This window comes from Euphorbia lathyris, chromosome 1 (assembly GCF_963576675.1).
Source record: "Euphorbia lathyris chromosome 1, ddEupLath1.1, whole genome shotgun sequence".
NCBI lineage: Eukaryota > Viridiplantae > Streptophyta > Magnoliopsida > Malpighiales > Euphorbiaceae > Euphorbia > Euphorbia lathyris.
Window position 1 is genome coordinate 139269202 of NC_088910.1, and position 72089 is coordinate 139341290.

Genomic DNA, 72089 nt, shown 5'->3' on the forward strand with positions numbered 1-72089 from the left:
AATGTGTTATAATTTTTTTTTAGTTCTATTGGTTTTAATGTTATTTATTAAAGTTAAATGAATAGAATTTGAATGGATCCTTACCTATTTTTTATCGTTATATAATTTGTTTTCATTGGTATATTTTGTAAGTTATTTTATTATATCTATTAAATATAAATATAATTTTTTCAATTACATTGGTTTTACTGATATTTCTTAAAGTTAAATGAATGGAATTTGAATGAATTCTTACATTTTTTTATCGTCATATAATTTTTTTTCGTTGGGATATTTTGTAAGTTATTTTATTATATCTTTTTTTTAAACGGACCTAGCCCAATGGGAATCCCAACCAGGTTGGCACCCCCAAAAAGGCAAAGAACCAAATATATAAATGAAGAGATGAAAAAAGTATGAATCCAGTACAAAGAATGTTTTAAGAAACTCTAAACATATCCCTACCAAGGGCATTATCTCTAGCAAGAAGGGAGTAGAAGTCTGGAAGGGTATTCCACATTTGTAAATCTGAGGCCAGACGTCCGTAATTAGCAAGAGCGTTCGCCACTTGATTTCCCTCACAGAACACTTGTGAGACAACCACCTGAATATGTGTCATTGAATCTAAACAATTTAACCAATCCACACGCATTGTCCAGGGAATGATCTGCGCACGGGCACGAAAAATTCGAATAACGTGAGTCGAGTCACTTTCAATCCAGAGACGAGTCCATCCACGTGACCTCGCAATCGAAACTGCAAAAATAGCAGCTTGCAATTCCGCCATGTGTACCAAAGCATAATCAAGGGGGAAGGCAAATGACCCAAGAGGATGCCCCTGACTATTTCGAAAAACCACACCGCAACCAGCTCTACCCGAGATCATGGAGGCATCAGTGTTAGCTGTTGAAACACCTTTCCACATGATTTTGATTTGACAAAATTATTTAAGTTAATCCCATGATTAAGACAATTAAATTTAAGTGCTTTGATTTAATTGTACTAATGTGGTTGTTCAATGTTGAGTATATTAACTAATGAGAACAGGAACTAAGTGTTCATAAAAAGAAAGACAATACAAAGTCAGCATAAGCAAAGACACACGACAGAAGCTGAGTTGAGTGTAACTCAGCCTCGTTAAAAGAAAAGTCTTCTTCAGAATAACGCTTGAAGGCGAAGCCGAGCAAAGAAGCTGAGTAAAATATAACTCAGTCCCGACAAAGGAAATCTTAAAGGCAAAGTCGAACAATCAAGCTGTGTATTCGTCAGGTCAGCGCCAATGATCCGTTTACTAAAAGACAAGGTCCGACAGATCTCTGCAACAAATCAGAAGCCTTGAAATGTGATCAGAGACCTTTTCGAGACGCATGGATCATCTGACATTTGGCAAGAAGACAAAACTGGCGCTAGAAGACGAACCTGGCGAAAGAAGATGAAACTGGCAAGCCTGACGCCTGTTAAAATCAGACGATAGGATTGGCCTGCAATTCTGGAAGCTGACCAATGAATGACGATAGAAGGCCGTTACTCCCAACGGATATGTCGGAATTCAAATGATTTGAAGCTTCAGAATTCACTATAAAAGGACAAGTTCATCACTTGGATCCTTACGACATATACAAGAAAATACAGACAGAAAAGCAAATCTTCACAAGAGTGAAAATCCAAAATAGAAGATGTCTGAAAAGAAAGCAAGTTCTTACACCCAATTTCCAATCATTGTGTAAAAGTCTAGAGTGAATTTGTATTCATCTAAAGTGTTCTTCATTTAGTGAGAACAATCCTGTATCAATTGTAAAGGTTAGAAGAGTGGTGCTGAGTGCTCGGTTTTAGTACTCAGCGGTAGAGAAAATCTGAGTGTTCGGTTATAGCGCTCAGTAGGATTGAGTAGACGAATAGAGGACGATACTCTTGCATACTCAATTGCTTTGTAAACGGTTTGTGCTCTACCTTTAAAGAGCTCAGTAGTGGATTGAAAAAGCCCGGAAGGATTCTGGGGACTGGACGTAGGTGGTGAGGCCGAACCAGGATAAGTATGCTGAATAATCTTTAACCCTTTCTCTTGATATACATATGTATGTGTTGCTTGCTTAAATTACTCAGTATATAATTTGTATAAGCCGACGCTGAGTAATCAGAGTGCTGAGTTGAAAGCTGACCTAAAGTGTTATCTCCCAACTCACAATTGAAACAGCTCTAGTCAGTGTCTGATTAAAGCTGTCTCACACTTCACTCAGCCTTGCTGACCTAAAGCTGAGTTAAATTATCAAACATTTAATTAAGTCAGCATTATTAAGAAAAAAAAGTTATATTAGTTCCTAACCCCCCCTTGGAACTAATCATATTAAGTTACACGGGACCAACAAGTGGTATCAGAGATTAGTAGCTCACTATTCAAAATAAAACTATCTTGAGCTGATCCCTGTAAATGGCTGAGAACAGCACTCGTTTCCTTTCAGGAAATCAAACAACACAGATACTCCCTGAGGGATTATCGATTAGTCAGCCTCCTCTGTTCTTCGGGTCAAACTATACATTTTGGAAGAACAGAATGAAAAACTTCATTCAGGCAACAAACATGAGTGCATGGCTGGCTATAGTCCAAGGCCCGTTTGTTCCCTATGAAATTATTGACGGAGTAAAATCTGTCAAGAGTGAGTCTAAGTGGTCAGAGGATGACCTTAAAAAATTACAAAATAATGCTTCGGCTATCAATGCTTCACTGTGCGTTAGATGCTGCAGAGTACAACAAAATTTCAGGTTGTGAGTCAGCACAGGAAATCTGGAAGAAGCTGGAGGTGACCTATGAAGGAACTAGAAAGGTCAAGGAGTCCAAGGTGAATCAACACATGAGACTATACGAGTTGTTTGAGATGAATGGAAATGAAGACATCTCTGAGATGAACTCAAGGTTCACCAACATCATAAATGAGCTTAAGAGACTCGGCAAGAACTTCACAAAAGAAGAACATGTGAAGAAAATCTTGAGAAGTCTCCCCAAGAGCTAGCAAGCTAAGAAGACAGCTGTTGAAGAAGCTCAGGACCTGACCACATACAAGTACGATGAGCTTATCGGATCTCTGCTGACCCATGAGATCTCCATGAAAAACTTTGAGGCTAAAGAAAAAACTGAGGACAAGAAGCAAAAATCTCTTGTCATGAAAGCCGACTCAACCGAAGCTGACTCATCATATGTTGAGGAGATGGCCATGTTTACTAGGAAGATGAAGAAGCTGTTTAGAAAAAGCGACAAGAACAACAAAAGGACATTCAAAAGAAGTGATAAATACAGAGCTAAGTCTAGCGACAGCAGACATAAGAAGGACAACTCCAAACCTGTTACTTGTTTCGAATGCCATCAAACTGGGCACATCAAGTCAAGCTGTCCTACTCTGAAGAAAGAAAAGAAGGGGAGTAGAAAGGCAATGGTGGCCACATGGAGTGACAGTGATGAGTCAACCTCATCAGAAGCTGATGCCATTGAGTCAGCAAACATCTGTTTTATGGCTGACGAAGCTGCTGATGACTGCCGATCTGAGCAAGCTGACCTCTCCGATGAGTCTGATCATGAGGAACACTCTAATGAGGTAACATCTATATCCTTGCTCAGAAATGAAATGGTTAATGCCCTGAGTGATCTCTATACACTGACCAAAAAGTGTAACAAGAAAATAAGAGCACTCAGTAGGAGGTGTGATGAGATTGAAGAGGTCAAACTCAGTGACCTCCGATATCTGCTTCAAGACAATACCAGGCAAGATGAAAATCTAAAAATCATGCATCGGTTTGTCTCGGAAGTCCAATCAGATTCTAAGAAACTGAGAAAGAACATCACTTCAATACAGAACCAGCTGAGTTCATCATCTAAGAAAAGGTTCTATCCAAATGCTGAGTATTCAGGTACTAGTAAGCAAAGACGGTACACTCAGCAGAACAGTCAGTGTGACTGTTGTGGAAAGAGAGGACACACTATAAGTGTGTGTTGGTATGTCCAGCACCATCGTGCTGACCAAAAATGGAAACACCCTCAAAGGGTGGTTTACTGTGACTATTGTGGGAAAGATGGCCACACTATAAATGTATGTCGTCACAAAATCAAATATGATGCATCACCTGTTCATTCTAACAAACGAGGACCCAAAAAGAATTGGGGTACCTAAAGATAACTAGTTCAATTGCAGGTGAGCCTGAGATGTGCTGAGAAGTCAAAGCTATGGTATATTGACAGCACATGCTCGAGGCATATGACTGGTGATGAAACTCAGTTCATCACACTTGTGCATAAACGAGGAGGAAATGTAAGTTTCGGAGACAAAAAAAAGGGTAAGATAGTGGGATTAGGTACTATTGGAGGTAATCCTACTATTGAGTCAGTCTCCCTAGTCAGGGGTTTTAAATATAACCTATTGAGCGTAGCTCAGCTGTGTGACAGCGGTAGAAAGGTTGTATTTGATGCCACTGAGTGTCGGATACTCGAGGGCAAAACAAATGATTTAATTTTAACTGCCCCTCGTGTTGACAATGTGTTCATGCTGAGTTTAGAAAAGAAGTTTTCGAAAAATATATGCTTAGTGTTGAAGGAAGATAATTCCTGGATATGGCATAGGAGACTTGGTCATGTAAGCATGAACCTCCTTGCCAAATTAGCAAGAAAGCAATTAGTTGAGGGTTTGCCCAAACTTAGATTTGAGAAGGATCAATTATGCAATGCTTGTCAGCAAGGTAAACAAACCAAAAAGTCTTTTCAAAGTAAAAAAAAGTTGTCTCAACCAAGCGTCCATTGGAATTACTACATTTGGATCTTTTCGGACCAGTCCAACCGCTGAGCTTGGGTTGTAAGAGATTTTCCTTGGACATTGTAGATGATTTCTCTCGGTATACTTAGGTCATCTTGCTGAGTAGCAAGGATGAAGCTTTTGAGATGTTTTCAACACTGATTAGAAAACTTGAAAATGACAAAGACCTAAAATTAGCTCACATCCGTAGTGATAATGGCAGAGAATTCAAAAACCAATAGTTTGATGAATTCTATGAAGTCAGCGGCATTGACCATAATTTTTCTGCTCCTAGAACTCCTCAACAAAATGGGGTAGTTAAGAGGAAGAACAGAACCTTAGTTGAAATAGCTAGAACAATGCTGAATGAGAATAGGCTTCCAAAGTATTTCTGGGGTGAGACTGTCAACACAGCTTGCTATATACTCAATAGGGCTTTAGTTAGACCTATACCTAAGAAAACCCCCTATGAACTTTGGAAAGGACGAAAACCCAACATTGGATATTTTTGTGCCTTTGGTTGTAAATGTTTTATTTTAAATACTAAAGACAACCTTGCTAAATTTGATTCCAAAGCTGACGAAGCTATCTTCTTATGGTACTCAACAAACAGTAAAGCATATAGGGTGTTTAATAAACAAACTTAGGTCGTAGAAGAGTCTGTACATATTGAGTTCGATGAAACTGACCCTGCAGGAAAATCAAGTCAGTCTGCCGAAGATGACCCAGGCTCAGCTTCCGCTGACCAAAATAGAGCCGCTGAGTCATTACCACAAGGACTGACCAAAGGTAAAACGAACCTGAAATTACCTTTGCTGACTAATCTAAACCTGCAGAAATTGTAGAAACACATGTTCCTGAAAACTCCGCACTACCAAAGGAGATCAAGATTCGAAGAGCACACTCAGAGAAGTCCATTCTTGATGCTGCTGAGAACACCCTGATGACCAGAAATCAACTCAGGAGATATCTCAGTAATGTTGCATTCGTCTCAGTTCATGAGCCAAAGAACTTCTCAGAAGCTGAGTACAATGAATTCTGGATAAACGCTATGCAAGAGGAACTTGATCAGTTCAAGAGAAACGAAGTATGGGATTTAGTGCCTAAACTGAAGAATCAAAAGACCATTGGAATGAAGTGGGTATTTTGCAACAAGTTAGACGAACAAGGTAACGTAGTCAGAAACAAAGCCAGAATTGTAGCTCAAGGTTACAGTCAGCAGGAAGGTATTGACTATGGTGAGACCTTTGCACCCATAGCTAGGTTAGAGGCAATAAGAATATTGTGTGCATATGCTAGCTTTATGAACTTTAAATTGTTCCAAATGGATGTTAAGAGTGCATTTCTTAATGGAGTTATAAATGAAGAGGTTTATGTTAGTCAGCCTCCAGGGTTTGAGGATTCAAAATTTCCAAACCATGTTTATAAACTCAAAAAGGCTCTGTACGGCCTAAAGCAAGCACCACGTGCTTGGTATGAAAGGCTGACTAGCTTCCTGCTGACCAGGAACTATGTTAGAGGAAAAGCTGACACAACCTTATTCATTAAGAAAAAGGGTAAAGATACCCTGTTGGCGCAAATATATGTAGATGATATTATCTTTGGTGCTACTAACGAATCTATGTGCAAGGAGTTTAGCAAACAGATGCAAACTGAGTTTGAGATGTCAATGATGGGAGAACTCAACTTCTTCCTTGGACTTCAAATCAAACAAGGTAAAAATGGCATCTTCATAAGTCAAACCAAGTATGCTAAGGAGATATTGAAGAAATTTGATATGGAAGGATGTAAGCCCATATCTACCCAATGGGTACTGACACTGTGCTTTCTGTTGATGAGAAAGGTAAGTCGGTAGACAGCAAGTTATATCGAGGTATGATTGGCTTTCTACTTTATCTAACTGCTAGTAGGCCAGGCATTCAGTACTCAGTATGTTACTGCGCTAGATATCAAGCTGACCCTAAGAAATCTCACTATATAGCTGTGAAAAGAATTTTTAGATATTTGCAGAGCTCAGTAAATGCAGGTTTATGGTATCCAAACACAAATGACTTCACACTCATTGGATACACTGACGCTGACTATGGATGAGACAAGCTGGAGCGTAAAAGTACTTCAGGAGGATGTCACTTCCTTGGAAGCTGTCTAGTGTCTTGGTTCAGCAAGAAGCAGTCGTCAGTTGCCCTGTCAACCACTGAAGCTGAGTACATTGCTGCTGGAAGCTGTGTGGCACAAGTCCTATGGATTAAGCAACAGTTGGAGGATTATGGAGTACAAACAAAAACAATCGAAGTCAAATGCGACAACAAAAGTGCCATCGACTTATCCAAAAATCCAATCCGACACAGCAGGATGAAGCATGTCAGCATTAGGCATCACTTCATCAGAGACCATGTACTTAAGAGTGAGATCAAGCTGACCTATGTTCCAACAGATGAACATCTTGCGGATATCTTCACGAAGCCCTTGGCTCGTGAGCAGTTTAGCATACTAAGGGAAGCGATCGGTATGTCTAATCCTCTTAAATAGATTTCTGCGCTTAAATGAATGTTGAGTGATTATAATATGCCGAGTGATCATTACATTTTGAGTAACTATCACATGCTGTGTAAAACTGAATGCTGTGAAATCACTGTATGCTGAGTTGCCATATATATATTGAGTGATTACCAAATGCTGAGTTACTTCACATGATATGAATCCCTTCCACGCAAAACTGAGCACTCAGAATTTCAAACGTTTAGTATTCTAGATGCTGAGTAAGAAATCTTGCGAAACTTAATGTTTACACGCAAATTGAAGTAGCCACCTAGGATGACGTAAGCATAATGATTAGGAACCCATGCGCCGAACGTGTCATAAATGTCAAAATTTAAAGCCGTTGGATGTTTCGAAATCAAACCGCCATTCTGACCTATCAGATCGACGCACTCCGACTATAAATAGTGGATGAATTCCCACTAACCTCTCTTTACGCTTGAAATTTATCGCATTCGATCTCTCTCTCTCTCTCAAATCCCTAATCTTCTACATTTCTCAAATCCTTAAGAACACCATGTCTTGCGATTCCCAGAACCACTCCAACGAGCAATATGACGACGATTGCTCGGATATAAATACTCCATCTCATGCTGAGCAGGAATATAAGAAGACCTCCTCTGAGTCTCAATGACAAATCCATGGTCAGTATGACCAAGCTCTGCCCGAGGTCAGCATCCTCGGTGAAAACCCTCACACTGACCAGTCGACTCCTTCGAAAAAGAAGAAGAAGAAGAAGTAGCCTAAGGAAAAGAAGTTTTTCAAGGTCTTCAATAGCATTAAAGGCCTTAACATATATCATTCCCGATGGTTTTCCGGGAGCTTCATAAATGAAGAGAAACCATTCTGTGACTGGATTTCCAAGAATGGCTGGACCGACCTCTTCTCTATGCCTGCAACGACCTACCCGCAACTGGTAAAGGAGTTCTATGAAAACCTAGCTGTCGTTGAGGACGATGATGATTATTTGATTACCAAGGTCAAGAATAAGGCAATCACCATCACCCCCTCTTACCTTGCTACCCTGCTGAATCTTAAAGCAGAAGGTGCTGAGTTGCGATGCACGAATGACTACAAAAGGGTCCATTACATCGTTGAATTCTGCAAACCCAAGAATCACAAAGGTGAAATCCCCAGTACGTGTATGGGCCAGCCTCAAAAGCAAGCTCACTATATCCTGACCAACTTTCTCTTTCCTAAAGTCAACTCCTCCTCATCAGCCTCTAACTTTGAGCAGTGCTTCATCTGGCACATGCTGAATTACAAGTCACTCAGCATGCCCGTCTTCCTTATCGGAGCTTTTCAACGCAGCACCGGGATCCTTCAGATGGGTTCGTTCATCACTAAAATACTTTAGGATTTCCAGGTCACTTTTAAGGGAGAAATTGATATAGAGGGGACTGAGATCACCTCGGGAATCTTATTCGCGCTGGCCCATAGTCAGCCTATCAAGCCTAAGAAAGGGAAGGGAGTTCCGACTGGAGAAGATGTTGCTGAGGTTGAAGAAGCTGATGCTAAGGTAACCAAGAAAGGCAAGAAAGTTATGGTTGAAGAAGCTCCGGCTGAGCGCACTAGGCAGGAAAGAAAGAGGAAAGCTGACCAATCCTCAACCCCTAAAACCAAAGACATCAACATAGCTCCAAAGAAGATCAGGATTGTGTCTAGTGTGAAGAAAGCTACTCATGCCGAGTCAGCTCAAGGGGAACCTAAGTCAGCTGAAGGCACTAAGAAGAGAGCTGAGCCTGAGGAAGAAAGTGAGGAAACACCAGATCAGCCACTCAAAAGGAAGAAAACCTCTGGGTTGAAGCCAGTAGATGCTAACCCGCTTGACTTTGTGATTTTCGCGGACTCACACTTTGCACGAAGTCAAGAAATTGACCTGGAAAAGACACCCTGTGATCAGGAGGAAGAACTAGGCCACACTGAGGAACAGGTTAAAGGTGATAAGATGGGCTCCACTGAGCCGAGTAAAACAGCTGTTGCTGAGCAGACTGATGAGCATGGAGTTACGTCTCCAGTAAAGGACAAGGTCGAGGCGAACCTCTACACTGACCTAGGCCTCAATTTCTCCTCTGAGTCACTCGACTCTCATGCAACTGACCCTTCTCCTCCAACCAAAACTCCTAAAGGCAGTGCCGACAAGAGGTTTAAAAAAAAGGCCTTAAAGCCCAGCGTGATAGATCTGCTGGATGAATCACCCTTGAAGGACCCCATCACAGACCTGACTGGGCTCTAGTTTCAATTCTTCACCACCATCACTGAGCCTACTCCAGCCCAAGCAAAAGAAAAACAAGCCTCTGTTTCTCAAGCTGAGGAACAAGCCACCAAAGGCCCTATTTCTGCTGACACTTCCGCTCAACCTTCAAGTGAGCAAGTGCTCGAAGTTCCTGCTGCTCAACATCCCGAGTTAGCTAAGGAAACTCAACCTGCTCAAGACAGTGCTAAGTTGCCTAAATCTCCAATTCCGACTCAACTTCAGACTGACGCTGAGCAGGTAAATGACACTGCTGAGCAAATACTTCCATCATCTTCTGAGCAGCGTCTAGATCAGTCAGCTCCTACTGCTGGTCTAAATCAACAAAGTGCAGTTGCTGACCAGGCTGACACTTCCACTTCAGGATAGCACCAAACACCTCCTCTATCCGGTGCTGACAACAATACGGCCCCTGAGCATAGTACTGATGAATCCTACACTTATCTAAATGCTTCTGAGTCTGGAAGGAAAATCATCGACTCAGCTCAAGCTCTACTTCAAGATATTCATCAGTCTCACGCCGATGCTGCTGGGTCTATTCCTGCTGAGCCAACCTAATTCTCCTCTGTCACTCAATTTCTGACCGAACTTAAGGGTCTCAAAGAACTAATGAGTGTCATGACGTCTTTAGTCTCTCAACAGCCCAAGCAGGAATTTATAATGAAGCTGGCTGAACTCCAGCTGATGATGGTAAATCACATGAACTCCATAGAAGGAAAACTCAATGCCTTCTCAGCTACGAACTCAACATATGCAACCTCTGCTGAGGTCAATCAACTTTTCTCCCAGCTGACCTCCGAGATTACCGGGGTTCGTGAACTAATCTCCTCCTCTTCTCAGTGCTCTATTGAACAGATTGGTGAAGCCATTCGCCTACTCAACTTAAGCAAAGAAGAGATGGACACTGACCAGGTCAAAACAAATGACATTTTACACTGCACCAGGTCAACCCTTGCCCATGTCCGACACATTAACGTTCAACGACAGTCGTATGATACAGCATTGCTCAACATGTATTATCAATCTTATGCCCGAATGACGGACTCAATTATGTGGGTTGGGAAATCTCTTGAGTATGTACTCAGCATGCTCAGCACCAATATCAAGATCCCTGCTGCGACTATGGCTGATGGCATGCAGGTATTTAAAGGTCTCAGGGAGAGTACGGGTCACATGCAACACTATTCCTCTATACTGACTCGTGATGTTCAACAAGAGAAGTTTTTGGCACCTCCCCTTCAATCATCTGATGCGGGAAAAACGGGGGAGAAAGGCCAACCTGGCCAAGCTAAGCAAGCTGCCGGAACTCAGCAGAAACCGGGGAGAAAAGTAAAGCCAAACTGCCAGCTGCCGGAACTCAGCAGAAGCCTCCTGGCTCAACTTCTGCTGTCCCGAGCACCCACACTCAGCAACAATGAACTGCCCAAACCAAACCCAAGTCAAATCAAGTTCAAGCCAATATTAAGAAATAGAACTAGCAATAATCCATAGTCTTTGCTTGTAACTTATATTTCATAGCATGTTCATGTTAAGCTGAGTAATTTTATATATAAGCATCTTTTATCCAAACTGTCTTTATATATGCGATGCTTAATTACTGTGTTTATATGCTGATCTGTCACATACAACTACTCATTAAACAACAAATTAAAACTTGTGAACATAGAGAATAATCAAGTAAATCATACTTAGTGCACCCCAACTTTGATAAATGAATCCAACTCCGATACTTGAACTTAACATAATATCTCTGATGCCTAAAATAGATAAGTATCAAAACTGAGTTATGACCATATGTTCCATGTTTTGACCTTCTTCGGAAGCTGACCTTAGGCTCTTTTCGATTAAATCTTAGAAGGTTTAGAATTGAACTAAGTCAGTGACTTAAGTCTTAGATTCACTCAATTAGATCTTAGAAGGTCTAGAGTCGTACTAAGTCAACAGATGCAACCCTTATAGGGGAGTTATCTTAGAAGAATACAAAGGTCATCAATCATGAGGGATGCTCAACACTGAGTTCCTTAATTAAATATTTTTGCCAACATCAAAATGGGGGAGTTTTTTGAAACACCTTTCTATATGATTTTGATTTGACAAAATTATTTAAGTTAATCCCATGATTAAGACAATTAAATTTAAGTGATTTGATTTAATTGTACTAATGTGGTTGTTCAATGTTGAGTATATTAACTAATGAGAACAGGAACTAAGTGTTCATAAAAAGAAAGACAGTACGAAGTCAGCATAAGCAAAGACACACGGCAGAAGCTGAGTTGAGTGTAACTCAGCCTCGTTAAAAGAAAAGTCTTCTTCAGAATAACGCTTGAAGGCGAAGCCGAGCAAAGAAGCTGAGTAAAATATAACTCAGTCCCGACAAAGGAAATCTTAAAGGCAAAGTCGAACAATCAAGCTGTGTATTCATCAGGTCAGCGCCAATGATCCGTTTACTAAAAGACAAGACCCATCTCTGCAACAAATCAGAAGCCTTGGAAATGTGATCAGAGACCTTTTCGAGACGCATGGATCATCTGGCATTTGGCAAGAAGACAAAACTGGCGCTAGAAGACGAATCTGGTGAAAGAAGACGAAACTGGCAAGCCTGACGCCTGCTAAAATTAGACGATAGGATTGGCCTGCAATTCTGGAAGCTGACCAATGAATGACGATAGAAGGCCGTTACTCCCAACGGATATGTCAGAATTCAAATGATTTGAAGCTTCAGAATTCACTATAAAAGGACAAAGTTCATCACTTGGATCCTTACGACATATTCAAGAAAATACAGACAGAAAAGCAAATCTTCACAAGAGTGAAAATCCAAAATAGAAGTTGTCTGAAAAGAAAGCAAGTTCTTACACCCAATTTCCAATCATTGTGTAAAAGTCTAGAGTGAATTTGTATTCATCTAAAGTGTTCTTCATTTAGTGAGAACAATCCTGTATCAATTATAAAGGTTAGAAGAGTGGTGCTGAGTGCTCGGTTTTAGTACTCAGCGGTAGAGAAAATCTGAGTGTTCGGTTATAGCGCTCAGTAGGATTGAGTAGACGAATAGAGGATGGTACTCTTGCATACTCAATTGCTTTGTAAACGGTTTGTGCTCTACCTTTAAAGAGCTCAGTAGTGGATTGAAAAAGCCCGGAAGGATTCTGGGGACTAGACGTAGGCGGTGAGGCCGAACCAGGATAAGTCTGCTGAGTAATCTCTAACCCTTTCTCTTGATATACATATGTATGTGTTGCTTGCTTAAATTACTCAGTATATAATTTGTATAAGCCGATGCTGAGTAATTAGAGTGCTGAGTTGAAAGCTGACCCAAAGTGTTATCTCCCAACTCACGATTGAAACAGCTCTAGTCAGTGTCTGATTAAAGCTGTCTCACACTTCACTCAGCCTTGCTGACCTAAAGCTGAGTTAAATTATCAAACATTTAATTAAGTCAGCATTATTTAGAAAAAAAGTTATATTAGTTCCTAACCCCCCCTTGGAACTAATCATATTAAGTTACACGGGACCAACATTAGCTTTAATCCAATCAGACGGAGGGGGCTGCCATCTAACTTCAATGATTCGAGGGGCCCTATGACGACGGACGTTTAACCCGAGATTGTGGAGAATAGATAACTCCACAACAGAATTCCATACCGATCCGTTGCTGATTTTATCAGAGCTACGAATTGCAGACCAAAGGTAGTGTAATCCCTCATGAATGTTTGGTTCCTTGCTCTAAAAAATAGCAGCATTTCTTACAGACCAGATCAACCAAACAGCGTTGACAAGCGCGACCTGCCAGAGGGAAAGGACTTGCGAACTAAACTTGTGTGAGAAGGCGTATTGCAAGAGTGTCTGTAGAGAAGAATCAAGTACAAGTCTTCTACCAAATAAAGCCGATATGTTGAACCAGATTTGGGAAGCAAAGGGGCAATGAACAAGGAAATGGTCACTCGTCTCATAAGCCATTAAACAGACCGGATAGCGAGATATTAAAGGCAGACCTCTAGCACGGAGCGCATCATGAGTTGGTAAAGCGCCCCAGTATGCACGCCAGCAAACCATGGAGTGCGACGGCTGAATAAAAGGTTTCCAAATTGACTGAAAAACCAAAGGAAAAGTCAGAGGAGCACGTAGCTAGTGATAGAATAACTTTACCGTGAAGAGGCTATTGCTCGCAGGTCTCCAAAAACATAAATCATGTTCAGAGCCATTTCCATGCATATTCCGGATGCGCTGGTGCAACGGACTAGCCAGCATCGGAAGATCCCGCCAGTTGCCATTTTCATAAAAATCTGAGATTCTATCAGTGAGCTTCAAACGGTCTGACATAGAAATCCCAAGCTGTTCAGGCAAGGGCGGCAAAATCCATTCCGAATTCCAGAATGACAACTCAGAAGATGATCCAAATGACCAAAAACAATTCTCCTGTAACTTGAGATAGGCGGCATTGACAGACCACCAAACAGACGATCGTTGCAACCAAAACTTTGGCAAACCAGCCCTGTTTAGAAAGCGCATCCTCAACAAATTAAAGCATAAAGAATTAGAGGAAAGAAAGCCCCACGCCAATTTACCACTCATAGCCAAGTTAAGGGTCGAGAGGTGTTTAATACCTAACCCTCCTAACCCTCCTTCCTTTAAGGACTTTAAGCAAACCTTCCAAGGAACAGTAACAAGCTTTTTGGACAAAACTGAACCCGTCCAAATGAAATTCCTCACGTGTCTATTGAGTCTATTTAGCAAACTCACAGGCCATTTGTAAACCATAAAGTTGTGGATCAGAGAGCTAGTGATAACTGAATTAACAAGTGTCAGCCTACCAGCCATAGAGAGAGACGTCCCCGCCCAGCGCGAGAAAGAGAGAATAATTCTATCCGCAGTCGCCGCAAGGTATTTAGCTTTACTTGGGCGTTCCTCTTTTTCAAGGGATCCCAAGAGTTATTATATCTATTAAATATATATTAGGTTAGATATAATATTTATAATTTTCCTTTATTACTATTTTGACAATTAATTAAAAAAGTCTCTAAAACTCTTCTAATTAATTTCTCTCTGCTTCCATTATTATATATAATATAATATAGATATAGAATCCATCAATGAAAGTGGCAAAGAAACTTAAAATGATAATCGTGACAAAACATGGTTTATAATTGAAATTATAAGTATAATATTTTAATACCTCTTTAATTTTTTTTCACTTCGTCTCTAACTTTAATAAACAACTATTGTGTGAAATTTTATATCTGTTCGTACCAAAAATGCATACAAATAAATTTTTTTAATCCATATGAGTTAGGTAAACCCAAATTAAAAAAATCAGTGGACTTCATCAGGTTATGAATTTGGAAAATTAATCTAAATCCAATTAAACCTAACAATTGAGTCCATATAAAGCTGAAAATCCATATTTTAGACAGAGTTAACAATCGAAACCATTACATTTAGTAACTTATACTAATAAACAATGAAAATATACAAATATTTATTTAGTCATTTTGAAAAAAAAAACACAAATAAAAAAGAAAACATAGACAAGGCAGCGAGATGTGTTGAACAACACGATTGAGAACAACGCATGAAAAAAATTGAATAATTACATTCGGAAACATAACGATTTCCTGTAATTTCTGACACATTTGTTTTTCTGATTTCAATTGTCTATGCCTCTTCTATTTCCATCCGATTTCTTCGATTGGAGATATCAAAGTCTAAATTCTCCCAATTCCTGGAAAAAATCTATTAATACAGTTTATCAATGAAAACCGCTATTAAATAAATATGAATCTCTTAATGAAGTAAGAAAAAAATTATAAAACTATATTATTTAAAGTAAGAACAAAATTATAAGATTAAGAACAAAACTAATACATAATGAAAATTAAAGGAGGTCTTTGATTTCCGGTGACCAATGAATATAATGATGGAATACTATATATCATGCTTTATATATAGGTTTATTTGTGACTTTTGGATTTCTTTCGCTTAGTGTTTTTTTCATTTTCTTGTAACTCATACTTTCTTTTATTACTTTAATTAATTGGCTAATAATTGACAATAAATAATATGTTAATATAGTACTAATGATATAGAGATGATAAAAGTTCATTAACTCATTTATTCTTTTTAAAAAAAAAAAACTCATTTATTGTTTTTGCTCCTACGATGCCAACTAAGCCAAAAAGGCTCTAAAACACTTCTTGTAAATTCTCTCTACATCCGCTATTATATATAGTATAGATTATTAAATTTTTTAATAAATAGGGTCCAATTTTTTTCCATTTAGCACAAGGTCCAAGAATGTTTAAGACGGCCCTGCTGTTTTTCATGGAAGCGATTAAACTAAAAGCTCGAGCTGATAATTAAGACTCAATCATGTATCTTATGTTAATCCACGACATTGTTGAGTTGGCTAAATTCAAAACATGGGCCTCCAGTCGAGTCAATTTCCATCATTATGGAACAGTGGGTTAATATATTACAATTCACATTTCTCAACTATATATTAGGAATTAGTTTCACCCTAACCCAATGCATTGACCTCATAAATATTAATTAAAAAGAAAAAAAACATAATTAAGAGGATGTTTGGTAGCACTTTTTTATGCCCATGTTTGCTTTTTTAGGTAGAGTTTTAGGTGTTTGGTTAGTGACTTACTGTTTGTCTTTTAGCTCTGAAAAATAGTTTTTTACAAAAGCAGAGAATCTCTACTTTTTGGAAATGCAGCTTTTTCCAACAACAAACAGCAAATGGTAACAGCAAACATCAAACAGTAGGTAAAAAAAGAGTTCTAAGCCTTTGAACTATGCATGTTTTAACGATCAAGTCTCTGATCAATTATTTTTTTCACATTGAGCCCCTTGAACATTGACTTCATTATGGATCTGACCCTTATTTAACTTTTCCGTGTAGTTTAGAAGATATGCGTTGTTAAGGGATTCGACTAACTGACGTGGATATTTTCACTTCTATGTGGACAAATAAAAAAAAGAAGTTTCTTAATTAGGGGGAGAGAGTAAAAAGTAAAAAGAAACTACAGAAATCAATTTTTATTTTTAGTAGGTTCTTCAAAGCTCTGATTTCTGTAATTGATTTTTACTTTTTACTCTCTCTCTCGTAGTCAAGAAACTCATATTTTTATTTGTCCACATCAACAAGTCGAATCGCCCAAACGACGTGTGCCGTCCAAAATAGACTAAAAAATTAATTAAAGATCGAATCCATAATGAAATCAATGATTAGGACAAGGGCTGAACCTGGGCTATGAAATGAGAGGCGCCCGCCCAGGGCCCATAACGGTAAGGGGCCTAAAAAATATTTTTATAGTGTGGATATAAATACAGAGGTAAATATGTAATATTAGAATTAATTGGTTGAGTTATGAGGAGTTTCCTAATGATTGCGGCAAATTCTACACTTCTTTTGAATCGTTAGGGTTTAATTTCGCTCTGATCCTAAGTAATATAAAGAGATGGATGTCTAGTTTTTTTATATTAAGAAATGAACCGTTGTAGAATGCAATTGGATAAAAATAAAGAAGTATTTAAAACTTTGAAAGTTGAAGAGGGTAATTGAAGTTTTTGACCAAGCACAGACTAAAAACATATGTATTAAGACAATCCATTTGGGTAATTCTATAAAATAAAGCTGATTTCTTAGCTTTTATGTTAGAAATGGTAATAGAAATCTTGCAGAAATCTTAGTAATTGATGATTAAATTAAAATATATTGCAGAAATCTTAGTAATTGATGATTAAACTATACCAATTCGAAAATCTTGCCCATTAATTACAGAAGTAATTGCTGATTGAATGTATTTGATTTATTTCCATACTAATTACGCTTTATAAGTTTATATATATAGAGCAGGAACTAGACATTCCTAGCATCATGAAATTTCCTGTAGTCATATTAATATTTTTCATTTCATTTTTGGGTACAATTATTACTCAAACATCAGCAGATCAATGGCATGATGCACATGCAACATTCTACGGTGACATGACCGGAGCTGAAACAATGCGTAAGTACATATGTGAATTTTAATTTCATCTGTACCATTTAATTTCCTTCATTTCTTTCTAAAAAAACTAACAATCCAATACTGAAAATTGTTACTAATTACTGACTTATCTAAAAAAATTGAGTGCAGAAGGAGCTTGTGGGTATGGAGATCTGTTCAAACAAGGATATGGATTAGAAACAGCAGCCTTAAGCACAGCACTTTTCAACAATGGTGGAATTTGTGGAGCCTGTTTTGAGATAATGTGTGTAAATGATCCAAAATGGTGCATACATAATGCTGGGACTATTAAAATTACTGCCACAAATTTTTGTCCACCAAATTACTCAAAACCACATGAGAATTGGTGCAATCCACCCCAACATCATTTTGATTTATCCATGCCTATGTTCACCAAACTTGCTAACTACAAAGCTGGAATTATACCTGTCAAATATCGAAGAATTTCGTGCTCGAAAAAAGGTGGAATTAAATTTGAGATTAAGGGTAATCCTTACTGGATTCTTGTGTTATTGTATAATGTTGGAGGGGCTGGAGATGTTACAAATGTCAAAATTAGAGGTTCAAAAACTAATGGATGGCTTCAAATGTCGAGAAATTGGGGTCAAAATTGGCAGATTGGAAGTAATTTGGTAGGCCAAAGTTTGTCTTTCAAAGTCACTGTTAGTGATGGAAAAACATTGGAGTTTGACAATGTTGCTGCTTTCAATTGGCAATTTGGAAATTCTTATGATGGAAAATTCAATTTTTAGGATTAGGGTTTGAATAATTAGGGATATTTTAAGTTTTTTTGGGGTTGAATTTTATCATTTTATGTTTTTTGATTAGCTGTTTATCAAATTATTAATAGTGGTGAAATAAACATTAACCCGTTTTCACATCATTTCTTCTTGTCTGTTATTTTCTTTTTTGTGCAAAAAATGGTATTTTCAATTATTTTGTTTGAAAAATTGTATTTTCTTACTTGCTAGATATAAGATATAAGATATAAGAACAATGCAATATGGAAAGAAAATAGATAAGGTAATTTTATTTTAATATGGAAACTGTTATTTCATATGTTATTACCAATATTTGATCAGAAAAGTGACAACAAAAAGGTAAATATAAGTTAAAAATGGAAAATTATACAAAACAACGCAATGACATAAATTAATATTAATTATACAAATTTTAATCATAATTATAATTCTAATGTTGATAGAAAGACATATTTTAACCAACTAGACATAAAAAAAAAAAATTACAATTTGAAAGAGCTTTACAAGCAACATGGTCGACAACCTTATTCGCTAACCTTGGAAGGCACTTGAAAGTCATTTCTACTTCGGATTAAACTTCTACACCTTTGTATAATAACCCAAAACTCGAAAAGATATTCCTTAGCAGAGTTAATACTATATCGACCATCGTTCTTAAGTCAGATTCTACTTGAATACATGACAATTGAAGGGAGATAATCCAATCAAGAGCAACGCGTAAAGTGATAGCTTCAGCAGTCCGGACCTCACATAGGTATTTATGAACGAGCTGCGACAAGCTAGAAAGTTATCGTCGTGACGTCTTATAACAATACCATTATCATTGCAGAACTCCGAAGAAAAGAGACCAGCCTTCTGTCACTCGTTGGTCCAGGGTCGACCATGTTGGAATTATTCATGGTCGACCCTGTAATTGAACACAACTAAACCAAACCAAGTCTTTGCCTATCTCGGTCGGGTGGAGATACACACAGCCACTTCAAATTTAAAAGTAATAAAATTAAAATTGTATGGAAACATATTTAGCATAAAACCATCATTTTAGAGTTTTTCTTATGATAATAAAAATAATAATTGTGTCAAATGTATAGCCGTTGAAGATCATAAACTCAGATTCGTCAATGTTTTCATAGAATTCATCTTCTTTGCCACTCAATATCAAAAACTCTATATGAGCTTGTGGGTATGGAGATCTCTTAAAAAACACCACTTTTCAACAATGGTGGAATTTGTGGAGCTTGATTTGAGATAATGTATGCAAATTGGCCCACAATGGTGCATACACAAAAAACGGTATAATTTTTAATTTTTTTCCTATTCTGATTTCTAGTTATGTTGATATGCTAAATTAGTTTCTCCTTTATTTGTACTAATAGGTGATTAGTTATGGAAACGGACACAAGCATCAGAAATGTTATTTTCTAAGGTTTGGATCGGTCTTATGATTACAGATGCCCCGTATGCTTAGGTGAATATGAAGCCGATGAAATACTGAAGAAAATACCGGCTTGGGGTCACACATTCCACAAGGAGTGCATTGATCGCTCATATAGCGATCAATGCACTCCATGTGGAATGTGTGACCACAAGCATGTATTTTCTTCAGTATTTCATCCGCTTCATATGGACCTAAGCATACGGGGCATCTGTAATCATAAGACCGATCCAAACCTTAGAAAATAACGTTTTCCGGTGCCCGTGTCCGTTTCCATAACTAATAAGCTATTAGTGCAAATGAAGGACAAACTAATTTAGGATATCAACATAAGTAGAAATAAAAAGTATATTAAAATATACAGTTGTGCTCATATGACCTATTAGGCTGATTAAATATAAGCCTTAGAATACTTTGAATCTCCACTCTACGATTTCAATGTAAACATTACTGTAAAAATATATAATCAAAGAAAGGTATTAAATTCATTATTATTATTATTATTATTTTGACCGAGTAAAACTTTAGTTCCTAAAAGTTAACTTAATGGTTTATTAGTGGCTGATTATTAAGGAGATATGGAGAATGATTTAATACAGATCTTTAAATGGGTCTCTGTTTTATGCTGGTTATTCTTTGTTCGGGTTCCGGTAGAACTATTTTTTATTTGGAGCTCTAGTACTGGATTTGTGATTGGAGCTGTCAACTTCAGATGCTTTGACGAATAAAGGCTTTTCTTGGATATGGTCTTCTTTTTGGACTTCTGATTATTTGCTTCCCATTGGAGCTTTCAGGAAGTTCTGTAATTCCTCTTGGATATTTTTACATAGATTTTTTTCTCTAAATTGATTTAATGTGTCATTAAATGATAATCTGTTTTATGCTAGTTAGTTATTCTTCATTCTGTTTCCTGACGAACTATTTTGTAGTTGGAGCTCGAGAACTGGATTTGTGATGGTAGCCTATCAGCTTCAGATGCTTTGACAAATAGAGGGTTTTTTTTTTGCTCTACCCCATACCCATCTACTGCAATTTAATGCTTTCTTTCTTGAACAATTGGGTTGCACCAAGTCCAGTTAAAGGTTAGTTTTTAATTTCAGTTTCTAGTATAAAATATCCACAATGTTCTGTTTTATTTACTCTGGTTTTGATAATTCTCCTTTCTTTATTCCTATGCAAATGAGTTGGTTTTTCTGCCGTTGAAGGTTAGTCCAGTTGGTTTTGATAATTCTCCTTTCTTTGTTTACTCTGTTTTATTCCACAATGTTTTCATAGAATTCATATTCTTTGCCGTTGAAGATCAAAAACTCAGATTCTTCAATGTCTTTATAGAATCCATCTTCTTTCCCATTCAATATCAAAAACTCAGAGAGAAGAGAGAGAGAGAGAAGGGAAGTGGAATTAAGAGAATGGTGAAAAGAAAAAGGATATGGTTGAAATTGTGGAGCCTTATTTGAGATGTGTGCAATGGTGCATACACAAAAACAGTATAATTTTTAACTTTTTCCCTATGTTTGCGATTTGTTATTTGTTACTCATGATGAGTAGACTTGTTCATAGGGTTTGCCAGATCACAACTAATTGTAGGTGGAGTTTGGTAGGTGTGTGGTGGTTATTGGTCTTTACTCGAACTCCCCATCTTGCTACGGGGTGATTGTAGACAATTGCAAAAGGCTTTTGAGATTTAAATGGTGTTCCCATTAATGAAAGTTTGTCAGTTGGAAAAAACGGTAGAAACTAGAATTAAACAATTTAGCCTGAGAATAACCAAAACAATATAGACTGTTGGAAGTATGCCTTAGTTAATTTATTAGCAGATAATGTTTTATTTAATTATTTGAATTCAGGATTAGTTATTGCTTATGTTTAGGAGAAGTTATGGAAGTCAGTTGTAACTGATGTTTGTAATTCTGTATAAATTTCCTGAAGTTCAATAGAAGATTAGTGTTGGTTCCAAACTCTTTAGGGTTGGTTCCAAACTCCTAAATGTTAATTACTACAAAATGGTATCAGAGCAAATTATCTTGAGGGATCTGTGAGAATGGAAGTAGATGCAGTATCTTTTAATCAGGTTGCTGCACCAGTTTTTTGATGGCCAGAATTAGCAAGCTTAGGATACTTTGAAGGGTCTCTATCATGGCAATGATAGAACAAGAAGAAAAGGAGACTCTACAAGAGTTTTCTGATAAACGGTGATAAATAAAAGGGTTGGGCATATTCAAAAGAATTGTAGAACCAAGTCTGAAGAAAGTGTCAAGTTGACACATGTTGCCGAAGAAGAAGAAGAAACATTGTTTTGAAATTGGTGAGATGTGCACCAATATGAAGCAAATTGATGGGAAAGTACATCAATATGAAGCATTTGGAGAGAAGTGCTCCAATTCTAGAATGGTGATGGGAAAGGACATCATCAAAACAAATTTTGAAACAAGTTGGGTGTTTGTAAACACTAAGGCAAGGAGGAGTTTGTTGGAAATATGCCTTAGTTAATTTATTAGCAGATAATGTTTTATTTAATTATTTGAATTCAGGAGAAGTTATTCAGTTATTGCTTATGTTTAGGAGAAGTTATGGAAGTCAGTTGTAACTGATGTTTGTAATTCTGTATAAATTTCCTGAAGTTCAATAGAAGATTAGTGTTGGTTCCAAACTCTTTAGGGTTGGTTCCAAACTCCTAAATGTTAATTACTACATAGACCCATATAACTTAAAGAAAGCAAAAATTGACTAATGAATACTTGTAGAATTCAAAGAATAACAAAACTTGTAGAATTCAAAAACTTCATAAGAGAGAAAAACTAATGGTAACAACCTTCAAATTCTCATATAACACAACCACATTTTGTATCCTTTCCTCCCATTTCTTCACAAACCATAAATCTCCCCAAAATGCTACTTTCATGGTTCAATAACAAAGTGAGAGCTCCATCTCTTATTCTCTCACCATTCACAGCTTCCACTGCACTCTCATTAATAGCCACACCAGAAGAACTAAGATTCACATGAAAATTCTTCTTAATGACGACCTCCGATCCTGACTCTTCGAAAATTAAATTCCCAACTACAGTAGAAGAAACAACAGCATTATTATTTAATAACATAGAAGCTTTCACATCTTCGCAATTGGCTGACTGTGATTGTGAAGTTCGAGAAAGCTGTTAAGTGAGAATTAGAGATGTTGAAAGGGTAGACTATGGATGAATTAATTAGAAATGTAGGTACTGGAAACTCTGGTCGGAATCAGTAAAACCCAATCGGAATAATTATAATATGAAATGCCTGTTAACAATCATGTCAATAGATTTCAGACCTCAACCTTGAAAACAAAGACAAATAAAATTGTGCATGTCTTTTTTAGGCTTACCTATAGAGTGGAACTTTGCAAGCTTCTGGCTCATTGCATATATTGGAATGTAGTTCAAGAAGGTGCCACATATGTTTGCAGTGAACACATCAACCAGGAACTCGAGTCTTGCAATTCGAGTAATGTCATAGTAAATTTTCAAGTCCTTTACAAGCAGGAAATTTGCACTTGATCTACCAATCTCTCAGTACTTTGTCACCGGGAACAATTGTCCTGCATCCATCGCTCCATATGTGAAGGAGGGCCTTCATTATCAGGTTGAGTTACACGTACACCTTTTTCTCTTCGATTCTCCTCAACCTTTCTTCTTCTCTCTGAATGAATGCAAAAGACAATAGTTCCTTAAGTTGAATACTTGTATGGAACACATCATAATATTAAGAAATACATGACATGACATAATTAATATTATCAGAATAGTATAACTAAAAGATGAATGGTTTCAATATATTATCTCAATATTCTATTCTATTAATAAGTTACTTTATTTTTCAAAGGAACTTACATAATCTGCTTCAACTACAAAATTTTAGAAGCGCTTTTTCAAGGTCAGGATTAGAGCATGTCTCATAACTTTTCATCCATCAGTCGATGATATAGATTTAAAATCCTTCACAATCATACGAACACAAATCAAAGAGAGGCGTGGAGAATCACAAGCCCTTGGTAACTGAAGCACATCTACTTCATTTGCTTTGTCAACCAAACTGTGCTCCAGAAAGTGTACACAATTTTTTTTGAGTGATTAGTTTGAACAAACTTGTTCATATCTTCTTTCTCAAAGCTGAATTTGTATATAAAAGAACGAATTCTATTAAGACATCGTAAAGCAAAAACAGCCAAACTCTTTCTCTAAGACTACCAATATATGTACATATGATATAGTATTTGTAGTCTTAGAGAAAGAGTTTGGTTGTTTTTGTTGTACTATGTCTTAATAAAATTCGTTCTTTTATATGCAAATGCAGCTTTGAGGAAGAAGATACGAAGAAGTTTATTCTTCATTTACTAGTTTTGTCACACTCATATTCAATCCAACCACTCAAGAGGATTTGTGTACATTTTCTAGAACAGTTGACTTGACGAAGAAAATGAAGTAGATGTGTTTCAGTAACCAAAGGCATATGATTCACCACGACAATCCTTGATTTGTGTTCGTATCATTGTGAATGATTTCAAATCTATATCATCGACTGATGGATGGAAAGTTACGATACACTCTAATCCTGAACTTCAACAAGAGCTTTTGATATTTGTAGTTGAAGCAGATTATGTAAGTTTCTTTAGAAAACAAAGCAACTTATTAATAGAATAAAATAAAATAAAATATGGACATAATATGTATTGAAACCATTCATCTTTTGGTTATACGATTTTCGTAATATTAATTATCTCATGTCATGTATTTCTTGATATTATGATCTGGTCCATACATGTATTCAACTTAAGGAACAGTTATCTCTTGCATTCATTCAGAGAGAAGAAGAGAGGTTGGGGAGAATCGAAGAGAAAAAGGTGTAAGTGTAACTCAACGTGACAATGGAGGCCCTCCTTCACATATGGAGGGATAGGTGCAGGACAATTGGTCCCTGTGACAAAGTGCTGAGAGGTTAGCTGATCAAGTGCAAATTTCCTACTTGTAAAGGACTTGAGAATTTTCTACGACATTACTCAAATTTCAAGACTCGGGTTCCTAGTCGATGTGTTCACTGCAAACATATATGTCACCTTCTTGAACTGCATTCCAATATATGCAATGAGCCAACATCTTGCAAGGTTCCACTTTGTAGGTAACCCTAAAAAAGGCATGCACAATTTTATTTGTCTTTGTTTTCAAGGTTCGAGTTCAGGGTCTGAAATCTTTTGACATGATTGTTAACATGCAGTTCGAGGAAAAAATGCATATTACAAAGCCTCCTTAAGCTTACATATATTCTAAGCATTAAGATTAAGAAATCATTTCAACATACGTTAAAAACTTTTGGCATATTATTAATCATGTCTCCAATCCTAATTAATATCTTCTTAATGGTATTTACATATCCTAATGTGAGCCTCTCAAAATTATTTGACTAAGGTATAGGTTAGTTATGCCTATAATGCATTAACCGAACTAACCAATTTTCTAATGATATTATCACCGAAATTAAAGCAGAAATTTCCACTACGCCAAAACCCTCTTCAGATGACGGTTAAAAACCGTCGTCCCGCGACATATAAACTGTCATGGGGTCGCTACCGTATGTTGCACATTCAGACGACAGTTAGGTTTTATCATGTTATGGCATGACACATGACATTAGCCTATTTGTGTATTGTCATCTTACTCTTGTTACGATGCAGCTTATTTATTACTACCGTCACCTTTAATGTCATCACATGAGATACTAATAATTAAAACCGTCAAGTTGACGTGTGGAAAATTGGCATATTGAATTTGCGATGACAGTTCGTATAATAATTTCTGCCCGTTATAGCTTGTTTTAGATGACATAAGTCTTAATCAATCATGTCAAACGATTTATTTTCAGATGAGAGATTCGTTATTTTAATGTCTTGTTATTGTTGTTTAGATGATATTTTTTAAAATTAAAATGTCACTTTTTGCTTTCTTCGTATGAATTTCTGGCTTTTACCTTAATAATGAAACATACTTAAATATGAACATGAAATTCTGTATATCAATGGTTTTAATTTTATTGGAGACCAATACTCATAATCTGTTTAAATTTGTACACATACATTTGAGAGTGGAGTTATTAATTGAGTTTGTCTTAAGGTTTGAGTTGTTGATTTTTTTTTCTTTCTTTCCAAGCCTTCAACATCGGTGAAGGTAATTGGAAGCTGAAAAAAAAATCAAGTTTAACTATTTTGAAATCGGGTAGTGTACTTTGGAATTTGAGATGGGAAATTCAAATAAGTTTGATATTTAGTTAATGTGTTTTAGGAAGAAATAATGAGTCTGGTGTTGGTGGTTTAAGATACTTATATGGCCTTTGTATATATCCAATGTTGATGGATAAGTTGTTCACTGAAGATTGTTTGATAAAAAAAAAGTTATAAATTTTATGTCCATTATAAGAGTAAAGTTACAACTCCTTTATGTTGTAGAAGTCCAATTAAAGGATTGGAATGGTTATTGATTTCTTTTAGTGTGGCTTTAGTAATAATTTAGAGTTGGTGCGATAAGAATTTTAGTTAGCAGTTATCATAATAAAGGAATTTTTGTATATTGCTTTCATAGTCCGGAAAATTATTAAGATATTAGTAAGGGTTTAAGTTACTTTTATTTCGGGGATTGTTTGATCAAGATCGTATTTGCTTAAGGCTCAATCAATATTAATAATTATTGAATTGTTTCCTTTTTAATTTACTTCTTTCCTTATTAAATTCCTATCGTACAATCCCGTATGGTGTTTGTATATTGTTTGATAATTCTAATTAGGTGTTAAGTAAATCAATATTCATGGCGATTGAATAAATAAAAGGAAAGTATCAATAAAAAAGTAATTAAGTTAATATCTTGGTTCGTAAGAATAATATATATTAATCAGCAATTTACCATAAAATATATGATTGGTTTTATTTCCATAATTCGAAAATCTTGCCCACTAATTACGCTTTTTAAGCTTATATATATATATAGAGCAAGAACTAAACCTATATCCACCATTCTTAAAAAATGCCCTGCATCAGACATTTCTTGCAATCATAATATTTTTCATTTCATTTTTTTTTGTCGCACAAGCATTACTAATTTCATTTTATTTCTCAATGGAGTCGAAGTGACCCTATCCCTCCCTCCGCAATCCTGATACTTCCCATTTGTATAGGGTTTTTAGACCCCTTTTAGCTCGTTTTTGCTTTATTTCCTTTCAATTTTAGTATCGTTTTGTTAGCTTTGAGTTAAAATAAGTAATTTCTAGTATTTATGGAGTTTTATGTGTTTTCAGGCGTTTTTAGGCCTATTTGAGTATTTCCGAACCAAACCCGAGCCTTTTGGAGTAATTCTGGACAATTTAGGGACCGTCAGAGCACTTTTGGGATTCGTCAGGGACCATTAGAGAAGATTTCAGAAGTCCAGAGACCAAAATGAAGAAAAACCGGCCCTTTTGACCCATTTGGATGCCTGTGTCGTCGAGACACATGGCTGTCTCGCCAACACAGGCACTGTCTCGTCGAGACACCATACTATCTCGATGAGACAGCCACTCGTCTCGATGAGACAACCTCTGTCTCGACAAGACAAGGCGGGAGAGGCGCAAAAACGCCTCTCCCTTGCTGGAATGTCGAATCTTTATGCCTAAAAACCCCTTTTAAATGTGGGAAATGACTGTTGTACCCTCCGGAGACCTAGGGTTTCCTCGCTACGTCTATAACTAGCGAGCTAATCTCAGTCCTTTAGGGGGAGGAGGCATTCAATAAATTAGAGAGCCGCTAGGGCTTTCTCTCCTCCATAATGTAGATTTATCTTTTTATTTAGATTAGATTTCCAGCTTTCTAAATTAGGTTTATTTCAGTTTTTATTTTCTTTTGTTGAAGAACAATTAGAAGCTCAGTATCTTCTATTTCTGTAACGGAATCGACAAAGCGGGTTTTGGATTTCTATCTCTCACTCTTGTCTTTTACTTTTATATTTCATTGAAGCTTTTTCCATTATTCCTATTGTCCTATTGCTATGATTGGTTTGTCTATGAAATGATCCTCATCCAATTTGGGATGGGGATGAAATTGATTGTATGAATATGTATGATTAGGGATCTAGGGCCTTTTGATTGATCAGTTTATCTGTACCTGTATTGTTCGCCTTATGGCGCAACTCCCTGCTATGAAGAGATGACCTAACTTCTTCCAGAGTCACAGTATCTTTACCAGTAATGAATGATTGAACAAAATTCTCATATGAAAGCAGTAAAGACACCAACAATCAAAGCAACATCTTCATCTTCAATTTTCACATCAATATTACGTAATTCTAATAATAATGTGTTCAATTGATCTAAATGATCCCTGAGTTGCGTACCTTCCTGCATTCGCAGGCCAAACAGACGTTGTTTTAGAAGAAGTTTGTTTGTTAGAGATTTTATCATGTATAAGGTCTCTAACTTCATCCACAGACCAGCAACAGTCTCTTCATCTGAGACCCCAGTGATGACGTCATCTACGAGACACAACATAATTGTCCAATATGCCTTTTCTTCCAGAATCGCCATCTCAGTAGTGAGCTCTCCCGTTGCTTTCTTCAACGGCGTCCACCAACCTTGTTATTTTAAAAAAGCCCGTATTTTAATCTGCCATAGACTGAAACTATTTCTCCTAGTAAACTTTTGGATTTTCACGTTCATAGCAGACATCTTTCTCTCCAAAAAACAAAACACCAATCAGAAACCAAGAGCTCTGATACCAGTTTGTTGTGCGAAATTAACGAAAGATAAATAAGTAAATAATAGAAACACAGATTTACGTGGTTCACCAACGTTGTGTTGGCTAGTCAACGGGCAGAAGGAGAATAATATTTATTAGGAGGCAGAAAAACAAATTACATGGTTAGGTTTACATAATGGGGTATTGATAATACCCAATCTAACCTAATCCTACTTGGAACCCATGACCTAATCCAACTATGAACCCATGATCCTAATCCAACTAGGAACCCATGATCCCACAATGTCCGCACGATTCCGAATCCAAATAGAAATCGAAAACACAATATTACTCTGGATAGGAAACAAGATATAGTGATTCAAGGTATTATGACACGTTAGACATTAATTATATCTAAGATATTTAGTATATTAATAACAAATTATAGAAATTACGTTAAAACGCTAACAACTAAATTTGTTACATAAAGTAAAACCTCAATAAATGAATATTCGATAAATTAGTAACCTCGATTAAATAATAATTTTCTTCGGTCCCGACTAGGACCGATGGAATAAAGTAATAACATCGCTAAATGAATAAGATAATAATTTTAATAAACTTCATTGGGGCCCACTAAAAATATAAAATAATAATTCATTAAATGCGTATGAAATTTACATACATAATTCATAAAATAAAGCACTTCCAAGACAATTTTTGTTTCAAATTTTATTCTTTACTAGAATATATTTTGAAGCAAACTAGACTCAATTTTATCTTTAACTTTTTGGAGGACATAAACTACATTCAACACATTCTTCTTATTTTGAAGCAAGTAACTTGTTAAAATATGTACGTACGGAAATTGTTGATTGACTAATAGAGAGATCAAACTTTTTTTAACCCACTGTTGCAAATCTTTTTGACTTGAAGAGGGATGTTTATTTTTGTATTCACATAATGCTTTTCTCATCTCATCAACTAGCATATACTTTTTTACACCTTTCAAATGAGTAGCCATGGAAGAAAATATATAATATATGAATTTTTTTATGTTTTGGTATATGAAGTTAAACTATATTTGTTTATTTATAAATTCTATATAGTGCACTTGAAACAATTGAAAACATTTCATATTCTAACCCTTCATATTTTAATGTATGTACATGAATTCTATTTGGAATCACACCAACCTAAGATTAATAAATTTCTTTTTGGCAAAACTAATAAACTTTAGATACAATGCACCATCATTAAGTAATTGTTTATTTATTTTATTTTTTATTTACCGAAAAAATTAATTGTTTAATTTGAGAAAATAATGTAAAAAATAAAAACTATTCTATAAACTAATAAATATTAATTTATCGATAAATTAGTAAAATATTCATTTATCGATAATTTTTTTTTGATGAACATACTTACTTCATTAAATGAGAAGAGTAGAAATACATAACAAAACCATAAGGAATAAAATCCTAACAATTTATCGATAAATTAATAACCTCGTATAAGATAATAATTTTCCAGGTCCTAAGAATATATATTTATAGAGGTTTTACTATATATTTTTGGTTTCAAACTATCTAAAATATTTAGTGCATTATTAATATAGTTACAAATAACCTATCGAATTAAAAAAAAATAACCAAAAAGAAATGTACGAAACTAGTTCAATTTATTGACAAACTTGTTTGGAATATCTGATGTGACAGTTAAATAACAGTCAAGCTAGTCTTTTTAAAATTTTGGTAACACATAGGTAAAATTGATATTTCTTGGAAATATTAGGGTTATATTTGCACCATTTCGTACGTTAGGGCTAAATGTGCACTTCTTTTGACACGTTCGGATTAAATTTGGTTCTTATCCCTAAGTAATATAAATTAATGGATGTCTAATTTCAACTTACAAATGATTTTTTTAGATTATTAAAATTATTATATTATGGTTCGGTTTGGCTTAATACATTTGTTATACTTTATATTTGGCTCAAAACTTCACCTGCCCATTCAACTTTCAAAAGTTCCAAATAACTTTATATTCATGTCCAATTGCATTCAATAACTCCATATTCTTGTCCAGATTTATTCAATAACCCTATATTATTGTCCAATTGCATTTAATAACTCCATATTTTTATTGCATTCAATAACCCAAAAACTTTAATTTACCCTTGAAAAGTTCTTAATTATCATTTTCTTTCTGACATGTTTCGAGAACTTTGACACGTGGCAGGGCATGTCTCTCATTTCCTTTACTATTCTTGAAGTCTCTACAAATTTGTTTTTGGGGGGTTTTGTATTCTAATATAAAATTTGAGAGCATGTGGGTATGGAGATCTGTTCAAACAAGGCTATGGGTTAGAAACAGCAGCCTTAAGCACAGCACTTTTCAACAATGGTGGAATTTGTGGAGCCTGTTTTGAGATAATGTGTGTAAATGATCCACAATGGTGCATACCAAATGCTGGGACTATTAAAATTACTGCCACAAATTTTTGTCCACCAAATTACTCAAAACCAGATGGGAATTGGTGCAATCCACCCCAACAACATTTTGATTTATCCATGCCTATGTTTACTAAAATTGCTATCTACAGAGCTGGAATTATATCTGTCAAATATCGCAGAATTTCGTGCTCCAAACAAGGTGGAATTAAATTTGACATTAAGGGCCATCCTTACTGGATTCTTGTGTTATTGTACAATGTTGGAGGGGCTGGAGATGTTACTAATGTCAAAATTAGAGGTTCAAAAACTAATGGATGGCTTCAAATGTCCAGAAATTGGGGCCAAAATTGGCAGACTGGAAGTAACTTGGTAGGCCAAAGTTTGTCTTTCCAAGTGACTGTTAGTGATGGCAAAACATTGGAGTTTGATAATGTTGCTGATTCTAATTGGCAATTTGGAAATTCTTATGATGGAAAATTCAATTTTTAGGGTTAGGGTTTGAATAATTAGGGATATTTTAAGTATTGTTGGGTGTTGAATTCTACCATTTTATGTTTTTTGATTAGCTGTTTATCAAATTATAATAATGATGAAATACCAGTTTTCACATAATTTCTTCTTGTCTATTATTTTCCTTTTGCTGCAAAAATGGTATTGTCTATTATTTTAATTATTATTATTTTATTTGAAAAATAGTATTTTCTTATAGGAACATAATCCTATGACAGGGAAAGAAAATAGATAAGGTAAATTTATTTTAATATGAAAAACTATCATTTCATATATTGTTACCAATATTAAAGTCACAACAAAGAGGTAAATATAAGGGTCAAATACATGAATATCATAATTAACTACAAAATTACAACTAAGTCATATCACCAAACTTTTTTTTTTTTGAAACTACCAAACTTAATTCTTAATATGTTATTATTTTCTATATATTATGATTTTACACCATAATTTAAGAAATCTAGACTCGAATTCATAAATCATAAACCCTAGAAAATAGTTTTAAAAGTACTGATTTTACTAGTTTGGCATAATCTAATATTATGACTTGACATAGTTGTAAATAGTTTTTAAAAGATGAATTTCTATGTAATTTTCCCTAAATATAAGTTGAAAATTGATATCAAAATTTAACATTAGAGATTTAAATCTATTACAGTTAAACCTCGATAAATATAAATTAATAATTATTGAATTACATACAATATATATATATATATATATATATATATATATATTTGGGCCAGTTATAAATAGGAATAACTTCCCAAACGTTATTTGTTATGCACTATTCAAGTCTCACCTTTAGAAACTATGCCTTTATATAGTAATAATTATATATATATATATATATATATATATATATATATATATATATATTAAGAATTCAAACTAAATTATAAAAATATTAAAAATAACTATTGAAATGATCTATGAATTGGAAACATAAAGTAAAACTTGAAAGTATAAATATAGTATTCTCATTGATGTTTACATTTTTCCATAAATCTCTAAATTGAAATTCTAAATATTTAATTTGTTCCATTAATGTCTATTGGTATACATTCTATATAGACCATGCATGTCTATGATAATTTTTACCAATTTCAAGCGGTACTATTTCATATTCCTTAACCAGGCCTCCAATTTAAAATTTTATGTGTTGAGAAATTTTATTATACCAAACTCTATTTAGTAATAACCTCCCAATTGTTATACAAATAACCCGATCTCAAGTGTATTCCTATATAGAAGTTTTACTGTATATATATACCAACATCTTTCAATCAATCAACTAGAAGTCATTTCTTTTGAAAAAATGCATCTTTGTTTGATTGTTTTTTTCTTTCCACCTAAACCAAAATGAACATCATCCTTTAACTTTTTGTAGTGCAAATACAACTTCTGGTATATTTTGCTCATATCGTAGCAAGTAGTTGTTTTGATTCAAGTAATACTTTAAGTGATATCTTTGGATTTTTCTTACCACATACAATGTGCGCATTTTACAATGAAAATTTATCTATAAAATAATAAATATTGATTTATCAATAAATGAATAATTTATTCATTTATCGATAAATAAATAATCTCGCCTAATCTATATTTTTTTTTCGATCCTAAGGATATTCATTTATTGAGGTTTTACTGTATAAAGATGACACCTGACCTAATTATAATATTACAAAAACTATTCAATATACTTTAGTGGTGCACATCTACTGTATAAAGATGACACCTGACATAAAGATTGATATTAACTTAATTACTTTTTGATTTGTTTTATTTATTCATTCGTTACTAATATTGATTTACTTAAGCTTTAAAAATGAAACAATAAAAAATCATTAATATTGATTGAATCTAGAATAGGAAATCAATGTGTTCAGGAAAATGGCTTCATGGACGGTCTAGCGATGTCTAAGCTCACGAAATCGAGAATTCATTCTTATTTTCCTTGATTAGTCCATTTAGGCTAATAGATTTGTAAATATATAATAATATGAGGGTTATATCGGTAATTATTCTTTAAGGGTTATTTTTGCAATTGTTTCAAGTATAATATATATTGAAATATTGTTGGATACATTTTTTAAGGATATATATATTACAAATACAAATGTTTTCTATATTAAATCATTTTAAATTTTAATTTAATTTATATAATAATTTGTTTATTAATAAAGAAAATATTAAATAAAAAAATATAAATCTGATAAATCACGATAGTCTTTTCTTTGAGACTCCATAGAAAAATGGAAAATTGCAGGACCAAAAAACAACAGAAAATATGTAAACAGTTGTAATTTGCCATCGAAAGTTATTTTATTATATGTTATTTATAATACCACATAGTATGAAATTTTGAAGATCACACAATCTAACCAGTCACTTTCTATGATAAAGGCGATCTACAAATGCTTTGGACCATAGGCATAACCGTGCCTTTGGTTGTGGAGGTGGAATAAAGAGAAAAGAATTGTGAGGATCAACATCTACTTATGAAAAGGAGCTTGAGGTTAAAATTGCATGGGTGTGTAAAGTTTGTGGACAGAGGTATAGGGTCATCGAGACTCCATCGAGACATAAAATGAAATTAGTGATACTTGTTGCGACAATAATGTCAATTTGTATTTAGAATCTATAAAGAATATTGCATCAGTGATGAAATATGTGAAGGCTTACTTATCCTAATGCTTAGCACGAGACATTTTACTATAGCTTACCAATAGAAACGTGACAATTGTGCACTTTCTTTCCTTACACCAATCATCTCCCAATGAGGTAGCATGATTCTCTTTTTTCATTGGTTGGGTCCATTGCACCCGGTCCACTGTAGAAGTTCTCAACTTAGCACCCCAACAAAAAAAATGTAATTTTTAACATATTTTATCCATGACGAAATATATATATCTGACTATGGCTAACTCAGAGTAAGAGAAATCATGTGTCACATGGGAACTTTCTTTTCCCAAAAAACAACTAGTGATAAATATATTATTGTATAATATTAGTATATTATTGAAATCAATTAGGAACCACTCTTTATCCACCATGGATTATCTAGATAACTTCCTCGGTATATGAGTTCTTTTTAATCCAAATGCCCATTTTCATAATTTGCAATCGTGTATCCCGCAACCACAAATTGCTTCAATTTCACAGGATCCTTTGAGAAAGCCTAATTTGGAGGTGCATGGCAGGTCATTTGCGAAGGTCCTTGCTGGGAATCTGATCCGACTCCTTGCTCGTCTGCTGTGAGAGGCTTTTTTCATGTGGTTTTGGGATCCCAAGAGATTAACCCCTTAGTTCATCGACAATTAGAATTGATTTTCTCTGAAGCTTTAATGGTATTGTGAACAATAAAAGTAAATCGACGATAAACCTAGAAAGGAAACAACAGTCTCATAACAAAATCTGAACTTAATATTAACCTTTAACTGAAATAGGTTTAGCTACTCATAGCCATGAAGAACAAAATACTTCTCGAAATCAGAATAATGGGAAAAAGTTATAAAAACTATCTACCTAAAAATGAAGAAGAAGGAAAAAAAAAGGGCATTTGATGAGGGAACAGTCCTCCCTCTTTATAGACATCTCAATCTTCTTATCAGATCTATTTCAAATAGAAAGTAAGTAAAAATAGCAACTGAATGTTTTCAACTTTGAATTTCTAATTGAGATATTCTCCTTTTGTTTGGACTCTTTGACTGAGCGTGTGGACTGTCTTAAGGTTGAGCACGTGCTGTGTAGAAGTTGGTCTTGGGCAAGACTAACTCTGGTTCTGATGTCAAGAACTGAATTTCGTCCTTAACTGTTCTGATAGGCAAAATGACTCTAATCCAGCAGTCGCTCTAATCCATCAGTCGAAATGTTCCTTTTTAACAAAGTGTGCCTGAAATGTTAGGAAACACAAAAAGATGCAAAAACATGTGTTTATTGCTACTTTTTCCTAGGTAGACGAATACAATGGCTAAGGATTTTCTGTCAAAAATAGCACTTATCAAGTACTTAAATTATCAACAAAAATAACCTTCAAATTCTCACATAACACAACCACATTTTGTACCCTTTCCTCTGATTTATTCACAAACAACCATAAATCTCCCCAAAATGATGGTTTCATGGTTCCTACATAACTCAATTTCAATGAAAAAGCTAGAGCTCCATCTTTTAGGCTCTCAGTATTCACAGCTTCCACTACACTCTCATTAATAGCCACACCAGAAGAACTCAGCTTCACATGAAAAAAATTCTTCATAACGACCTCCGGTCCTGACTCTTCGAAAAATAAATTCCCGACTACAGTAGAAGAAACAACAACATTATTTATTTAATAACACAGAAGCTTTCACATCTTCGCAATTGAAGGCCGGAGATTTTATTGTCATGACTGTGATTGTGAAGTTCCATAAAGCTGTTTTTTTATATTAAAAGGTTGGGATAAATGAGGAAAGCTTAGGCATCCCAGCTACGCTGGCACCCCTAAGACAAACCACAAACCCAAGCAAAAGAATAAAAAATATAAGAGTTCATACAAGGGAGCAAAAAAGAGAAGCAGAAAAAACAAAATTAAGAGAACCGAAAATGCGCAAAATTACAATTGTCTTCCATAATAAAGTCATGGCAGAAACTAGGTGCGGAATCCCACCATTGGATGCCCGTAGTCAGAGCCCCAAACTTAGCCATAGCGTTCGCGACCCGGTTTCCTTCTCTGTAAATATGAGTAACCGCCAAATCCATTGTGGAGCATTGGAAGAGGCATTTTAGCCAACTGTTACGGGTTTGCCAAGGAACATCAGTGCACCTATTAAGTAGCAATTTTACCGCGTTCGCCGAGTCTGATTCAATCCAGAGGCGATTCCAGCCTCTCTCCCAAGCGAAATCGACAGCGTAAATAATCGCTTGTAGCTCTGCGGTAAAGGCATTAGCATGGTCTATGTGATAAGCGAAACATCCTCGGGCTAAACCCCGATAGTTCCTGAAGATGCCCCCAGCGACAGCTGATCTAGAAGCTAAGGCGGAGCCATCTATGTTAACCTTCAACCAGTTCTGTAGCGACGGGTGCCAGTGGACACAAATGATGTTTGGGGCTGGTGGTGGGCGTGGGGGAATGCTAAGAGCTTGCAGAATCCACCTGTCCACGGGGCTAGAGCAGCAGCCCGGTCTCAAGTTATTCGATTCTCTAATGCAGACTTTGAGACGAATAGTATAAATTTGAATTGAAGGGGGCTCGGAGTCAAAGGTTGCACCATTCCGTGCATGCCAAATTAGCCACATACAACTGATTACCGTAGTTTGCCAAAGGTGTTTAACCTGATTACTAAAACAAAAGTTCATGAGTTTTGCAAAAAAATCCAAGAAGTTACCTGCGTAGTTGATAATCACACCAAACATTTCCGCAATGAAATTCCACAAAGATTTGGAGAAAGGGCAGTATATGAACAGATGTTGAATGGTTTCAGAGTCTGAATTGCACAGAATGCATCTAGAGACCAACAGGATTCCCCTTTTCTGCAAATTGTCATGCGTAGCAAGCCGATTATGCATGAGTCTCCAGCAAATGAAAGAGCAAGAGGGCGAGATTTTCCTTCCCCAAATAAAACGATACCAAGAATTTGCCGGCCCATATGTGTACAACTGCTGGTAGAAGCCTTTCACTATGAATATTTCAGATTTCGCTGGCTCCCAAATGCAGATATCTGAATCATTCCAAACCCGCTCCACCGTCCTGATCTGATCTTGGATAAATTGTGGGAAATCATTCAAATTCACCCATGAATTATCGCATAGGAAGTGTTCGACCGTGTCGATTAAAGTCCACTGCATAGTCGACGCAATCCCCAGCTGATCCACAATCGAGGGTTTAATCCAAAGCCCCGTCCAGAATTTCAGGCTTGAATATTTACCGATCCACCATCTGGTATGTTCAAGAAGCATTTTAAAAATTGGTTTACATGAAGACCATATTGAGGAAGAGTTGACATGAATCCGCAGACAGCCAGAAGGAGATAGAAATCGTCCCTTGAAGAGATTAGGAGCAAATGAATTGCCTTGTATCAGTTCCTAGGCTAGCTTCCCTAGGATGGCCTCATTAAAACTCCCTAACTCCTTGATACCAAGCCCCCCTCCTCAAAACTGCTACAGCAGACATGCCAAGAGACGGTTACAAGCTTTTTCTAGTAAGTAATCCCAGTCTATAAGAAGTTTCTAAGATTGCGGTTTATCCGATTCATTAGCTTAATCGGCCATCTGTATATAGAAAGAGCATGCACCAAGGCCTCGATGAGAGCCGATTTTATCAAAGTTAATATGCCTGCAAAAGAGAGAGCTGAGCCTTTCCAATTACTGAATTTGGCAAGAAAGCCATCCGTCATGCTAGCTAAATGTCGAGCTTTCGGCGCCCCATTGAAGATTGGAACTCCCAATTATGTGAAAGGCAAAGAGGCTTGCTATATGCCCAAGATTGCAGCCAAAGACGCGCATCTTCTAGCCGGCACGTGAACTCCAAAGAAAACCGATGACTTCTCCCAATTCACTATCTCACCCGATAGATCACCATACAATTGGAAGATTTTAACGATGGCTCCCATGTTCGAGGTCGTTGCCTTCCCAAATAATATCATGTCGTCTGCATAGAGGAGATGGGAAGGAAAGTTGCTGGAACTGGTGTAAGACATGGTTGAATACAGACGATCAGCCTCCGATTTGGCAAGCCATCTGCTGAAAAAATCCTCCGCAATACCAAATAGTATGGGAGATAATGCATCACCTTGCCTGATCCCCCTCAAGCATCTGAAATAACCCTTAGCTTCCCCATTTAACATAACTGAGATGCGGGAGGAAGAAAGTATATTCAATATCCAATCACGAAATTGTAAAGAAAAACCAAAAGTTTCCAATACAGACAGTAAAAAATTACAGTCCATCGTGTCAAATGCTTTTCTGATGTCTATCTTGAGGGTCATGTTCCCCCCCGAAACATTTTTTGTTTAGCATATTTACCCCTTCAGAAGCAGCCACAATACAGTGATGAATACTGCGTCCTTTAACAAAACCGAATTGGTTTTGCGAGACAATCTTAGAGGCAACATCTGTGAGCCTGTCAGCTAAAATCTTAGCAATAATCTTGTAACTGTAGTTACTAATTACAATTGGCCTAAAATTTTCAATTCTGTCGGTGCCCGGAGATTTAGGAATGAGAGCCATTAAATTAGAATTCATACCAGGAAAAATCATACCGCTGCTGAAGAAGTCCAGCACCACGTTACAAACATCAGGCCCAATGATCTCCCAGAAAGACTGATAAAAGGCTCCGCCGAACCCATCAGGACCCGGAGCACTGTCTTTTGACAAACTGAACATAGCGGTTTTAATTTCTGCCGTTGTGGGGGTGCAGGTGAGTGATGCGCCTGACGGCGTTCGGTACCGCAAGGCTCACTAAGGGATAAGTGTACCCCGTCGTTATCAAGTAATAAAATCTGGAAAGTCCAGGTATCGAATCCACATGATTTATTCCTGCAAGTATCAAGCTACTTGGTCTCAGGTGTTATCTAGGGTGTGTGGGTTTTTGAGTGTGTTTGTTTAAGTTAATCTACTCCTAGTTGAATTATTCTACTCCTAGCTAAGTTATTCTACGCCTAACTAAGTTAAACTGCTCCTAATTAAGTTAAACTACTTCTAGGTGATCTTTCACTAATGCAATTCCCCGAAGGAACATAGTATGGACGATAATAATAAATATAGGTTATTAGGTCAATTGATTAAAAACCTAATCTAAGTCACTTGTATTCAAGGCGATTAACCCTACTTACCCTCCTAAAGTCCCTAGTGCGTGATTCCCTTGTAAGGCCGAAACTAGGTCTAAGGCTCAGCAATTTGGGCTTAATCAACTAAGAGGTCGTCAATCTCCTAGGCTCTGACTAGGTCAGATTCAGCTCACAATATGTGTCAACTAGATTTTGGGGATTTTGAATGAGTTAAACCAATTGAATAAAGCGTAAGACAAAGATTAAACAAATAAATCATAGAACAAAATAAGAGCTAAAATATTATTAAAGACGAAGAACATTGTCACAGGATACAATTAGCCTAGGATTCATAGACTGTATCAAAGGGTACAAACATAATTAGATGAAAGGAGATAAGAAAATCCCTTTCAGGGAACCTGTCTACCCTGCAGCCGGTTTTCTAGGACGGACCTTAAATAATCCTCGGTGGATGGAACTTCAGAAGTTCTTCAATGGAGGTTGAAGGAGATGGAGGAGGTGGAGAGGATTTTTCAAGGGGGAAGCTAAGAAAATTACAATAATGAAAGATATCTAATTTACAATTGGAAATTCCTATTTATAGACGCGGTTCGGGCCCTCTTTCTGACCTAATTCGTATCCTTTTGCAGATGGGAAGTCGTGGGGTCAATCGTGGCTTCGTGGGACCGGGAATCAGTCTTTTGACTGATTCTCGTAGGGCAGCTCGCCGAGCTGGGCGAGCCAGCTCGGTGAACTGACCTCCAGATCTAAGGGCCAGCTCGGTGAGCTGGCCTCCAGGGGCCAGCTCGCCGATCCGGCCCCAAAAAGGCCATTTCGACGAGTGGGAATTCCCAGAACGCCTTGCGCGACCGTTGGATGTCCCGAAATGCAACTTTCACCCGAACTCGTTCCTGTTTTAGCATGCACATGCACGAAAACTTCGAATAACATTAGTTTCGAGGCTAAATTGACCCACCAATCGCTCATTTTGAGTAAACACTCCGTTTGGTGTGACTTTTGGCGGATCAATTAGCTATAAAAGATAATGGAAATTTAACGTACATGTCAATTTGGCCATATTTGCCTAAAATAACCAGAAAACGAGCCTAAACAACGAAAAGTAAATAGAACATATACAATTTCTAGCTAACTCACACAAAAGCATATAAATGCGAGAATTGCTCGCTTATTCATAAAATAACGCTAAAAACCGTCCTAAAACCGTACCCAAAGATAGGGGTTTTTGACCCCTATTAATGAGCCGCGAATTATCCTCAGAGGTGACCGATTGAGGAATGGCCGAACCGATTACATCCAAGTTTGCAGCATTATGGTCACCCGTAAAAAGAGATTTGTAAAATTCAATTACGTGCCGAGTAATGGTGGATGGGTCAGATGTGAGCGAACCATTAATCATCATATGTTGAGTACCAATATCTGATTTCCTGACTTTTGTTGTTCTGTGGAAGAATGATGTATTGCGATCCCCTGCGCACATCTATTTATTACGACTTTTTTCTCTAAACATGAGCTCATGTCTTAACAGTTGCAGTTCCAAGTCACCCTGAGCCACTCTCTAGTCATTAACTCCTGAGAGGTCCCCAGTAGCGAAATCTCCTGCTGGATCTCTGAGAGCCGAGAACTTGCCTGACATATGTTACCTTGGACTTTACGAAAGACTTCTTTATTCTAAGTTCAAAGAATTGGACGCAAAGAGCGTAGCTTGTGACAAAGCAACTGAGCCGGGGGCAAGGAGACTGTAGCCGAATTCCAGTGCGATCGCACAACCTCCCTAAGTGATAAATGGGTTAGCCACATGGAGTGAAAATGAAATCTGCTTACTCTTGGGGGGCCAATCGAGCAAACCAACATCAACGGATTATGATCTGAACAGTGCCGAGGCAAAACAGTACAACCAATCCAAGACCATTGATCAAGAAAAGCCTCAGAGACCAAGGCCCTATCGAGTCTGCATTCCACATGCCCATCTCCTCTGCGACCATTAGTCCAGGTAAATTGCGGGCCAGTAGTGTCCACCTCAAGGAGGTCATATTGATTGATGAAATGTCTAAAATGGGCGCATGATACCTCCGAGGGTGCCAAGCCCGATTTCTCATGGGCTCCCGTTATTGCATTGAAGTCCCCCATCACAAGCCAGGCCTTGAGAGGGAGAGAATTATACGCTTTCAGAGAGTTCCATAAGGCCAATCTTCCCATTACAGTGTTACAGCCATACACAAAGGAGATTCTCGTCCGGTTGGGAGGATTGTTAACCTCAATAGACACATGCTGCTTATGTATATCGAGATGTCGAGGCTAGGCTGAGCAAGAATCCAGATTGACTGACAAGTCCTAGGTCTGTCATTATGTGCAATCAAAGTATGATTTGGGGGTAAACGAACCAATCCAAGATAAATCTTCTCTCACGGTCATTTTTACTACCAATAGTTATAAAAAAAATTCTTTTTTTTATCCCTTTCAATCCCTAATGTAAATAACTTTCTGATTTATTCACTTTAGTCCCTGATTAGGATATTTTTTATTTATTCACTTTAGTCCTTGATTAGGATTTTTCTGTTTTATTCACTTTAGTCTCTGATTAGGATTTTTCTGATTTATTCAATTTAGTCCCTAACTCCGCCTGTGAGGGTCACTTGGTGGCCTTTACAGCCGGTCCCAAGCCCGGACAAAGGAGGAGGGTTGCGGTAGGTTTGTGGCGGCCAGCGTAAAACTTAGCCACATCTTATGACATGAACCATAATATAAATACCGTTGGGGCGTTCCCTACTCAGCGACGCGCTGCACTTCCTAGACCCGGGTGTAGTGATAAATGTGCAAGGGTTGCTAGGTCGTCGCCCCGAAGCGGCGCGCCACCCCAGGACCCAGGGGTGGTGTCAAATATGCAAGGGTTGCGGGTAAATAAGCTAGTCCACGGTAATGGTAGAGGTAGGGGTAAGAGTAGTAGGTTACGCTTTGGGACATGGAACATAGGTTCTTTGACAGGAAGATTAGCTGAAATTGTAGATGTTATGAAGAGGAGGAGAATAAATATATTATGCCTACAAGAAACCAAGTGGGTTGGAGCCAAGGCTAGAGAGATAGCTCCTTGGGGTTATAAGCTTTGGTACTCCGGAAAGGATAAGGGTAGAAATGGAGTAGGTATTCTTATTGATAGGGAGTATATTGATGAGGTAGTAGCGGTGTCTAGGAAGAGCGATAGAATTATGAGTGTTAAGCTAGTGATAGGGGATGAGGTTGTGAATGTCATTAGTGCATATGCGCCACAAATAGGATTAGATGTGTCTATAAGACAAGCTTTTTGGGATGACTTAGAGGAAGTGGTGCAACAGGTTCCTAGGGATGAAAAAATGGTACTAGGGGGTGATCTCAATGGACACGTGGGTTCTAGGCGAGATGGGTTTGAGAGTGTTCATGGAGGGTATGGCTTTGGAGATAAGAATGAAGCAGGAAATGATATTTTGGAATTCGCATTAGCCTATGACTTGAGTATCATGAACACATGGTTTATTAAGAGAACATCCCACTTAGTGACTTATCGGAGTGGCGGTAATGCGAGCCAAATTGACTTATTCTTAGTAAGGAGTGCTTGGAGAAAGAGTTATATTGATTGTAAGGTGATCCCTGGTGAGAGTACGACAACCCAACATAGAGTAGTGGTGCTAGATTTTCGAAGTAGGAAATGTATAAGAAAACAAACACCTCAAGTAGAGACTAAGATTAAGTGGTGGAAATTGCAAGGGGGGAATCAACAAAAATTTGTGGATGAGATGACCAAAAATGATATTTGGACTTGCAATATGGATTCAGATATAGATTCGATATGGAATAAGATGGAGCATAGTATAAGGGAAGTAGCGAAGGAAGTTCTAGGGGAATCTAAAGGTAGCATGCCACCGGGTAAGGACACATCTTGGTGGACAGAAGAAGTACGACAAGCAGTAAAGAGTAAGAGAGAATCCTATAAACTATTGGGGAAATGTAGGAGTGACGAGAACTACGAAAAATACAAAGAGGCTAAAAGGGAAGTAAAGAAGGTCATACGAGATGCTAGAGCAAAGGTGAATCGGGATCTGTATACAAGATTGGATACGAAAGAAGGGGAAAGAGACATATATAGAATTGCTCGGATGAGAGATAGGAAGACGCGAGATCTCGGAAAAGTTAAATGTGTGAAGGATGTGGACCAGAAAGTCCTAGTTGGAGATAAGGATATCAAGGAACGATGGAGGTCCTATTTTGATGACTTATTTAATGGAGATCGCCAATAAGATGTTGGAGATATAAGTATCCATCACGATATGATAAATCATGAATGCCTGCGGAGAATTCAAAAGGGTGAAGTCAAAATGACATTAAGTAAGATGAAGTTGAAGAAAGCAGTAGGACCTGATGGCATCCCTATTGAGATTTGGAGATGTTTGGGAGAAAGAGGAATCGAATGGTTGACGACGTTCTTCAACAAAATTTGGAGAAACAATAAGATGCCATCAGAATGGAGGAAAAGTACTTTAATCCCTTTGTATAAGAACAAAGGCGATGTCCAAGATTGTGCCAACTATCGGGGAATCAAATTAATGAGTCACACTATGAAACTTTGGGAGCGAGTGATTGAACAAAGGCTAAGGAGGACGGTGAAGATCTCGGAAAACCAGTTTGGCTTTATGCCGGGAAGATCAACTATGGAAGCCATCCATCTAATGAGACAATTAATGGAGCACTATCGAAATAAGAAGAAAGACTTGCATATGGTTTTCATTGACTTGGAGAAAGCATATGATAAGGTACCAAGGGAAGTACTTTGGTGGGCCTTGACAAGGAAAGGCATTTCGCGAAAATATATTGACATCATAAAGGACATGTATGAGGGAGTATGCACGAGTGTACGTACTAGTGTTGGGAAGACTGAAGAGTTTCCTATTACGATTGGAGTGCATCAAGGTTCCGCACTAAGCCCATTTCTTTTTGCCATCGTTATGGATGAACTAACAAGTTCACTTCAAGATGGTATACCATGGTGCATGCTGTTTGCAGATGATATTGTGTTGGTTGATGAGACGAAAGAAGGAGTGGAGATGAAGTTGGAACTATGGAGGCAAACTCTAGAATCTAGAGGCTTTAAGTTGAGTCGAAGTAAGACAGAATATTTGGAGTGTAAGTTTAGCGGCCGTAGGAGTAGGGAGGCAGGGACAATCACCCTAGATGGGAGAGTTGTTCAGGCCTCGGATTGCTTCCGGTATTTAGGATCTATTATCCAAACGGATGGAGAAGTAGATGGAGATGTTGCTCATAGGATTAAAGCTGGTTGGTCGAAGTGGAAGAGTGCTACGGGTTTCCTTTGTGATCCCGGCATGCCTAATAGATTGAAGGGAAAATTCTACCGGACGGCAATTAGACCAGCATTGTTATATGGTACGGAGTGTTGGGCAGTGAAACACTGCCACATCCATAAGATGTCGGTGGCGGAGATGCGTATGTTGAGATGGATGTGTGGTCACACGAGAAAGGACCGGGTGCGTAATGAAATAATTAGGACAAAAGTAGGGGTCACATCTATTGAGAATAAAATGAGAGAAAACCGACTAAGGTGGTTTGGCCATGTGAGACGTAGAGCGCTTGATGCGCCGGTTAGGAGAACCGAAGAGTGGCAAAGGGATGTAGTGGTGAGGGGTAGGGGAAGACCTAAGCAAACTTGGAGGAGGGTGATCGAGAGTGATATGAGTTTATTGGGAATTGAGGAAAATATGGTAGTGGATAGGACGGAGTGGAGGGAGCGAATCTGTGTCGCTGACACGACTTGATTTTCACGGTTTTATATGATGGTTCATGTTAGCCGACCCCGAATCATTTCGGGACTAAGGCTTTGTTGTTGTTGTTGTTGTTATTCAATTTATTCCCTGATTAGGATCTTTCTATTTTATTCACTTTAGTCCCTGCTTTTAGGAACTTTCATTCTATTCATTTTGGTCCCTGATTTAATACTTTTTGATATTCACTTTGATCCATGTAAGTATATTTCTATTATTAACATGTTTAAATCAATTAATCTTATGTTAATTATTTTTTAGCATTATTTCCACAAGTTAGTATTTTTATTTAACTATTAGAAGTTACTAATGTGTGTTTTGTGGAGTTTCGAGGCAAACGGAGTTGAAAAAGAATGAGAAATAAATCGAGTAAAGTAGCAGGTCCTTCTGACAGACATTCTGTCTGTGAATTCCGTCAGAAAACGGAAATAGACCATTCCAAGCCTTCTGTTACGAATCTGTGACAAAACCCTTCCGTCAGAAATGCTGAAACTCTCTTTTTCTCACTATTCTCTTAATTATTTGTTTCTAACCCGGATTTTGCAGGTTTTATTAAACAATTAAATATGGTTAAAGACCCGGGGATGCCCTGATGTATTTGTAATTTAATTAATTAATTTGTACCCATTTTGTATAATTGTTTGACTTGATTTGAGGGTTTTCATTTATTCGTGCTATTTTTCATACAAAACAAAACAAGCTTTTCTTAAAAGAATTTTAAACCTAAAGGAATAGTGTGATTAGCCTGGTAAGACTCGGAATGTTAAGTAGGAGGCCGGTGGGTTCATCGGGCGTTTTGGGGGTGCCTAATATCTTCTTCCGAGAGGATATTAGCCTTCCCCAAAGTGTACCAAATTTCCCGAACCCGCTTCCTTCCCGCAAGGAATCTCGGTAACATTTTCCCAAACCTTGTTTGGGTGGCGACTCTCATTCTCCGGTGCCGACCCTGTCCAAAATGCATCATGATCTCAATTGGGCCTCGAGCCCAAAACAATCGTGTCGTCAACGGTTCTCCCCGTCGCTTGCGATGAGGCGCTAAATCTACAGCAGAGGACGCGGAAGAGGTCGAGGAGGAAATGGTAGAGGACGAGGACGTGGCAGAAATCAAGGCAGAAATAAAAATGGCAACAACAACAATGACAGAAGCACTCAATTCACCAGAGGTAGAGGAAGAGGTCGAGGACGCGGTCAAGGAAGAGGAAACTGGAGGCCGAATGAAGGACGCGATAAGTACAATATTCAATGTTATAATTGCTCTAAGTACGATCACTATGCAGTGGAATATTGGAGTCCGCCTAAGGAGGTAGAGGAGACTGCCAATAATATTCAAGATGAGGAAGTAACTGGCACTGTGTTACTTACCTACGAAGGTGAAGAAAATCGCGAAAATAATATATGGTATCTTGACAATGCGGCAAGTAACCATATGTGTGGTGACAAGAAGATGTTCGTGGAGCTCTATGAATCCATTCGCGGTAATGTTGTATTTGGAGATTCCTCTAAGGTTCCTATTACAGGTAAAGGAACCATTCTTATTCGGCTCAAAAATGGCGCTCACCAGTTTATTTTTAATGTTTATTATGTTCACAACATGAAAAACAATATTTTGAGTTTGGGACAATTACTGGAGAAAAATTATGAAGTTCACATGGTGGATCAGAAACTATTCCTGTTGAATGAGAAAAAGGAGTTGATTGCACGAGTACCAATGGCGAAAAACAGAATGTTCACAATTAACATTCAGATGGACGTGGCCAAATGTTTGAAAGCTTATGTGTAAAGTCCCCCCTGGCTTTGGCATTTACGGTACGGGCATCTCAATTTTGGAGGACTGAAGTTGTTGGGACAGAAGCAGATGGTAAACGGATTGCCTCATATTGACCAGCCTCATCAACTGTGTGAAGGATGTCTTGTTGGAAAAAAATTCAGAACCAGTTTTCCAAAGGAGTCCATGTCAAGAGCAAAGGTGTCGCTTGAGCTAGTTCACACAAATGTGTGTGGACCGATCACTCCACAATCTCTGGGTAAAAATAAATATTTTCTACTTTTCATTGATGATTATAGTAGAAAAACTTAGGTGTATTTTTTGAAGGAAAAAACAGAAGTTTTTAAGACATTTAAAAAATTCAAAGTCAAAGTGGAGAAAGAAAGTGGTCATTTTATTAAGGCACTCAGATCAGATAGAGGCGGTGAATACATGTCCATCTCTTTCAAGCAATTTTATGAAGATCATGGAATCCGTCATTTCCTTTCAATCCCCAGATCACCTCAGCAAAATGGCGTAGTAGAAAGAAAGAACAGAACAGTGCTCAACATGGTGAGGAGCATGTTAAAAAGCAAAAATTTACCGAATGAGTTATGGGCCGAAGCAGTGGACTGTGCTGTCTACCTGTTGAACAGATCGCCAACTGTCAGTGTTTAGGATCAAACTCCACAAGAAGCATGGAGCGGTATAAAACCCAGTATTTCTCATTTGCGTGTTTTTGGCAGTGTTGCTCGTGTCCATGTACCAGATGAAGAACGCAAGAAGCTAGATGATAAAAGCAAGAAATATTTGTTTGTGGGATATTCAGAACATTCCAAAGGGTACAAAATGTTCGATCCTCAAACTCAGAAAATCATCATCCGTAGAGATGTCACTATTGATGAAGAAGCAGTTTGGGACTGGACCGGTGAAAAAGAAAACAGCTACAGTTTTTATCCTTTCATGGATGAAGACAATGATTAGGAAGAACCAGCCACATTCGCAACCACAACACCAGCAACCAGTTCGACATCAGCAAGCTCATCCAGTTCGAGTTCGTCCTCGAGTAATGAAGACAGTTCAGAAGAACATCCGTCCGGAAAGCCTAAAAAATTCATACCTATTAAAGATCTCTATAATGTAACAAGAAATCTCAATGATGAATTAACTCTTTATTGTCATTTTGTTAATGATGAACCAACAGATCCAGAAGAAGCAATGAAAGATGAAAAATGGAGAAAAGCCATGGAAGAGGAGATTCATTCGATCTAGAAAAATAAAACATGGGAGCTGACATCACTTCCAGCCGGTCAAAAACCCATTGGAGTAAAATGGGTGTTCAAATCAAACAAAGATGCAAACAGTGAAATTATCCGACATAAAGCAAGACTGGTGGCAAAAGGGTTCAGTCAACGACCCGGAATTGACTATAATGAAGTTTTTGCTCCTGTTGCCAGAATGGAGAGTATCAGACTGGTAATTTCTGTAGCTACTCAACACGGGTGGAGAATCCATCAAATGGACGTGAAATCCGCATTTCTCAACGGATATCTGGAGGAGGAAATTTATATCCAGCAACCACCTGGGTATGTTGTAAAAGGTCAAGAAAATAAAGTGCTAAAATTAAAAAAGGCACTTTATGGTCTCAAGCAAGCACCACGAGCCTGGAGCAGTCACATTGACAAATATTTTCAAGAAAATGGTTTTGTTAAATGCCCGCATGAATATGCCTTGTATGCAAAAGTGAAAAATTGAGATATGTTACTTGTTTGTTTGTATGTGAATGATCTCATTTTTACAGGGAACAATTCTAAGATGTTTGAGGAGTTCAAGAAGACAATGACTCGTGAGTTCGAGATGACTGACATTGGTCTAATGTCATATTATCTTGGTATTGAAGTGAAGCAGAATGACGACGGAATTTTTATTTCTCAAAATGGTTTTGCAAAGGAGATCTTAAAGAAGTTCAAGATGGAAAACTGTAATTCTGTCAGCACGCCAGTCGAATGTGGAATTAAGTTGACAAAAGATGAAGATGGAGACAGAGTCAACCCGACATTATTTCGAAGCTTGGTCGGAAGTCTCAGATACTTGACGTGTACGAGACCAGATATTCTTTATGAAGCCGGCTTAGTAAGTCGATACATGGAAGCCCCAACGGCGTCACATTGGAACGCAGCCAAAAGAATTCTCCGTTATGTGAAAGGTACAACTAATTTTGGTTTACTTTATTCAAAATCTGATGATTTCAAATTAGTTGGGTACAGTGACAGTGACTGGGCCGGGGGCAAAGATGACCGAAAAAGTACAACTGGTTTTTTATTTTTTCTGGGTGATACTACATTTACATGGAGTTCGAAGAAGCAGGCAATCGTGACGCTGTTAACCTATGAAGATGAATATGTTGCTGCAACCTCATGTGTCTGTCATGCAATTTGGCTCCGAAAATTGCTAAAAGAATTTCAAATGAGTCAAAATGATCCAACAGAGATTTTTATCGATAACAAGTCTGCACTGACATTAGCGAAAAATCCAGTATTTCATGATCGGAGTAAGCACATTGATACGAGGTATCATTTTATTCGGGAGTGCATTGAGCAAAAAGATGTTACACTGAAGTACGTAAAGACGCAAGATCAGATTGCAGATATTTTCACGAAGCCACTGAAGTACGATGTGTTCAGTTATTTGAGAGCTCAACTAGGAGTCATGAAAAATTAAGTTTAAGGGGGCATGTTAAAATAATAAATGAACTTAATTGTTTAAAATAATAATAATAAAAAAATTAGTTAAGAAAAGAAAAATCAAACAAGATAATAGTATGTGATGTAGTTGGGTTATTAATAGAGGTATGGAGAATGGTGGCTACAATTAATGCATGTCTCACTAGATAAGAAAAATGTAGTATATGGTATGTAATTGTTAACATGTGTCCGAAAAATGAACTCTATAAATAAAGTTTGTTTTTAGTCTTTTAATATATAGAACAATAAAAAGAAGTGGAGTGTCGTAGAAAGAGAGAAAATTGAGTGAGGTTGTGTCTCATTTTCTGTAACTATTTAGTAATCCAAATTTCATATTTATTCCACTTTTCAAATTGCTTTTTCACTCCCTTCATTTTTCAACAAATAGATCACTATAAGTAAGTTCATAAGAGCAATAGATGTATACAAGGCTCAATACATCTGTTGAGGAGATCATGAAGCAGATTCTTCATGTTGAGGAGCTAGAAATCGAGTTGAACACGTTGAAGGTAACTGTTTGATATTTTTTTTGTTATTATTACATCTTTGCATATCTCAGGATCAGAAATCCACCTGATTTCTTAATATAACTATCTAGAGCCAATATTAGAATTCAATCTCATTTCTGAATCCACCTGAATGAATTTGTTTAGTGGATGCTTAGCTGCAAATGAATGAATGATTCAATCTGATACTAATTTGCTTCCTGCTCTCCATGAATCTCTTGCTTCTTTCTTTATTTAAGTTCATTTAGATATGGTTGTAATGAGCCGAGCCATTCATGAGCGGTTCAACGTTGGGTTGGATAAAAACTCAGATCGTTTTCGTTCTGATTTATAAAGGCATTACATTCATTTGGCTCCCCAAACTAAAGTTTCAAAGTCAGTTAGGAACTTAAACTATTAAAATCATCAGTCAGGTCCCTGAACTAAGCAAAAATCATATTTTGAGTCTCCATCATATAATAAAATCAGAAATTGTGATATAGACTGTAATAATTTTTGTGTTGGTTCAAAATGGGTATGAAGTGTTCAACTAAATAATTTTCGATGAGGTCTCAATTGATTATTTTTATTTAGAATAAGGAATCAAATGGATATTATGCCATTTATAGATGAACGACTTTGAGCATACTAAAACCCGCCTCAAAAGCTCGTGAACAGACCCTGTTATAATATTTGAATTTAATCTGATTTCTGAATCCACCTGAAGTTGTTATTGCTAGCTGCTCCATGAATCTTTACATATAAATCTCTTCCTTCTTTCTTTAATAATTGTGAGTTTATGTTAGTTAGAAAATCGGCTAACCACCATTTAGGCAGGGTTTTAATGAGCTGAGCCGCTCATGAGGTTCTATTCTATAAAAGTTCGATTATGTTCTGTTCGATTTGTAAATGAGTTTAGCTTGAGCACACCTTAACTCGACTCGAAAGCTAGTGAGCAAACTTAATACTAGTATTTTTTTTTAATACTTAGTATTTCTATAAACAGTGAAATGTAAAACTATGTAGTACAAACTTAAGTTTTGTAGATTTTAAAACTATATAGTTTTATGTTAAAGAAATTTCAAATGGACATTAATTAATGAACCGTTTGTGAGTCCATGAACAAGCTCTCTAACGGTCCATGAACAGATCGAGCTCATCAATTTTCTAGCAAGTCGAAAGTGAGCAGGCCAAAGTTTGATTCGGTTCGATTATAACCTTACATTTAGATCCTCAATTAGCCAGGGATTATAATGGTGGTTCGAAGTTGGTTTTTTTATTTTTTTTATCTCTTCACTGTCTTTTATAATTATTGCCACTGTGTTCTAAAAAAAGTGATATTACCAAATATTTGTTTGATAGTGATGTTTGTTGTTGTTAATTAGTAGAAATTAGTTGATTTTTTTATTTTTGGGTTTATTAAGTTCTTGATCTTTTATTTAATCTTCCGATTATGTATTTAGGTATATTACACAATAATCAAACTGAAAATAATATTTTGTTTTTAGTCAAATGACTAACTTTTATATGGTGCTTATACCTAAGGTCCAAGAAGCCTTGACGGTCGATCATTACCGACCAATTGCTATGAGCAACTTTGGGTACAAGCTCATCTCTAAAATTTTGGCTGATCGTTTGTCCAGTATTGCTTCTAGCATTGTCTCAGATAATCAGTTTGGCTTCATTCCGAGTAGAAGCATTCATCAGTTTGTTGCAATCGCATCAGAAGGTACGAATATGTTACAAAAGAGGTGCTTCGGAGGTAACATGGCTCTCAAAGTTGACATCAGGAAAGCTTTCGACACACTTGACTAGAATTTTCTTCTGTCCGTGCTTGATGCTTTTGGGTTCTCCATTCAATTTAGACAATGGATTCTGAATTTGTTAAATTCCGCATGAATCTCTGTTCTGACAGGAGCTGATAGTAGTAACTACTTCAGTTGCTCGCGTGGGGTGCGGCAAGGAGATCCGCTATCTCCAATCCTTTTTGGTATTGCAGAAGATTTTCTGAGCCGATACCTACTAAAGCTTGTACATGAGGGTAAATTACGTCCAATGCAATATTCAGGTAATCTGGCCTTTCCCTCTCACCTTCTTTATGCGGATGATGTTCTTATGCTCGGAGCAGCTGCAGTTGCTAATATTCGCGCCCTCAGAGATGCCTTCGAATTTTACGGCTCTATTTCTGGGCAACTCATCAATTGGCAGAAGTCGGACATCTTCTTTGGTCCTTTTGTAACTGCAGGACGAGCCAAAAGGTTAGCTGATCTGATTGGTGTTGGCATTGGGGTTACTCCGTTTCGCTATTTGGGTATCCCGCTGTTTCAGGGCAGCCCTAAAAGGAATATGTTACGAGGTTTGATGGACAAGGTGCTTTCTAACTTCGCTAAATGGAAAGGAAGTAGCCTGTCCTTAGCTGGCCGGCTGGCTCTTGTGAACTCTGTCATTACTGGTTCCTTTATTCATAGTTTTATTATGTACAAGTGGCCTCGTAGCTTGCTGAGTCATATGCAAAGAAGTATGCGAAACTTAATCTGGACTGGCTCGACAGACAGCTGCAAGTTGGTAACAGTTCCTTGGCGCCTCTACTGTAGGCCATTCAAAGAGGGAGGTTTGGGCATCAAGGATTTACACATTCTTAATAAAGCTCTGTTGGGTAAAACGGCAGGGGGTATTATGCAAGGAGATTCTCTTTGCTACAGATTGTTACGGGCCCGTTTTCTTGACTCGGTTGGGAGGCCGCGGGATTGGATTATAAACTCGTCGGTTTGGAGCTCGGTTAAGCGTGTTTACGGAGACTTGGTTGCAACTAGTTTCTGGTGGATTGGTAGGCGATCCAATCTCAGTTTCTGGTTCGGGGGTTGGATCAGGCCCTCTGTTTCTGAGACGCAATTGGTTGAGGGGAGCTCTAGACTTCTCAATGTGGACAGCTTCCTGGTCGGAGAACATTGGCAAAATCTTCCGGTGTCGGCAGAAAATGAAACGCGTATAAAGGTTGTGCGCAGAGGGAGGGATTTGACGGATAGGTGTATTTGGGAGCCGGCAGTGGATGGTCAGTTCTCGGTGAAGAAGTTTTATAGATGGCATCTGGAGGTTCCAGTTGAGCCGGGTTGGTGTCGCTTAGTTTGGACACCGACAATTTTACCCTCACATTCTTTTGTCTGTTGGAGAGCAGCTCTTGGTTACCTTCCTATGCATGACAATCTAAGGGCTCGGGGGATCTACCTAACTTCGCACTGCTGTTTTTGCTTTGGAGCGGCGAAAACAACAGAACACATATTCCTTCATTGCCCTTTCTCGCAAGCCATCTGGCATGGGGTAGCTTCTCTATTTGGTCGCTCTGTGGTTCTGGATTCAACTATTCTCGAGTTGATCAGTGACGCGTCGCAGCAACGCTTCAGCTCACAAATCAAAATTCTTTGGGGAGCGGCAATTGTTAACGTTTTTTGGTCCATTTGGCTGTCTCGTAATGATCAGAATTTTAATGGAAATAAACCGTGTGTCTCAGGGAGTCTAAGAAGAATCTGGCTAGCAGTCAAGGACGCCGCGAATCTGGGCTTTGGGAATACCTAGAATTCTGCAGTAGAGTGTCGTATTCTGTCCGAGCTCGGTGTCGCGCGAAGAGCTCCTCTTACGCCTCGGGTTATTCCGGTCAAATGGCAGCCTCCCCCGGAAGGTTTGTTGAAGGTTAACACGGACGCTTCTGTCCTTGGTGAATCAGCGGGATGTGGTGGCGTTTTTAGAGATAATCGAGGGCTGTTTGTGAAGGCTTTCACTTTTCCCTCGGAGTCTTGCTATGCTTTTTTGGTTGAACTGAGAGCAGCCATCTTCGCTGTCAAAGCATCGTTTGAACATGGCTGGTACAACTTTGGCTAGAGAGTGATTCATCCTACGTAGTTGGGCTTTTCCGCTCTCGCTCGCTTTCTGTTCCTTGGCAGGTCCGTCAGGACTGGTTAAAATGCTTATCCCTCTTGGAGCAAATGACATTCGTAATCTCACACATTTACAGGGAAGGCAATCAAGTAGCCGATGATTTGGCTAACTATGGCAGAACGGGTTCAGATTTAGTCTGGTGGGACGAGACTCCATCCTTTTGCTTAAATTCTTATTTCTGTAACTTGTGTGGTCGGAGTGTCTTCCGTTTCACTTGACTACCCTGTTTTCCTCTATTCTTTCATTTGTAATTTCTTATTCAATTTATTCAATATACGGGCTCGAGGTTCGCTTGTCTGTCAAGGGGTGCCAACCTAGTTGGGATTTCTTGCTACAAGCTGCTCTGTAGTCTAATTTTACTAAAAAAAAATATATGAAATAGATCATATTTGTAATTTTTATTTTGAAAATGTCAGGGAAAAACAGTTTTTGTTTTTAAATTTAAACCTGGATAACTTTCTTCAAATTTACTAAGTATTGGTAACTTCTTAATTGACAAAATTAGAAATAAAATTTGTTGTAACTATAAATTACTTATGAGATATGTTTTTCCATGTAATTTTCTCTATTTATTTTTGGTCTCATTAAGCCATTTATGACTAAATTAGTAAGTTATGAACATCTAATTCTGTTAAAAGTACGTTACTAATTTCATATGTATTTGAAATTATTAAAAAAAGAAATTTTACAGTTTAGATTAAGGTTTTTACAGTTTTCCTATTGCCACATTACATATCCAAATCTGTTTTCAAACACTGAAAAAATACAAATTTCGAATGTAGATGCAATGGATAACAGTTTGTTAATTGATTTTTATGTTTAAAATTAATATTTTTATTATTAAGGGTTTAATGAGATAAAAAAAATAAATGATCAGGGGTTTAATGTATCCAAATAAAAAAGGGAAAAGTACAAAAATAAACATCGTGGTTACACATGTTTTCGATGAACACTCATGTTTAAAAGTTTGCAAAATGGTACGTTGAGGTTCATTCCGTTAGCAAACACATACCAAATTGTCTAACGGTGTTAAAAGTCAAAGGGAAAAGAGTTAATTTGGTCCTTATATTTATATGTTTTATAAATTATCCCTCTTATTATCTAATTATCACAAACAAACCCCAAAATAAAAACAAAATATCAAATTCACCATCTTTCTCCTTCTCTCACTTCTTTCTTTAATTTATTTTCCTTCTCTCTCTAAACACACTCACTCTCTATCTCTATTTTCTCTCACTAAAATACTTTTTACTTTACCATCGTACACTCCTCCAAGCTTAATCTGGCCAATAAATTTCTTCCTATGAATGCAATGTTGAATGTGTGGAACAAAGCAAGACTCGAATTTGTATTGACCTAACTGAAATTGAAAAGAGATGAAGAGAAAGATATTTTTGTATATATGAAATCGAGAGGATTATAGTATTTATAGACAAACAATTACAATTAATACTGAAGTTTACTTTCTATGTCTAAAGACTCTAATACCCCTGTCTATATTACACTATTATAGACAATGGTATAACCTCTGTCTATATTACACTAATATAGACAATGATATATATATATTCTAAGAACCTCCCCTCAAGTTGAGATACTCTGAATTTCAACTTGCACAACCATAATCTGCATAAGTGTACAGCTGCATCTTATGCAAAGCTGTGGCCATCTGAGGTCCTGTCAAAGGCTTTGTCAGTAAATCAGCAATTTGTTGAGAAGAACTCACATAAGGAGTACTAATAAACCCTGACTCCATATGCTCTCTGACTATATGACAATCTATTTCAACATGTTTCATTTGCTCATGAAATACTGGATTAGCTGCTATGTGAATGGCCGCTTGGTTATCACAATATAAGGGAATAGGCAACTGTGGTTGATACCTGAATTCAGATAATAAGTATGACAACCATTTAAGTTCGCAAGATGTTGTGGACATAGCCCTTTACTCTGCTTCAGCAGAGCTTTTGCTGACTGTTCCTTGCTTTTTGGACTTCTGTTAAATGGAATTGCTTTTTGGACCAGTTATAAGTGTTGGAAATTAGGCTAAGGTATAGCAGCGGAAATATAAAAATTTTAACCTATTTCCATTTAACCACAAGATCCGTTAACCGTTATTTCATATAAAGAAGGATAAGAAGAAATACCTTTTAGAAGTTCTATCTACCGTTGCAAACGAAGTGCCCACAACTTCAAAAGAGATAAAAACTGTCTACCAATCTGCCCCTATCCGAAACAGACCTTCCAGACCTCCGAACGACAATCCCTTCGGGGGAAATGTGGAATAATATGTCTAGAAGCTCCTGTCCAAATATCGCGACGATCCGACGGTTCAATCTCCAGGAATCCGCGAAATCGTGAACTGACCTGATGTAGGAGTAGTAAAACGAATTTCTCCCTTTTGTTTGTTTTTCTTCTTCGAGTTCCCAAACACGAAATAAAACACGGGAAGATTAATTTAGTACCAACCGTTGAATAGCAACCAAAGTAGATTGCCTCTAACTAATCAACACAAGATCAAGGATAAAAGAAATAGATGAAAATCAATTGATCAAACGAAGCCGTAGAGAAATCTCGTCCTCGAACTAGGGGTGTCGAATTTTCTCTCTCTTGGACTAGGTGAATTTCGAAAATCACAAGTAGGGTATGGCTTGCTTGGATTTCGAAAATCTCAAGGGAAGGGGTATTTATAATCTCTTGTATCTAATCCCTAATTAGATAGAATTAGGTTACTAAATAGGAATTCCATTCGGAATAGAATTCCTAATTATTATCTCACTATATATCTAATATATTAAGGATAATAATAATAACCTTATTGAATAATAATAGGAGTATATTAATCTAATTAAAACTCCTAACTTAATTATCTCTTAATTAATTTAATATATTCCTAATCTAATTAGGATTAACAAAATCAAATTAATTATTCATGTATATCACTACATGAATTTCGACCCCCTTATGTCCATGGGCCTTATTGGGCTCAATTGGGCTTCTATCAATTAATTAACATCTATCTCTCTTTTAGGTTCCAAGTCTTATGTGTGATCCATTAGGTTCTTATTGCTTCTAGCCGTATACAACGTTATTAAATTAATTTTCAAACAATTATATTTAATCTTTGCATAACGGAATGATGTACAGAGTATGTGATTAGCAATTCCGTAATCATTCCCCCAGAGCTATAAGAAGACAGGTTGATTCTGTCGTTAACCTTTCCGTATTAGTTACAGTATAATTCGATCCTTTATCAACTACATCCTTGAACTAAATCTTATAACTATGGGTGATGTCAAGTCACATATAGCGAGACGTTCGTTTTACTTGTACAGGCCGAGTCAACTCAAAAAGATAGGTTAAGTGAAATTTGTATTTCTTACTCTTAAGCTATCACCTTGCAAGGATTTAGAGTCGAGTCTTCCACAAGCGATCCATGGATGTATCTCCCATTTATCGGGAGTGATAAATGCTCAATCCAATATATAACGACTCCACAATTACTTCCTGTGATACCCAACGTCTACTGTTCACACCCCAGAGTCATCTCTGTTAAGGATCGTGTTACACCAGAGTCAAAGCATCACATTCCGTAATCCAGAATACCAATTAATATTCCTTTGAGTCTGAGGATTAGTTATACCTATTAATACCAATGAGATGAACAGGTGACAAGGATGAATCTACCCATCCTGTTATCTCAAATTGGATCCCCAATCCTAATGAACAACGTTTCATCGGATCTATGTAACTGTCCAGATATCTGTATATATGAAGCTTGTGAGATCAGCTTTCTGTCGGACAGAAGACATTGTTACATACAAGTCTCAACAGTGATATGTCAATCCCAAACATATCACTTGTCTTGGGGTGGTTTTAAGTTTATCAGTTTACTATAAAGTTTTGTCTCACTTCATACTTGTATGAACACTTTATAATCACTTTAAATAAACTTACGGATTTCCTTTTATTAGACTTTATTTAATGCTTAAAAGGGATTGCCTTTATATAGTTATAAAACATATATCTCATTAAACAAATGATATAAAGAACAATTCATTTACATTAAGTTTGTATCCTAGAACAATTGTCTATAGGACACTAAACCCCAACAATAAGTACATCATCAACATATACGATTAATGCAAGGAAGTGACCATCTGTTGTTCTTTTAGTAAATAGACAATAATCATGTATGGATTTCACATATCCCAATTGAATCAACTTGTTTGTGAAAGCTTTATTCCATTGCCTTCCTGCCTGCTTAAGTCCATATAAGGACTTTTCCAGTTTGCAAACCATGCCCTGACTATCATATCCTGCTGGTGCTTCCATGTATAATTCCTCCTCAATTGATCCATGCAAGTAAGCATTATTAATGTCTATCTGCTGGATTGGCCAATTGTTGGCCGTAGCAACTGCAAGAAAAACTCTCACTGTGGTTACTTTAGTAACAGGAGAGTAACTATCATGATAATCCACTCCATATGTTTGGTTATAACCACGAGCCACAAGTCTGGCTTTATACCTAGAAACAGTTCCATCAGGAGCATATTTTACTTTGAAAATCCATCTGGAAGTGATAGTTGTCTTTCCTGAAGGTAGATGCACTAGCTTCCAAGTTTTGTTCCTTTCCAAGGCTTCAATTTCTTTAGACATAGCTTTCTCCCATTTAGGATTCCCTTTAGCTTCATTATAATTCTTTGGCTCATATTCTTTATTTAATTCTGCTATATAAGTTGTATGCTCTTGACTGTACAAAAGGGAACTGCTTCCTTCATGAGAAATCTGATTAATCACGAAATCTCTCATCCATCCTGGTTTGGTATGCTGTCGATGAGGCCTGTTGCCTGCAATTGAAGGTAACAAGGGTGTAGGAGCATCAATTGTTGTCTCTACAGGCAAAGTTGAAGTTGAATTGCCAATAAGAGATGTGTCTGTCAAATGATTATCTGCAGTAAGGACTTCAACTTCTTCATCATCCGATGGAATTGACCTAAAAATGTTATTAAAATCCTCATTGCCATTATGAGAATTAGCAACTTCCTGCAAATTATGTTGGTTAGTTGCATAAGGAAAAACATTTTCAAGAAATTTGACATCTCTTGAGGTACACAATTGTTGTGTAATTGTATTGTACATTTTCCACCCCTTTTGACCAGCTGAATAACCCACATATATACTCAGATTCGATCTGTCGTCAAACTTACCCCTCTTAGGGTTGACATTTAAAACATACCCTGCACATCCAAAAATTCTCAAATCTGTGTAATTTGGTACCTTATTATATAGCACTTCATACGGGGTCTTCCATTTCAACACTTCTGTAGGAGACACATTTAACAGCACTGTGGCATGAAGCATTGCTTCCCCCCAGAACCTGATAGGCAGTGAACCTTCCTTCAATAATGCCCTTGCAACATTTGTCAAACTCCTGTGTCTGCACTCCACAACTCCATTTTGCTGCGGAGTGTAAACGCAAGTTTTCTGATGTTCTATTCCATATTTCTGAAGAATTGATTGAGTGTTAGTTCCAATAAATTCTGTCCCATTATCCGTTCTTATACATTTCACCTCCATTTGAAATTGTGTTTTGACCAAGATTAAGAAATTTTCTAACAAGCTGGCTACTTGATCCTTATGTTTGAATAGAATAGTCCAGGTTACTCTGCTAAAGTCATCAACAATTGTCAACATGTATCGATCTCCACTCAAAGAAGTCTTCTTGTAAGGACCCCAATAATCTAAATGTAGCAAATCAAAAACTTTTATTGATTTAATAGAGCTATTACAAAAAGGTTGTCTGACTTGTTTAGCTCTTAAACAAACATCACACTGACTAAATTGCTGAGAGTTAGGAAACTGAAAAACATGTGACAATTTATCTGAAGCCATATGGCCAAGTCTTCTATGCCACAAGAACATATCATAACAATCTTCTTTAGCAGATAAAACTGTAAACTTATTGCTAAGCATACTATTCGGACTAGACAAATTCATTATTACATCTTTATTGAAGGATTCAGCATTCAAGTAGTATAAACCATTCTTTATTCTGCCCACTGCGATGATTTCCTCACATTTCACGTCCTGCAAAACACAATATTCAGCCCAAAATTTCACTGTAATGTGTTGATCTTTCAACAATCTACCAAATGACATCAAATTTTGCTTAAAATTGGGAACATATAGAACATTTATGCAATTGCAAATTCTTCTGAAATAACACCTCTCCCTTGAAACTGACTAAATGTACTTCTCCCGTTGGTAGGAAAATCCTTTTTGTGTTTGTCAACTTGGTAACATTAGTCATTATGCCTAAATTTGAGGTCATATGTGTAGTAGCACCTGAATTTATTGTCCATTCAGCATATATTTCAGAATTTCGAACTGAATTATTACCTGCACAAGCACCAGCAAAACCAGCGAATGCAGAAAATTCCTGGTCTGATTGTTTTCCTTTGATGGCTCTCTGAACCTCCCTTTGCATTACCTCCAATTTTTGCAACATTTCCTGCATCGAATCTTTCCTGCATGCCTCACTATCATCAAAATCACAGTTAGATAAAGGAGTTTCGAGTTTAGAAGATGGTTCTTGTGTCATATTTGCTTGGTGTTTGGCTGGTCCGGTTATCCTCTTTCCTTTGAACCAATCTGGATATCCTTTAATCCCGAAACAATCTTGACGCTCATGTCCTTCTTTTCTGCAATAAGTACAAACCTTATCCGATTTGTTCTTAGCCTGATAGCCGTTTTTTCCACTATTATAACCATTTTTATATCCTTGTTTTCTACCACCAGCAGACATATTAACAAACTCCACAATATTGTTATTTGTGCTTCCACTTCTTTGTTTCTCAATTCGTGAAAGAATTGAAAATACCTTATTAACAGGAGGTAATGGTTCCATGATCAAGATTTGATCTCTAACATGATCAAACTCAGCATTTAATCCAGACAAAAATTGCATTAATTGTTCATCCTCAATCTGTGTTTGAGCAAGTTTTCTTGACTCTCCACAAGTGCAATTTTCAATAGGCTTCAATATTGCATATTCATCCCACATCATTTTCATCTTATTAAAAAAATGTACTAAAGACATACCTCCTTGAGTCGAACTGCAAATCTCCTTGCGAAGTTGAAAAATAAGAGGACCATTACTTTCTCCATACCTTTGCTCTATCTCCTTCCACAATCCTTGAGCAGATTTTGCATGAATGAAGACTGCAGCCAATTCTTTGGTGAGAGAATTCAAGATCCAGGAGAATACCAGATCATCTGTTTCTTTCCACTTCAAATGTGCATCTGAGGTTCGATCTGCTGGTTCATCGTTCTTCATGATGAAATTTGTCTTGCGTTTTGCACTAATGACAAGCAACAATGCTCTCTTCCACAGATTATAATTCTTTCCATCAAGAATTATATTAACGATCATCAAACCAGGATTGTCACTGCTCTGGTTGTTTGACGAATTACCAGATGTATTCATCGTTGATTCTGAATTAGGAATATTACGATTTGAATCGTGATTGAAATCTTGATCTGAGTTGCGATCGGAATTTCTTGATTCAGAATCACGATCAGAATTTCTTGATTCAGAATCACGATCAGAATTTCTTGATTCAGAATCGCTTGATTCTGATTCAACTTCTTCAAAACTTGAATTCACTATATCAGCGTACGATCTGTACTGTTGTTTCTTTCTTCTCATTCTCCGATCATCTCAATTTTCAGTCGCCGGAATGTGGAATCCACCACCCAGCTCTCATACCATATTGACCTAACTGAAATTGAAAAGAGATGAAGAGAAAGATATTTTTGTATATATGAAATCGAGAAGATTACAGTATTTATAGACAAACAATTACAATTAATACTGAAGTTTACTTTCTATGTCTAAAGACTCTAATACCTCTGTCTATATTACACTATTATAGACAATGGTATAACCTCTGTCTATATTACACTAATATAGACAATGGTATATATATTTTAACAATTTGTAAACATAAGAATAAGAAGAGAAAATTGAGAAAATTGAAAATTGAGAAAATACAAACAGAATTGCATCATCACTTGCATAAGAATTGAGAAAATTGAAAAAATTGAAAAATGAAAAATTGAATAATAAGAATAACAAAGGAAGAATGGAAATTATCCTTCAATACAAACAAAATTGCATCATCACTTGCATAGGAATGGTATAACCTCTGTCTATATTACACTAATATAGACAATGGTATATATATTCTAACAATTTGTAAACATAAGAATAAGAAGAGAAAATTGAAAATTGAGAAAATACAAACAGAATTGCATCATCACTTGCATAAGAATTGAGAAAATTGAAAAAATTGAAAAATGAAAAATTGAATAATAAGAATAACAAAGGAAGAATGGAAATTATCCTTCAATACAAACAAAATTGCATCATCACTTGCATAGGAATGGAGCTTGGCTGCTTCAAATACAACATCATTAACCTCCACTATTCCAGCTCTTCCTTCCCCTCCGTTCTATAACCAATTACACCTCAAGCTTTTCGATCTTGAAATCAAATCCAACACTGCGAAATAATTTCGATCTTGAAATCAAATCGAACACTGCAAAAGAAAGAAGTGTGTTTATTCTTTTTAGTACTGATTGTTTCAAAATAATTTCGCGGAATGTTGAACAGGCGGAAATGATTCTGAAACTGGCTGAGAAAAACTCTAAATCTATTAATTCGAACAATGAACAATGGCTCGTTGATGGAGGAGTGTACGATGGTACATTATTTCTGCGATTTTTCAAATTTCTGTTCCTAGTCTTACGTTTTCAAATTCGATTCTTGCTTTGTTCCACACATTCAACATTGCATTCATGGGAAGAAATTTATTGGCCGGATTAAGCTTAGAGGAGATACCATGGTACAAGTAAAAAATATTTTAGAGAGAGAAAATAGAGATGGAGAGTGACTGTGTTTAGAGAGAGAAGGAAAATAAATTAAAGAAAGAAGTGAGAGAATGAGAAAGATGGTGAATTTGATATTTTGTTTTTATTTTAGGGTTTGCTTGTGATAATTAGATAATAAGAGAGGATAATTTATAAAATATATAAATATAAGGACCAAATTAACTCTTTTCCCTTTGACTTTTAACACCGTTAGTCAATTTGGTATGTGTTTGCTAACGGAATGAACCTCAACGTACCATTTTGCAAACTTTTAAACCACATGGGTGTTGATTGAAAACAAGTGTAACCACAAGTTTTATTTTTGTACTTTTTCCAATAAAAAATTAAGGTTTAATAAAGGTCAGTAGCCTAATGATGTTTTTAACCTAAAAAATATTAATAAGATATAAAATGTTTTTTAATTTTAATAAAAGATTTTATATCTTATGTTTAAAGTAAAATACAAAAATCCCAATAGAAAAACAGAGAACCAATAAGACATTAAGTGAAGCTTTAGATTCTCTTAGGTTTAATATATTTTCGGTGCCCTCAATTGTTCAAAAAATGCAACGAATATTTGAACTTTAAAATTAACCCTTTCAACTTCATATTTAAACATCTGAACTTTAGATGTTTTAAGAATCAAACCTCTTATCAATTATTTTTCCATATTGAGTTATTGATCATTGATTTTGTTATGATTCTGGCTCTTATTGAAATTTTCCATCGAGTTTGGAAAATGAAAAGATCGATTTGGCAATTCTAATGCTCAAAATCGCAAAATGGTAGAGGAGAAAATCGAGTTTGGAAGAACCTATTGGAAATTCATTTCTGTAATTTGTTTTTACTTTTTATTCTTTATCTATCTTAGTTAATAAACTTTTATTTTTATTTATCCACATCAATAGACTGATCATCCTAAAAATGTGTGCCACCCAAACTCGATAGAAAAGTTCAACAAGGGTCGAATCCATAACATAATTAGTGATTAAGAGCGCAATGTCGAAAAATAATTGATCAGGAGGTTGATCTTTATAAAAAGGTAAAGTTCAGGGATTTAATTATACTTATAATTTTTTCCACGTAGAGTAGTTAGTTGTAGCAATCAATATTTTCGACATTTTATTTATGATGTAACATTATGATAAATGTTTTTTTTTTTATTTAAGGGTTATTTGTTTTAAATAAGTAATGTAAGAGGGTTAGTTGTAAAATTTTGAAATTCAGTTGCAGTTTTTGAACAACCAGGAAGTTAGTAATTAGGTTTAAAATAGGCGCATCTACTCTTTATCTTAGGGATGTATTAAGCCATTCTCTGATTTCCTCTTATATATACTTAAGAACAATTTTGTATGTGACACAATGACATTTAATATGGTGCAATTTTATTTTTAAAGTTAATAATCAATAACAATTTCATTTATAATGTCGAAAAGTCGAATAAACTGAGAAATAATTCATCAAATTGTATATTGTCATTCATAAACCTTGTTGTTTCTTAGGGATGTAAACGGGGTAGGGAATGCATTTCCCATCTCCGTCCTCGACTAGTCGGGGATTCACCATCCCCATCCCCGTGAGCTAAACAGGGACAAACTGATCCCCATCACTGTCTCTATGGGGATCCCCATTCCCCGTTTACAAATATTCTGAAAATGTTTCCACATTCCCCATTCTCCATTCACCACGGGGAATCACTATTTTTATTTAAAAAATCAGTAAAGGCAAAAACGTTTAAGAAATAGTGGCTAATAATATCAAGTATGAACAAACATTCTCAAATTTTACAAATAAAAAAAAAACAAATAATCACATAATTAAGATGTACTTAAATCATATAAAAAAATCAATTATCACGGGGAATAAGCGGAGATCCTCATTAAGGATTAAGGGGCATGGATACCTTTCTCCATCTTCGTTACGAGGGACAAAATTATCCTCATCCATGTTCGATGAGGATCCTTATCGGGGATTTTCCGTCGGGACGGAGAATCCCTACCCTCTACAGGAAAAGTATGTCATTTTGTATCTTATTAGTACTAAATCATAAATATACGTGAAAAAAATCAAATAATTATATTGAGTTTGGTAAATAAAATATAAATATTTTTTCTAATTTGAAAATGTTAATCTATATTTATGTCATTAAATTACAAAGACGTACAAAAAGAATTAACTAATATACAACTGATGATATGAGAATAAAACATTAGTATTTTTTAAATGATATCTGAAATTGATCCAATTTAGTAAAATTACTTTTGATTTCTAACATTAGTGATAAATTATAATATTTTAAAAGGCATGAGTAAAAGTGCTTTTAACTATCAAAGTTAGAGGTTTTGTACATTATATATGGAATATGGGCCGGAGACACATAAGCCCATCAGCCAAAAGGGTTCCTAACACCAATTAGGGAGATCCGCTACATTCTCTCTCTAATTACTTTATTCTCTTTCACTGACTTGATGGTCAGAGTGTTCCCAAAAAACTATTCCAACAAAGGGACGGAGGGAGGGCCAGACATCGCTAGTGATCTACATCTCCACTATACATTATAAGGAGTTAAGAGGAAATAAGATTATTGTTTATTGGTGAATTAAAAGGGTTATACTTTTCCTTCTTTTCATTATTATTCCTATTGCATCTCAACCAGAATAATAAAATTTACTGATTTTTTTTATAAAATATCAAAATAATTTTACCACTAACATTATAAATTATATACTTATATCATTAATATTTACAAGTTAAGGAGTTATAAATTACAGTGTCTTCATTTCGGGAGCACTCGGTTCTCCACATTAAATGAAGGACTTTCTATACATATTTTGGCATGTGTAATACACACGTATTATAAGAGGTCCCATTATTTTAATTATTAAGTGGTATCACAATACATGTGTTCAAATATGAATTGAGGGTCCTCCAAGTGACGTGGATGTCATATGCATAATATAAGAACTCTTTTACATGTACGTCTTATTCAAGTACGTTACTATATCAACAATAACTAGTCTCAAGAAACTGTTAAAGTTTAAGCACGGATCATCCCAAGAGCTAAACCTATTATCGTACCCAATTTTACTAATTTGATTTCAATAAAAGAATAAAATAAAAAATTTATGAAACTTTAACTTATTAAAGTATTACTAACTAGCTTCAAATTAACTAAAATTTCATATTCACAATTTTCATCAATTATAATTAATCAGTATTTGGTTGAATGTTAAAATGTATAATTTAATTTCAACAGAAAATAAATATTTATATTTATAAGCGATAGCTTGAATAAACTTTACTTCTACTTTAGCTCTTTATTTATAGTTGGGATAAAGTGTAAAAATATCCCTAATGTTGGCACCAATAGCAATTTTACCTTTAATGTCTAAAATTTGGATCCATTTCAGACATTATTATAAAACAACGGATATTTTGTTTCTTATTATGCACCAATTGCACATCGGTTGGTTTTTTTAAAAAATAATCATAGGTTTTGTGATTTAATAATAGAAATTGAGATTAATATTTATAAATTCGGTGAAATATTTGAATTTTTTTCCAACTCGTATAAAAGATTGTATATTTTAAAAAAAAAAAAAATTTCACGTCTAATCATATGTTTGTGACACATATGAAATATAAATGCTAAGATTCATGACCGAGAAGACAGATTGGTAAATTATTTCTCAAATTGAACCAACTTGTCAATGTTAGGAGTAAAATTGCTCTTGGCTGCCAACGTTAGAGGTAAAATTGCACTATTTTAGACGTTAAGAGTAAAACTGCTCCTAACGGTAAACGTTACGGGCATTTTTACACCTTATCCCTTTATAGTTTACACGTCCAAAAAAACAATATAAATAATGTGCTATTAACTTTTAACTTTTGATATAAAAAAGGCCTACTACATCATCAGCTCCCTGAACTTGTCCATAATAGCAGACTGGTTTTCTGAACTTTGCAAGTGTCTCACCAGTTCCCTAAACTTGCTTATTTGGTATTACCAGTTCCCTAAAGTTGTCCATAAAAATTGATTAATCAAAACAAAGTATAAGGACTATCTGTGTCATAGTGGAAGATGTATCCTAATAGAAGACTTCTCCTAATAGAAGGTTTTCTAAGAGAAAAAGGATTTGCTAAAACACTATAAAAGGATAAAAGGATGGTGTTTTCTATGGTTAGTTTTTTACAAAGTATCATTACTTGGTGTGTTTTTATCATTGGATGATGGAGTATAAAATTAATCCAATGGTGAAAGTAAGCATAGCCTTTACCATAAAAGGATAGGTATGATAGAACTCTAGAGGTACATTGACATCATTACTTCACAGTAATCCATTATTTTCAACTCTTCAAACCCTTACTTACTTAAGCATCAGCACGGGTTCGCCGGACGTCGACCCATCTCTGATTGTCTATTCTTTCTAAAATGAGGTTCGAAGAAGGACAAGAATGGTGCGTACACTTTAAGTAAATTCCAAAAGACAATACATCACTATAAGCTCATTCAGAAAGGCAATAGATGTATACATGCTATAAAAAATGCTTAATACATCTGTTGCCTCTTGTACTTGGTAAAAAAATTCAATTGGCTCGTAACTTTCAAAAGTTTCAAATGATTTCGTATTCTTATTCAACTGCATTCAATAAGCTCTTATATTTATCCAATTGCATTCAATAACATCTACTCTTGTCTAATAGCATTTCTTGTCAAATTTCATTCAATAACGCCAAAACTTAAACTGCCTCATAAATTTTCAAAAGTATCTATTTATTTGTTTATTTGTTATTTTCTTTTTTATATGTGGTGAGCACTTTGACACGTAACAGATCATCTCTCATTTATGCATCCAACAAATTCTTTTGAAAATAACGGGTTATTGAATGTAATTGGACTAGAATATATTGTAATTTGTAACTTTTAACAGTTTATGGGGACAGTTGAAATACTGAGCCAAGTACACGAGGCAACAGAATGTATTAGTCTTATAAAATGAAGATCAGGTTCTTATCCTGTTCATATGAATTCAAATGTGCAGACTACTAATACTAATACACTAACTTTATCTCAAGTCAGGTTAACAATTGCTCTAATTACTTCACAAGTCACTGAAAATCCTAAATGCTTATCTGCTATCCATGTTGCACCTGACACGGACATAGAAACGGGCGTGACCAAAGAAACAGACACTGCAAATATTATTTTTAAAACATAACCTTCATAAAATAGCCTACAAACAAAAATGGACACGGACACGAATGCAAAAACGCTATTAATCACAAGTGTCTGTGCAACATAGTCTGCTATTCATATGGGAACTGTTAAATTAGCTGATCATTTCAACTTTGTCTTGTGATCCTAATTTTTTTTCTCTTAATCAATGCTTAATACAAAATTCATAAACTTTCAAGATTAGGGCAGCTAAGATCAGAAATCGGTTGATTGTATCATCTGACTCCAACAACTTTTCATGATACAGTTTTCCGTTTGGAATATGAATTGTAAAATGACAATGTTAAAGACAGCAATAAAGATACAGATAAGGGTAACTTTGGAAAGAATGACAATGTTAAAAACAACAATAAAGATAGGGATAAGGGCCAAATTTGACCCGAACTAACAAAATGATCAAAATTTAACTCTAACGTTTTCAAGTAAATCACATCCGGCAAACACTAACCTTATTTTACCCAACTCAGAATGATCCAACTGCAAACACTTAAGAGATTCCCAATTTACTTTCCCATCCGGCAAAAAATCACATGCACATAGCTTCATTTTAACCAATGAAGAATTCTTGAAAACAAATTGTGGCAATAAGTACTCCCTTCTAAATTGCATGTTAGTACAATCACAATCCAAAATGAGCTCCTTTACAGCTTTGATGGCAGCAAAGCGAATCCACAAGGACAATCTAGGATCCAGGTACATCAAAGGGATACCTTTCGAGTCAACAACAAATTTCTCTGTATTCAAGCAATCATGAAGAATAAGTATATTGTCAATCAAACTGCAAACTGATGAATTATCTGATATACATACCATTGGAAACAAAATTGAGGATTGGGTCATCAGTCCATTTAAATGGACACGTCTTGTAAAGGTCCTTCTCAAATGCGTCTTTTGTTAATGGCAAAAAAGAGACGATCCGGTGGATGTCAGAATCTGGCAAGTCATCTATGCAGTCTTCATGCTCGAAGGTTGATAGAATCTTAAAAAAACAACGCAATGAATAATCAGTAACGATTATATAATCATTCAAATTTCAAATGCCACTATTCACCTCTTAAACCAAATTAAACTTAAAAAACTTTCAATGAGACTGAATTCCTAATATGAAACTTACCTGAATCAACCAACGCCCAATTTCTAGCTTCTCAACATGCTCAATCTGCCCAAGAGTTTGTACCAAATTTATGAAGTCATTGTGACTCATTTCGTCTTCAAGCTCCACATCGTCGAAGTAGAAATCAAAAGTAGCATAGAGTGAAGAAGGCAAATTCATTAACTTAAGAGATTTAAACCACACTAGGCCTGATATTCTCAATCTCTTAACATTAGGACATGAAATTTCAATAACACTACATTCGCGGCCAACTCCATCCAAAATAATAGTTTTCAAACTTTTAGATGCAATAACAAGCTCTGGAAACAAATAACAGTTCCATAATTGTAAGTGTTCAAGGAGAGGACTACCACATAAAACATTCTCAAATGCTTTATTGTCCACTTCACAATCACATAACCACAAAGTTTTGAGAGACTCCCAATTTACTTTTCCAACCGACATTAAATGACATGTAGATAACTTCAATGCAACCAATGAAGAATGGTTGAAAAGAAATTGCGGCAAGGAGTAGTAGACGAAGTCGGTATTGAAATTGACAATGAGCTCCTTTTACATCTTTTCTCACAGCAAAACGAATCCAGGAATCCAACTTAGGAAATTGATACTCAGTGAAAGGTTTCAATTTGATGAAGAATTTGTCCATATTGGAGCAATCATGAAGAATTAGGGTTTTGTCAATCAAATTGAAAAACATGAGTCCATTGATACTTCCACCATTTGGATAGAACTAAAGTCTTAACTAAATCGGTTGCTGGCAGGAAGGAGAGGATGCGGTGAATAAGAAAATCCGGCAAGGCACTAAGGCGGTCTTCTTCTTCTTCTTCGCCGAATTTGATTCTTTTATTTCCATTTTCTGAATCGCAGTTTCCAACTCCACTTCCCTCACTTTCCACCATGGAAGATCCACTAGTTCCTGCAGTAAACAAACAGTCAAAAACTGAGATTATTGCGGATTTTGCCCTAGAATGGAGTTTCTATGACAAATAAAATCAGCAAGGGTGCTGTTTAAAAATTATGTTCTGTTTGGTAAAACCGGCACCTAGTATAATTTTATAAACATTCCACGGTTTACATAATTTTTTTAAAGGGATAAGGTACCAAAATAGGCCTAAGGTTTTGGCGGAAGTACCAATTTAGGCTCAACGTTCAAAATCACACCGATATAGGCTTAACGTTTACAATATAGCATCAATTTAGGCCCCACGTACAAAATAGCACTAACATAGACTTAACGTTTACAAAATAATACGAATTTAAGCTTAACGTTTACAAAATATATCCAATTTAAGATAAACGTCATAATTAAATTAATCATATTATATTATTTTCCTATTAACTTTATATGTTATATTTTTATTTAGTTGTATTTTCTTATTTATTATAATACAATTAATTAGTATTTTTGCCCATTAAGACCTTATATTTACTCATGTAATATATGCAAACTAAAAGTAATTGAATATCCACAATATTTCGAACACTAGTTAAAATAATATATGTCAGTGTTCGAAATATTGTGGATATTCAATTACTTTTAGTTTGCATATATTACATAAGCAATGAAATTTAGTAGTCATGGAATCATTTATGAAAAACAAATATAAGATCTTAATGGGCAAGAATACTAATCAATTGTATTGTAATAAATAAAAATATAGAACTAAATAAAAAGATAATATATAAAGTTAATAGGAAAAGAATATAATATGATTAATTGAATTACGACGTTTAGCTTAAATTGTATATATTTTGTAAACGTTAAGCTTAAATTCATATTATTTTGTAAACGTTAAGCCTATATTGGTGCTATTTTGTAAGTGAGGCCTAAATTGATATTATATTGTGAACGTTAAGCCTATATTATGCTATTTTGAACGAGCCTAAATTGGTATTTCCCCAAAAACCTTAGGCCTATTTTTGATACCTTGTCCCTTTTTTAAAATAGTGTAATATGAAACTGGTAGACTAGTTGTCGGATTCCCTTAAAAAATAAAAAATAATAATAATAATTGTTTAGATATAAAACCGGAAGCTAATCCATCGGTTTCTTCACAATTTAAAACTGGTAGATTAGCTACTATACTTTCATCTCTGGTTAACTGCATTATATAGTGGATATAATATTTAACCAAGACGTTTATGAGATTTTATTTATCACAGGAAAATGGCAAAATCTTGTTATTACGATTCAATAGGTGTATGAGTTCTCATTTGAAAATCTACAAAATGGTACAATTTTCAAACAGAAAAAGAAAAGGAAAGTCATACTCTTATACTTATTTTAAAATAAAGGGTTAAATTGGTCCTTCAAGTTGGTATATAGGGTCAATTTAAATAAACTCTAAAAGTATAATATATTTTTGATACCCGAACTTTATCATGTTTATATTTTGATATCTAAAATCTATTTTTATAATTAAAAACTATTATATAATACGCAGCCGCAGAACGCTTTGACGCAATTATCAAGTCCAAGCCAAATAAATAAATAAATTTTTGAGAGACCGAATAAACTTTTATCCATTAAAAAATAGAATTAAGAATATAATAAATTAAGAAATGATGGGTCGATATCATAGAAACTATGTTCATATTTTAGACTTTATAGGCATTTGTTATCTTGTCCATGTCGAATATCGACACACTAGTTAAGTTTTTTTTTTGTCTCTGTTTCGATGAGTTTCTATCAGAATTAATTGTTCGTGGCTCATAATTCTATTTCGAGAGATTTTTAGAAATTTCTTTTATTAGTGCGGTTTTGACTTTTATTTATTTCTCTCGCATTCTATCACTTAATAGAATTATTTCATTAGAAAAACTTCAATAGAATTAAAATTATAAATTCAATTAATTCTTATTCAAAATTGAG

The 72089-nt window shown here is 36.0% G+C and overlaps 3 protein-coding genes and 1 pseudogene across 3 annotated transcripts; 3 read left to right on the forward strand and 1 right to left on the reverse strand.

The window, feature by feature from the left end:
* The first annotated feature begins 17422 nt into the window (after window positions 1–17422).
* On the forward strand, window positions 17423–18331 carry LOC136215998 (expansin-A23-like). The gene is made up of 2 exons (XM_066002963.1): window positions 17423–17561; window positions 17691–18331. Exons 1-2 carry the CDS (start codon window positions 17429–17431, stop codon window positions 18311–18313), a joined length of 756 nt encoding a protein of 251 aa, XP_065859035.1. The 5' UTR covers window positions 17423–17428; the 3' UTR covers window positions 18314–18331.
* A 5666-nt stretch (window positions 18332–23997) lies between these two features.
* LOC136219623 (BTB/POZ and TAZ domain-containing protein 3-like) lies at window positions 23998–24915 on the forward strand (annotated as a pseudogene).
* A 3766-nt stretch (window positions 24916–28681) lies between these two features.
* Window positions 28682–31430, forward strand: LOC136219632 (expansin-A23-like). The gene is made up of 2 exons (XM_066007110.1): window positions 28682–28686; window positions 30812–31430. Exons 1-2 carry the CDS (start codon window positions 28682–28684, stop codon window positions 31428–31430), a joined length of 624 nt encoding a protein of 207 aa, XP_065863182.1.
* Window positions 31431–68314: 36884 nt separating this feature from the next.
* Window positions 68315–69457, reverse strand: LOC136216014 (uncharacterized). The gene is made up of 3 exons (XM_066002964.1): window positions 69218–69457; window positions 68914–69082; window positions 68315–68837 (listed from the first exon to the last, which is right to left on the reverse strand). Exons 1-3 carry the CDS (start codon window positions 69374–69376, stop codon window positions 68500–68502), a joined length of 666 nt encoding a protein of 221 aa, XP_065859036.1. The 5' UTR covers window positions 69377–69457; the 3' UTR covers window positions 68315–68499.
* Between the last annotated feature and the right edge of the window lie 2632 nt (window positions 69458–72089).

Excerpts from the sequence above, each read along its gene's own strand:
- LOC136215998 (XM_066002963.1), top strand. The coding sequence starts at position 17,429 with ATGAAATTTCCTGTAGTCATATTAATATTTTTCATTTCATTTTTGGGT. Across the intron at positions 17,562-17,690 it reads GACCGGAGCTGAAACAATGC|AAGGAGCTTGTGGGTATGGA; the intron begins GTAAGTACATAT and ends AATTGAGTGCAG.
- LOC136216014 (XM_066002964.1), bottom strand. The coding sequence starts at position 69,376 with ATGAATTTGCCTTCTTCACTCTATGCTACTTTTGATTTCTACTTCGAC. Across the intron at positions 69,083-69,217 it reads TTGGGCGTTGGTTGATTCAG|ATTCTATCAACCTTCGAGCA; the intron begins GTAAGTTTCATA and ends TGTTTTTTTAAG. Across the intron at positions 68,838-68,913 it reads CCTCAATTTTGTTTCCAATG|AGAAATTTGTTGTTGACTCG; the intron begins GTATGTATATCA and ends GCTTGAATACAG.